The following is a 60,948-nucleotide window of genomic DNA, read 5'->3' as shown; positions in this document are numbered from 1 at the left end:
CAGACCACTGGGTTTGACACAAAACACTGAAGCAAGGGGAAATTGTTGGTTGTTTTTTTGTGCATATAAACACAGCAGAGACCAGCCTGCATGGCAGCAAGGTGAAATGGGAGCTCAGACAGGGATTTCAATAGCTGCAGGGTTTTGCTCATGGTTTAATGCATTTTTACAACGGGGGTGGAACAGGACCCATTCTGGGAATAGAAACATCACCAGCAATTTCATTCCCCTGAATAATTTGCTTATAACTCGCCTGTGCTTTGATGCAGCAGCTGCTTCAAGAGCACCAGAAAAAAAAAAATCCCTTCTCCCATCCCCTTTTCACCCCCTGGCACACCCTTGCTGTGCTGCTGCAGCTTCAGCTCAAAACTCTCCGTAGGCACAGCGAGAACTTCCTGATGGTTTTGGATGTCTCCCTGGCACAGCCCTGACATCCATCCCACGTGAGCAAACAAGCCCACCCTTCCCCTCTCCTGCACCGGCCAAAGGGGTGCCACGGTCTCCCCATTTAATCCCATGGCACTTCATGGGCTTGCCTCCCCTCTCACCCTTCTATTTGATGAAAATACAGAATTAAAAAAAAAAACCAAAAAAACAACCCTGCACATTTATTTCATTTCCTCTACTTTTATTTAAAAAGAAGGTTTGCTAACAGCAATCAGTACCATGGCCCAGACCCCTCAATACAACAGTTGGCTTTAGCAGTCCCTGCAGCTCCAGCCCTGCTCTGTCCCTCCCCCTGTGCTGGGGACAAACCTGGGAATTACCTGGCTTTAAGAACCACTCCTGAATCGTGGGAAGCTCCCTGGGATTGCAGATTACTTCCACCCTGCAGTTTCACTCTCTGTCTCACCTTAAGCTGAGGTTCACAGCCAGGCTTAGCTTTATTGTGAAAATAAAGTCAAGTAAAAATAATATGCAGAAAAAAAAAAAAAAGGCACCAGGTTAAAAAAAAAAAAAAAAAAAGAGACATGAAAGAAACGATTTTCTGGTGCTGGAAAGAAACATCCCCTCAGTGGCAGATTAGCCCACATTTATCCACTATAATGTTGCTTATACCTTAATCTTAGCCATCTTCATCTGACACTAATTAGCAGGCTGGAGGCTCCTGTGGGTACAGTAGCTTCTACAGCCCAAAACATGAAAGTGAGCTCTTCTTTTTACCACTTGAAGCACTCAGCTTTTAAAGAGACAATGTCAAGTATTTCAGCCCAAAACTGTACACTTTTTAACTCAAAAAAACACAGCAGCAGGAGGAGGCCCAAAGGTGATGATACCCAGCCATGGCAGCAGTGAAGTGCGTGCCTGAGGTCTGCCTGTGCAGTGTTATTTACTCTCCCACAAATTAAACCCAAACAGCCCTCGCTGAACCCTGAACTCACCTGCATTCTGGCACTGAGCGCTAATTAGGAGACAAACAGAATAGGCCACAGAGGCAGAAAATGAAACAGAATAATCAGATCAATCTAGTTGCTTCCTTCAAAACCCCCGAAAATCAGAGAAAAGCAAATGTGGTTATAGAAAATTCTTTATGTTTTGGGTTCTGTCTGGCAGGAAAAAAAAAAAAAAAAGGGAAAATATTATTTCTATGATGTTCATCACTAGGCAAGCATTCCATCAAGATCCATCTGACATCCTATTTAACTGTTGGGAGTGAGAGATAATTAGGGCTTGAAAGGACTGACAGAGTGGGACTCCAGGAATTCAGCACTGTGTGCTGGTTCTTTGGGGAGAAACTGAAAATAAATTATTTAGACTTGAAAAAGTCCCTTGAAGTCCTGTGCTCTTTCTGCTTGGCTGGGTCTAGGCCTATCATCCATATTTTGGCAGTTTTTGGAGGAGGAAAGAAGGCAGGCTGCTTAGCAGGGAACAGCTGGGAATTTGAGGAATTAGAGCTGGATATACTTATGGTTTTCACGAGCCCTGACAGATGCTGGGTGTCCTTGTGACACAGTGAGACTGCTCAATACTAATGGTGCTGCTTTGTGGCAGTAAAGCTCCTTCCTGTGACATTCCAGCATCTCTGCTCCTCAGAAAAGGAAGAGAAACACACATCCAGCATCCTCCTCACCATCCCCCTGGCCCTCGTATGTGTGAGTGTCACTGGGATCAGCTCAGCTCTGCTCCCTGACTCCTCCTGCAGACCCAGCTGCAGCCCCAGACGCTTCCCCTGCTCCGAAGGCTGTGCCCGCTCCGTGTCCGGATGGATCTGGTCCCTGCAGAGCGGGAGCCGGGTCCTGCTCGGTGCCACGGGACCCTGGGCTGTGAGAGCCACCAACAAACCTTCCCTGCCCACCCCGCTCCCTGCCCCTTCCCCTCCCCGCCACGAGCACGGGGCCAAGGACGCGCCTCGCCGCCCTCGGCCGAACAAACTAACTACCACCCTCGGACCAGTCACGACAAACGGCTCACGGTTACCCATCACCTAACACACCCTCAGAAACCAAGGCCACCTCCACGGCTTTCCGACGCAAGGCAAACACCCTTGGAGTCCAGCACGCCCCACGGCAAGGGGTCTTGCCCAGGCCAGCCTTGTGAGGCGCTCCCGCATCCCTCCTGCCCGTCCCTTGGTGAACACCGAACAGTTATAACACTCAGGTCAATATATATAGGTACCACGTAGATATATTTGTGTCGCTGTCCTGCGCGTGAACGAAGACGACCAACCCCGCCAGGCAGCGCTCATCCTTTCTGCCCCCTCCCCTTCCTCCCGTGGCTGTGCAGGAACGTGCCCGGGGACCACCCTACGTGGCCCCATCGCACTCCCCCACAGTCAGCTTCAAGGCTCCTTGCTGGTGCAGCGTCTTTAAGGCTTTGAACTCCAAGGGCATGGTGTGCGGGCTGGCCTGCGAGGTGTAGCCGTACTTGAGGCTGTCGTAGTAGTGGTACTTGACAGGGTTCTGGTTCTGGTCCAGGGGGAAGGGCCAGAAGCCGTAGAGATAGATCTGGTTGCAGAAGCGCGTGGCCAGGGTGTACATGAGGAGGCCGGTGGTGGGTCGCTTGATGTGCACCTTGTTGGTCAGCCAGTACCTGCAAGGGGACAGTGGAGCCTGTTAGTCACCCCGCACACCCAGCTCCTGCCCTGCACCTTTTCTCTCTCCAGCCTCTCACTGAGATGTATTGGTGATTCAAAGTGAGAGGAGTCTGACTGGCAGGGTTCTCCATGCCAAGAAAAAGCCTCTCTAGGGACTGCATCCTCCTGCTCTCTGCCTGCTGGTTACATCACACTTGTTGCCATGGCACTGAAGCATCTCATGCCTCGACAATCCTTTATGAAAAACAAATTGCTTGCAACAGTGGCCTTCGGTACTTCAGCCTACAATTATCTTCCAATCAACCCTGGAGATCAATACCACAGACCAAAGCATCCACAGGTCAAGTAGACTCCAACAACCCCTCGAAGCAGACGCAGTCAAACACATGCTGATGGCTTTCATTGATGAATGAAGATTTTACTCTGACAGCAAACACGACAGGGCTAGAAAAACATCTGCCTTGGAACAAAGGGTCACCAGGCTGAAAGAGCTAAAATGCACTGCTGAGTTCCCATTACACCCAGCAACTGCTGCTGTGATCCTGGACCAAGATACATCACCACGCTCGGCAGCAAGAGTCCATCAGACACACAATATGGCACACTGCAATAGAAAATGTGAGATATGGAGGTCAGCTGTGCTCACTGCTGGGAAACACGTTCATTTTTATGAGGGATGGCAAAAAGAACAGGGGAAGCATGTAGGGATGTAGTGATGCAACAGCAGAAATGGTATCAGCTGTGGTATTTTGGGCTGCTGATAAAAATTATTGCAGAATCAACATCCTGTAAGAAGATGTTTCCAGTGCCCCATATTTATTGCAAAAGCAACTTATCTGGTTCGCTCAGGAGAACACTGTCAAGAGGAACAAAATCAGAATGCAAAATGTGTGGGGAGGTAGAAAATATCCCCATCAGGCACATTCCCTCCTCCCCAGCCTGTCTGATGCCAGCACTGCCCAGAGCAGGCAGCACATCCCGCTGTGCTGCAGCCTCTCTGAGCCCTTGGATTATTTTTAGCAGGTGAGTGGCTGGCAGCACCTTGGACAAAAGGCACGAGGACACAGAGCAGAGCCCTCAGCAGATGTTTGGGATCCTGAGGTGGCTCCTGCAGTGGCAGTGGAGCCCCAGGAAGTGCCTTGCTCATTCACACTTTCTGCTGGGCTCCTGAGGGTCTGGTGCTCAGACAGCAGGAACCCTTGGGAGAGCTGAGCCTTAATCCTGCAAATTAGCTTTTCAAGAAAGCCATTAAAATTTAGCAACCGAGGCACAAAAACGTGCTTGCTTGTTCTCAGCCAGATAAGAGAAAAAATTGACTTTTCTGGTGAATCAAATTCTGGAAGCAGAGTGACCGCCTCAGCATATGCAGGAAGGGCACAGGGACAGTTTTTTGGGGTGCCACATCCAGGAGTGTTCAAGGGGGCTTTAGCAAAGGATGAATATGATGTTTGGGGAAGGAGGTCTTTGCCTGGCTCAGGTCTTTGGCATCCAGCACAAAAAAAAGAGCAAAAAAACTGGGGGAAAAGCAGTATCATCAGCATTTTGTGTGCTTGCCCAGCCACAGGGCTGTGCTGGGGGGACCCAGCAGAGCTCACTGCAGTGGCAGGCAGCCTGCTCCCACAGGTAGCCATAAAGCAGCCTCCATGATGAGTTTATGGGTAAGCACATTAGACCCCCTGTGTGCAGAGGGAAGTGGGAGATTATCACAACCATTTAACACTGTGAATTAGGGTCTCCTCATGCAGCAGGGAAGCATCCTGGGAAGAACTGTCAAGTCATACTAACCAGCTGGCTTTGAGGGAGGACAACTGTCAGGGTTTGTCCTGCAGCTGCTTTCGCCTCAAAACTCTCCTTTCTATCAATTTACCAGCTGGACTACACAGAAAAATACTGGTGACCTTTTGCCCTCCCAAAATACTAACTTTTGTGTTGGGAGGCTGTAAATACTCTATGAATATCCAAGGATCCTGACAGCAAGATGAAATGATTCTTGTACAGAGGCACAGGCCATTCATGTGACCACCAGTTTAATGCACATTAACAAGGATGAAAATGACCTGGGTCAGACACTGAAGCACCCTATAGACACACGCTGCCCTCTGCAACCCAGCACACACAAAAAACCTTACCAATCCCAACAAATGTGCACAAGCCACCACCCAAAACCAGCCCTACCACAACCAACCCAGTGTATCCACCTCACCAAAGACAGCTTGTGAGCACTCACTTGATAATACTGGGGTAGGGAACACTGACAAGTTGTTTTTTAAATAATGAAAATTAAAACCTGGCTCTTTTGTCTGTATTTCCCTTTATTGCAGGCAGGGTATTGCAAAAACCTCACTCATGCAGCATTATGAATTCTCAATGCAGCTTTGAGAGGGGGTGAGGGACTCCAGGCTGTCCCAAACCACCCACATGGATGACATAACATAACACATAATGCCCAATCCATAAAACAGGCCATGCCACAGCTCCTGCAATTTGTTTCCTGACAGTGAAGGTGGGAAATCCTCTGGTGAGGTCCGGGAAATACTTTTTTAATGACTGGTTTGTGATGGGAGTCTCAGAACTATGCAAGACCTTCCTCTTATCTCTCCCACCACTGTCCAGCTGAGACAGCAGCCACAACCCTGGTGCAGGAGAGAACAGCTGGGGATGGAAATAAAACCTAATTAATTCTGTAAATCCAAATGAGGTTGTCTGGGCGCACACGGGATGCTGTGTCAACAGCACACCTTTAATATGTGAGGTCCAGGATTTTAATTAGGAGGAAAGATAATCTCGAAGCAGGCAGTAATTATTTTTCAAACTGGCTACACCAATCACCATAACTATTAACTGCAACATTTTATGGAAAGAGACAGCAATTAAAACAGAAGAGCAAAGAGCAGTGCTGAAACCCAACACCTCTGTTCTAAGAGCTGTTCTCCCAGCGAGGAGCTGGTGCTGTGTCTGTAAATAAACCCTCAGGAGTGGATCCAGCTCCTGAGATAGGCAGGAGCCTGAGCAGGATGTGGCTCAGAACAGGAACCATGATTCTGTCAGGGAAAAATTGCCTGAGACAGCTCTGGTTTCAGATGATGATAGTGACAGATGGAAAATGCCATCAGATCTTCAAGGCCATTGTTTGTAAGGTGGCAGCCTAGACACAAGCCCTAACACCTTCTTGAACTGAGACTTAAGAAGAGGAGCTCAGAGGGTCTCACCCTACAGCTGGAAGATGGTTCTGGCTGCTCCTCATCTCCTAATCCTCAACTGGAGATGATCAGAAGTCTCCTAGGCAGAACTGCTGCCAAGTGCCTCTCGTGAGGAGGCTGCTCTGCAGCCACAGGGAAAGAATCTGCTGTCCTGGGACCTCAAAGCCCAGGGAATCCTGCAGGAGGCAACACTGACACTGCCCCTAGGCAGCCACAGCTGCCACAGGAGCCAGGGAAGGTGGCAGCCTCCCCGCTGCACATCTGGAGCATGTGTCCCACCACACTGAGAGTGCTCATCCTCCCCAGCATCACTGAATGTGGAGAGAAGAGCCTGGCCTGGATTTGGGCTGGAATGCTGGGTGCAGAACTCCCTGCAGGCAGCATTCAAGGACTGCTAGAGAGGGCAGGGCTCTGCTCTCTGCTTACCAACCACCTCCCAAAATGCCTGAGAAAAACCTAAAATAACTTGTACCCTCCTGGTAAGGGTTAACCCACAGGATAAAATTAACAGAAAATCCATTGCCCTCATGAAATGAATAAAAGACATAGGTCAATGAAGAAATCAAATTTCAGCAGTATCAGCTGCATAATTTCATGATACAAATCAGAATAGCTGAAATAATGCAATTTCGGACTCTTTTAAAAAAGCTAATTCATAAAAGGGCGATATGAACACAAGCTGTTGTGGAGGTGCTGGTCCTTGAGTGGCAGCAGTGTATTATTATCAGTGTGCCACACACACCCTGCTCCAGCAATACCCAGGAAAAACCAGACACAGATAAGCAGGTGCTGACTGACGGTGCAGGGGGGACAGGAGCTGCTGCTGCTGGCAGGGGACAGAGCCCAGGGCTGGGTGGATGGAGATGAAGTGCTGGAGCCCAGAGAGCAGCTGATATCCCCCATTCAGCTTCTTCCAGCCCTTTTTCTGTCCAGGCATCGAGTTTCCTCTGTCACCTCCACCAGAACAGCCAAGAGCCACGAGCAGTGATGAGAGCTGTGCTGGAAATGCAGGAATGGGCATGTCCCCGTCCAGATGCTAACACTGGCTCCAAAAACTGCATCTGGTGTCAGCTGGGCTTTATCCAGAGGCTGGGCAAAGCCCAAACACCAAACCCAGCCTCCTTGTCTAGACTGGATCCAGACCATGTAGCCTGGTTCTGCTTTTGGTGGCTTGGCACAAACAGATTAGCTCTGAGCCACAGATAAAAAACTCTCTTCTCCTCCAGATCTTGAGCTGAGATGCTTTTTCAAACACATATGGTACTCAACACCCTCAAGGTAAAGCTTTTCTAAACAGACAAAAAAAGAAAATAATTGAGAATAACCTTATTTCTTTCACCTTTCCTTTCTATGCCCCTTCACTTCTTTTGAAAAAGAAAAGACTGAATCCTTCAGATTAACAGGAACAAATTAACTCTCTTGGGCCCCCAGTGCAGACACACCACAGCTCGGGTTCAAGGTGCCTGAAGTGCAGAAGAGGAGAGGATAATAGCTCACACAAGGACTTTTTCTGCAGGATATCCACTGATCTAACCCACACATGGCTTTATGGGTGTTCACAGTTCCCCCCCACATCCCACTCCAGTCACACACTTGTGAATGGCTGCTGTCTTTCCCTACACCCTTTGGACACCTTTTCCTCTCACCTGAGTGCAGGACCACAGTCCTTGAACCGTTTGTTTCATGTTCAGGGGAACTTTAGGCACAAGACCCCAGGGCAGCTATTTCAGAGGAGCCCCTGTAAGCATGAAACTCCTTCGGGGAGGAAGCATGAAGTAGCTGCTTTAGAAAACCCACAGGTGGGTGATGTTGGACACAGCAGAACCAACCCTGAGACAGAGGGTGAGAAAATCTGAGCTGGGAGGGGCCTGAAAAGGAAAAGCAGGGGCTTAGGTTTGATGTGTTAGAGAAAAGCAGAGGCTGTGAAGGGATGCAAGAGAGTGCAGTCAAAGCAAAGGGTCAGGAGAACCATCTGCACACATGTCCTGTGTGAGGCAAGTGAGGCAAAGGGAGTTGGAAGGGATGTGGCACAATGGGGACACAAGGAGAGCAGGGGAGCCCCATGAGGGCTCCCACCACGGCTGGATGGGAAAGGCATCGTGCCCTGAAACCCTGGAAAGGTGGAGGCTCAGCCCTATGTGGGTGTGAGGACACCCAAGGCAAAGGTGAATGCACCCTGTGGCTGTCAGGCTGCAGATCCGAGTGCACGTGGCAGCCTGGGCACGGTGATAGTCCTGAAGAGCACACAGCAGCTGTCACAGCTGTTTGGATTTAAACCTAATGGGAGACCAAGCCAAGGAGCTGGAAGGTTTATTGATTTTTAATTTTTTTTTTTTTCCTCTCAAGAAGCCCTTAACAAAATCTTATGGGACTGGAATTGGTTACTGCCAAGAGACCCTTGTGATGGACACGGTGAGAAATGCTAGAGCAGATTAGACAAAGTGAAACATGTCCCTGAATTCGCTGCAAGGAGTGACACACAGACCTCCCAACACAATCATTTTCCCTCTCTGCCTGCACTCCATGTTATTTCTCTAACGAAAGCTGCCTGGCAATAGGGATTACAAGGCTTTTTGGAGAAACAAACAGGCAACTTCTAAAGGGTTTGCTTGCTCCCCCCAGCCAGGTGAGGAGCATGGGGCTCACCAGAGGAATTGCTCAGGGGACATTTTATGGAACCACTGTGAAGTAAGGCATGCACACACCCTGAAACACACAGGAGCTGGCTCCCTGCCACCAAACTGCCTCCCTCTCCAGCCCTGGGGGTGACTTGGCTCCCTCCTGAGCTTCTCCACTGGAATGCTGAAGGCTCTCTCCCCTCCTGGTGAGAGCTGAACAAGCCTTTGACCATCAGCAAACATTTAAAGCACCCTCACAGCTTGAAAGGTGATGTCTCAAATGATGCTGTTAAGGATAACAAAACCAAATGCTTTTTACTTATCTCAGCAATGCACCCTCTACAAATGCCCCAAAATGCACTGAAAATTATAGGGAAAACACTCAATTGCCACTTGAAATGAGTTTTGGTTTGAGGGAAAGCAGAGCAGGACAATAAATACTGTGGTTCAAGGAGAAGTCAAGGGCTCACAAATGTATTTTGCTGGTAGTGGAGAAAGAAAAGGCCACACTTTTGTGGCCAAATTGAAGTTGGCTGAGATGTCAGCCTTTGTAGGAAGTGCTATTCCTTGGGTAAAAAAAATATAAAGGGGTGCCTTGGGTGAAAAACTTCCCCCATTTCTCATTTCTTTGTGACTTCCAAATCAACTCAGGGTAGGTGATAAAAGGTGGTTTTAACTAAAAAGGGAGAAGATGGGACAGAAGGATGTGCTGTGGGGCTTTGTGGATTATTCATTCTCTGCTGCACACCACATGCCACAAAATGTATTTGTTTCACAAATCTCCGATCAGGATAGTGCTATGAACCAGCACAGAGAGAACTGCAGAGACAGAGGATGTTCTTGGAGACCATACTCTTCAGAAGCAAAAATATGGGATGGTCATAGGAACTGGGCAGTGACACAGAAGACAAATAAGTAAACTCCTAGTGATTCTGGTCCTGAGGAAGGACTCCTTCACCCCAAACCACATCATATCAATTACCCTCAGCAGATGGTCAAGACAACCCTATTGGTACCTGAGAGACTTCCTTCACAGCAGCAAGAGCATCAGCCACCTCCCCCAGCTGTGCCCAGTTCATTCAGCTCTGCCTGAATCACTCTCAAATCCACCCAAGTCCACACCTAAGGAGGCTGCACCAAGGAAAGGGTTAACACTGACTCCAGCCTTCCCCCAGAACAGCCCAGCCCTTCACCCCCAGCCCTGGGTGACCCCTCTTCGAGCTCCTGGGCCAGGCTACAACTCAAAGGGTCAGTGCTGAAGTGCTCCCATCAGTTCTGGCTTTCTGAGGGGGCTGCACTTTTCATTAGACTAATTGCTAATCAGTAGGCATCCTTGTTTTCCTGCTGATAAGTGTGAGAGCAGGAGGGCAGGTCAGGCAGCAGCTCCCTTGGCTTAGAGGGCAATCCCTGATGAGGATTAGCCCTGGCCTCTGTGGTTATAATTGAATTAGTGCTGCCTCTGTGCTGCCAGGAGCCCCCTGGCACTGCCCCCAGCACGGTGACCAGCCCAAGGGACAGCATGGAGGTCCTGGCTGCATTTCCAACCAGGACCTTGGGGTTGGGACCAGCACCAGCCACTGTCCAGGCACGTGCTGCTGCCACCCCCAGCACCCCGAGCTCCCTTCAGGGCCTTGCTGCTCTGACTGGCTGCATCCCTCTGAGCCCCAGGAGGTTCTGAGAAGCCCAAATTCCTTGCATGAGACCCCAGTGAAGTCCATGGCTCCACTAAAACATGTGCAGAAGGAAGACACTGCTCCAAGGCACGAGACAGCACTGAGCCCCTGAGCTTCTCCCAAAATCCCTGCAGCCAGGCAGGTCCTGCCAGCCACAGGTGGTGGCTCCAACACTGCTCTGCTGGAGCTGCACAGGGACATCCAGCACAGCCAGCCCAGCTGGACCGCAGGGCTGGGACACAGAGAGGCCAGGAAGATGCTGTGAGTTGGAAGATAAGCCCAGCAGCTGAGCTTGTGGAAGCATCCTCCTCTCCCATAGGGAAACGATGCCTAACCCTTGCCAACTCTTCTGCAAAGCTTCCTATGGGAAGTTCCTAGCACTAGGAATGGTTGCCAGCATAGGATTAGCAGCCTGTTGATTTAGAGGGCTTATTACAGGAGCTTAATTCTATTTTGACAGATGAAAGTAAGTCAATTATAGCTAGAAATAGCTCTGAATTTGGGTTGTGGGATTTTTTTCCTTCCTCTCTTCCCCTTCTGTGAGTTGTGGGATCATTTCCTTCCCTTTTTTTACCTCAAAGCCAGTGTCTCCTGTGAGATGCCTCTCTGGCAGATGTGGTGCTTGCTCATTATTGCTGCCTGTGAGGCACCATGGCACCACTCCTCTCCTCCCAGCCCCACCAGGCTGCCCCAGAGCCCCTCCATGGGCTTGCTCCTGGCAGAAATGGCCCCAAAACGTGTCCCCTACCCACCTCCAGCCCTGACACACAAGCTGAGCTGGGACAGGAAACACCCAGCAGGGACCAAGTGACCTGCAGAGCTCAGACTCAGAGGCGTGCAGGAGAAGTGCTCAAAGAAATCAAGGAACATTAATGCTGAGGCTTAGAAAGTGGGAGCACCAGCTACACAAGGAAATTGCCATCCTGTGAGATTAACGGGGTCTAGTCGGGATCAGAGGACAACCATAAGTCATCTCCAGCAAAAGTCAACTCCCTAAATGCCTAAGAATCATGATCTTCCTAGAGAAATAAAGCACAAAGGCAAGAGCCTACCCCATTCCCAAGTCATTTACATGAAAATCTCACCCGTGGGGCTCTCTTTCTTTTATTTTCTTTGTTTTCTCCTCCCCACCACACCTGTGTCTCCTGTACACCTGAAGATGCAGGCAGAGAACAGAAAGACCCTTTCCTTCCCTCAGAGCAAACCCAGTCACCACCACCTGGCCCTGTTTATGTGACCAGCAGGACCAGGCCACGTCACTCCCCTCCCACCCTGGCTCACACACGAGCTCGCTGCCTTGAGGAGCTGTGTCTGACCTGTGTCACTGAAGCACAAGGTGACAAATCTCACTGCTAGCTCAGTGCACACCCTTTTCTCCAAGGAAAGCCCTAACCACAGGCTTGGGAGTTACGGTGATGCCCCAGGAAAGCCCTGGAGGTTTGGATATTGCTAAAATCCCTCGCACTCAAAGAGCACAGTGGGGAGCCCCTGCTCACAAGGCGGTCTCCAGCTCTTATCTAGGGACCATCCACCACCCCATCCTCATGGTCTGCAGAAGGGAACAACCTGTGCTGTGTTCCTCCAGCACAAACCCAGGGCTGCCTCTCCAGGGAGCCCAGGAGATGCAGTCAGGGAGCTCAGCAGAGAGGCGCTCACCCTCGGACAGCGTGCAGCAGGCGCAGCGAGGGGTAGGCAGTCCTGACGTTGATGTGGTGCTTCAGGATGAGCTCGTTCACCCACTCCACTCGCTCCTTGCCCCCCTTGGCCATGAAGGCTGGGATCCAGAGGATGCTGCCGTTGAGGCTGTGCAGGCGCTGCAGCAGCTTCTCCCTCCAGGTCTCGTTCACCAGGTCCTCGAAGGCGCGCTGGATCACCGAGGGGTTCATGGTCACCAGGTCTGTCTTCATGCCCACGTCCTGAGAGTACTCCTGCACGGGGGCCAGGTTGCACCTGCAAAGGGGAATGTCGCCGTGATGTTTTATGGAAAATCCCTTCGCCCAGGATTTTTCTCCTGAGAAGCTGAGAAGCCTCAGAGGAAAAGAAAAACAATAATTATATGCAACAGGTACGTCTTTGATTAGTCCACGTGAATTGTTTCTACTTAATAACCGATCAAAGATCCAGCTGTGTTGGATTCTCTGAGTCATGAACTTTTATTATCATTTCCCCTTTCCTTTCCCCTTCCCTTCCCTTCCCTTTCCCCTTTCCTTTCCTTTCCTTTCCTGCTTCTAACAGATACTTTCTCTCTATTCTTTTTAGTATGGTTTTAGTATAGCATTTTAATATAATATAATATCATAATAAACCAACCTCCTGAAATATAGAGTAAAATTCTCATCTCTTCCCTCGTCCTGAAACCTCAAACACACCCACAGGGGAACACCCAGCAGCCCTGTTCAATGGGCTGAGAGAGGGCAGTGACAGGCAGGAGGGGGGAGTGGTGCCAGGAGCCAGGGTGGTGACATTGTGCCCATTCGCCCTCGCTTTTGGGAGGAAGAGGAGGGAGAATGACCCTCTGCAGTAAATTAGTGATGATGAGCCATCCCCATCTCAGGCACCATCCCTCAGCACGATGGCACGTGCACACGTGTCCCCCTGGGACCAGGCTCATGTCAGCCACAGCTCTGGTGTCTCCTGGGTGGTTTGCAGGGAGCGGTGGCTCTTCAAAAATAACATCAGCAACAAAGCTCCAGTCTCTGCTCCCATGGCAGAGACATGAGATTTAGACAAAACCGCCTTTTCCACTCAAGGAAAGCAGTTGCCTCATAATTCCTGCCCTGCTGGAGTAACATTATCCCTAAGGCCCCTTCTCCCCTGGCGAGTCTCTGCAAGCAGCAGACATGGTGGCACCATGGTGATACTGACACCAGCAGGATGCCAGCACAGGGCCTCCACAGGGTCTGGCTGTCTGGAGGCTGTGACCCTCAAAAACCACCTTTTTCTGTAGTGTTCACTGGTGTCTCCTCTCAGACTGCACATGTGGGCACGGGCCGTGTATCTTGAGCTCCTGTGCCACAGCAGCGTGAGGGCTGCCGTGGGACAAACTGCCAACAAATCACCCTCGTTGTTGTTATAGAGTGGTTTTCTACAGCTCCTTGAGGGGAGTCATCTGTGTCTGTGCCATGCCCATGGCACAGGGCAAATGGACTGGGAACCAGCTGATGGGGAGATGCAGAGAGATGCTGCCCCAGCATCCTAAAAACCAGAGGCTACCCATGTGTCTGCACACTGAGTGCTCTGCTGTGGTGTTTGACAGTGAAGTTACAGTATTTATTGAGCAGGAATTGCATCCTAAGCATCTGCCTCAATAATCAGCCATTATTACTGTTTTCCCTACTTACACTCCCTACTTACACATGGGGAAAACAAGGGAATGGTGGAAAGAAAATCCAGCTACTGGCACGGGGGCCGTTTGGTTGACTCATCACAAGAGTGAATTCAATAAAAAGAAACATTGGACCTGTATCCTGGACACAGAACCAATCACTGGTCACTGCCAGCCCTGCTGAAAAGGCTGCCTGGATGGATCAAACCTTCCTCAGGAAGATGCAGGTTCCAGCAATGGCTCAGACAACCTACAGTGGGAAGTGTGTTTGTGCCAGACTGCACCAGCACATGGCTGGTGACAAGTTGCTCAAAATCCCCATCCAGACAACCTACAGTGGGAAGTGTGTTTGTGCCAGACTGCACCAGCACAAGTTGCTCAAAATCCCCATCTCACATCCAGAAAAGCTTTTCTCCAGCAATTTTGCTGCCTGACATGAATGCCCCTCACTAAACTTTGCCAGAACCACAGTAAGCAGTTTTTCCCTCTGCTCACTGGTATTCCAGTTAAGGATAATGCTCTGTCCCCTTGGGCAGGCTGGAGCTGCCAGCAGCCAGGCAGCTGCAGCAGCAGGGCTTGAGAGGGGGACAGAGGTGACATTATCCTCATTCCCACGTCACACCAGCACCGCCTCTGTGAGCTGCTGATGGATTGGGCTGTCCTTGTAATAGACTCACCAGAAAACAAATGTCTGCATGTACATAAATCATCTGTGGATTCCACAGCCTCTCATCTAACAGGGGCATCGGGCTGGGAGGGCAGGAGCTCCTCCTCTCCACTTCAGACACCTCCAGAAGTGAATTTGGTGTGTCCCAGCGGGGCTCAGGATGTGCTGCTGCAGGTCCCTGGGGCAGTGCAGCGGCAAGGACAACAGCACTGGGGACACAGGGGACACAGGGGAGTGCCACACCTGGGCATGCACAAGTGTGGTGCCAGGGCATCGTGTGGTGCTCCAGGGCAGAAGTGAATCAGCTTTGTGAGAGCCCAGGGTGGGGTTTGTTTGAAAGAGGACAAACCTGAGAGAAGAGGAGGTTGGGAGGGCAAATGGTTCACTTACAAGAACACATGGGGAGCACCTGGAGATGCGTGGAAGGCTTTCCAGCAGAACTCAGAGTGCCCGTGGGGCTGTGAGGCCGTGCTGCCCCAGCTGAGCTGGATTCCAGCCCCTGCACTGCTCCCAAGCCCCCCTTGCTGCAGGAGCAGTCCCCTCCCTACCTTATGACGAAGCTGTGGGCGTCGATCTCGGGGCCGCAGCCGCTGCTGAGCAGCACCCCCGAGTTGCCCACGATGGCACAGCTGGGGAACTGCTTGCCCTTGAGGGGAGAGGTGCGGGGCAGCAGCTCGTACAGGTTCTGGGACACGTTCATGGTGCTGTCCCTGTCAAAGACGTAGTGGATGATGTCCCCCGGCTTCAGCGTCCCCTTCAGCACCGAGATGTCCTTCTCTGCATCCAGGAACTTCAAGATCTGTTTTCTGAGCACAGGGAAGAAAAGAGCCTCATCAGGTGAGGTACAGAGATAACCTGGGTCATGTGTAAGATGAGCTCTTGCCTCCTGGCTGCCTTCACTCTCTGGCCAGTCCATCTGACCATGTTCTCCAGGCACAGATACAAAAGTATATCTCCATCTCAGTGTCTGCTCCCTCTCCACTCATCCCTGCCCGGGGCAGGCTACCACAGTCAGCCCACCATCTGTGAGGGTCCCTGAGTTGACCCAGGCAAGGTCTCCTTCCCTCTGTGACCCATCACCTGCACACACAAATTCCACTTGGCCTGAAAAACAGGGGCTCAAGTGCTCCTTGTTTTATTGTTGCCAGGCCTGCTGGCCTAGATGGGAATTCATTTCCAAGCAATCGTTTACAGATATGAAACCTATCTCAGCAGGAGGTTAAGTCTTTTTATTTCTTCCTTGACTTCTTTAGATGATACACAATTTGCCAGCTTGTATTGGAGAGGACCAAATCTGTCTCTTGTCCTACAGGTAATTACCAGTACCTGATCTTCAAAGAGAGTGTCTGGTTGTGTCTCCATTTGGATGAGGCTGGTTTAATGTTGTGCTTAATGCTTTCATTACTTCTGTCAACAACAGCTGGAGATGAGGAGTCATTTATTACTACTTCAGCTCTGGAGAAAAGAAAGTCGGGGAGAGGGAGACAGAATCTGTTAGCATCCCAATGGCACTTCTAATCACCATCTTCAGCTCTGGCTGCTGGAATTCAAACTTCATCAGAAAAGCAAAATTGTAGTTATTAGCTAAACAAGAAGTGAAAGCCTGTTCGTATTCTGCTACACTCAAGCAGACAGACAGATCCTTAAATACCCGCTTGCTTCCAGAAGCACAGACTGACAGCCAGGCACAGCTCCACAGAAAACACACCATTACACACTGAGCTGCAGGGAGGCATGCACAGAAAAACACACAGTGACAGGCTGGCAGATGGGCAACTGCAGACAAGACACCCCAAACCCCCAAAATTCACTAAGAAACTTCCTAGCCAAGGTGGCTGCCCTGTTGCCTCATGGTCACGCACGAATATCCCAAAGTGGAGCCAGCTCATCTCCTGGAGAAGATTAAAATCCTCACCAGAGAGGAACAACCCTCTCTTCACCCAATGGAGAAATTAATTCAGCTGAGCTGCTGGGTGCTGCTTGTGTGACTGGGCTATGAGCAGCCTGTACTTAGAGGGGCAGCCTGGCTCACTGGAAACTTTTTCCCTGCTTAGAATTGAGCACAAGGATTTCAGTACCCATATCACCTGTTCCAGACCAAAAAATGAGGTCAGCCAGAGATCACTGGGAGACCCCAGTGTTTAATCCCTGCTCAAAGAAGCAAATCAGCCCCAGCACTTCTGTGACATTAAAATCAAACTGCACGAATTGAAGTAGCTTCCAAATATTTGGTTCCAGCCAGCTGCCCTCCAAACAGAAAAGCCAAGCATCTCATCAAGAAGCTGCATGTGTATCTGCAGACCCAAAAAAGCCTTCACACTTCAGAGCACTCTGAAAAACACACAGCTAAAGCACTCACTATCAGCTAAAGGGAATCTCCCTCTCCACTGCAAAGGGCTTCTTCCAGCTGGGAAATGCTTTGTAAATAAATGCATTTATATAAAGCATGTAAACCCCAAGGAGGGAGCAGAGCGAGAGATGGGGCAAAGGTGGTGGCCCAGGCTCATGCACAAACATCCAGTTCCTGGGAACACACCTCCAGCTCAGGGCAAGAGCTACCCAGGACACACTGTGGCTCACACTGTATAATGTTCTGAAAAGGCAAGGAAATGTGTTTATAAATGCTGGCTGCCAGTGTCCTGATGTGTGTGTGTACAGTACCTCTCCAGAGGCTGCCAGTCTGTTGGATTTGTTTGCTTCTTGCATTTTGCTGCATCACTCATGTCTTGGAAACCTTACCTAGAAGGTGTCAAAAATCGTAACTGAAGTAGGGTAAAGCAATCCTGGGAATAACTGTGTTTCTTTAGCTTTTGTCAATTTTCTGTGTTTTGGTCACAGGTGGTGGCATCATCACAGAATGGTATCACCCTTCCTTGCATGCTGTCACGGAGGTTTTCAAATGTGCCACTTGGCAAGGCTGGGCTGACTGGGAATCTTTGTAAAAATGACACAGAGAGACACTGAATGTGGCTGGGATGCCAGGGAATGACTCTGCCACAAAGGGATGTTACGGGAGTGCACTGCAACAAAACTGGAGTTCTGATCCCAAACACAGTGATTGCTCCTCTAATAGCACTTAAAACTATGGAAAACAGCAACTCTATCACTGACTTATTTTCACAATAAGTAAACTCTTTCTCATTCTCTCAATCACCGCAACTTCCAGATCCTTGGTTATTTGCAAATGATTATTGCACTGAGCTGGAAGAAGGAGGGGGGGAAATGATTAAGAAAATGCAAAGCAGAAGTGAAAAGGAACAGATACATTTGCTAAATAAGAACAGCACTATCCAGCAAAGAGGAGAAGCAGATTAATAGCTGCCTTACAGCAAAAACAAATGAACACAAAATCTAATTTACAAACCTATTAGATTTGCTATGTAAGCTGTTCACAGCTGATCTGATTGTACCTCTGCCTCCAGAACTCCTGCAAGACAAAGGAAATGCATTATTTATAATTCCAGCTCCTTTCTGCCAAGCATTGTTCAACAGTCAAGAGATCCTGCTCTGAAGGGTTCCGAGCAGAGACACTGCCACGCCGCCCGTGTCCCACCCCATCCAGAAGGGAGATGTCCTGATGCCTCTGAAGGGCTTTTCACCCCTTGTCAGTGCCCTGCTGTGACTGTGAAGCCATTCTGGCAAAGAACGCCCCGAGCCACCCCAATTAATAATCGCTGTGTGATCTAACCAGCCATCACACACACCTGGTCCTGCTGCCACGGCACAGTGCGCCCTACAGCTGCACCAAACACATCTCTGCTTGTCCTTACCAGCCAGCTGTTAGCAGTGCTGGTAAGGGACAGGGCAAGTCCATTGGCTGCACCAAACACATCTCTGCTTGTCCTTACCAGCCAGCTGTTAGCAGTGCACACAGAAGCTCTCCTCCAGGCTGCCAATGGACTTGCCCTGTCCCTTTCAGGTAGGGACTGAATGATCTGGACAGATCCCAGCACTGTCTTCTCCTGGGCTTTTAGTTGAGAACATCCAGTATCTCTATTTTACACAGCCTTCTTGACTTGTGGAGACCTCACACTCTCAGTGTACCTTCTCCCAGCTCCCAGGGACCCAGGCCAGACCCAGAGCTCCACTCCAGCCCACTCTAATCCTGTGAATGCCTTCAAGCCCCTTCTCCCCACCACTGCTGTAACTGGGCTGAAGCTACAAGGCCAGCTCACCACAGTCATTCACATGCTGGAGCTGAGACCTGAAGTGACAGCAGTGTCACTCCCGTGGCCTGACACCACCACACAAGGACAGATGTCACACCAGTCTGACCAAGACCTGTGGGAATGAGCAGCCAAAGTTTCTAGCAGCTCCATGAAGCTATATTGAAGAACAGGTTGGACGAAGCCCCTTCAGAGAACCACACTATTCACACGAGCTGTGAATCCTCACTTAAACACACACAAGTACTGGTCTGCATCTAGCTGGCTGCAGAGCTCCTTCTTGTTTTAGCTGGCTGCTTTCAGAGGGGTCACAAAGAACAAACCACCCACCTCGTGATGCTCAAGGGAGCTGGGCTCCCATTCAGACACATTTTAACTGCCATGTACTCATTGCTCTGTTTTATTGTTCCTGTTGCACAGATATCCCAATGAGCACACTCATAAAGAGAACCAAATTCTCTTCCAGCAGAAATATTGCTACCCAGAAATATACACCTTAATGAAAATGTATCTCAAGAGAATGTATTTTTACCAGTTCTGAAAAAAATCCCAAATGCATTAGACAAAAATGAAAGAGAAAAAGCTTGTGTGAGTGTGCTTGGTGCCATTAAAAAGAATTTTCAGACTTGCAGGATGCCACATAAATCCCCTCATTAGGCTGAGCACAGCCCTCAGCACCACCTAACATCAAACCCTTGGAAATGCCACGATGGTTTTCCCTTTCCTCCCTCCTGCCAGAGACCATCCATGGCCAAGTCAGAGCGATTCCTGCTCTCCTCTGACAGACCTGAGAGCCTGCGAGCTGTTTCATTTGTTGGTGCATCAAGGGAACAGCAGGGCTGGCTCATTCCTGGAGCCTAGTGGCATTTAACAAGCCTCCCCATTAATGGGGTTCACGGCGGGGTGTGGGAGCAGACTGGATTAGTGTGCAAACCACGCACCTGCTCAGTCCTCTGAAGGAGCTTCCAAATGGGATTCACACTCCTTCACACTCGCTGTAGGACAGACAAAGCTTAGAGAAAGAAATGTTTTTTTTTCCCCCTGAATACATGCTGGTTCACATGTGAAAGGAAAAAAAGGTAAATTAGGAAGTAGAGAAGACAGTTCCCTAGGTGTTAGTTCCTACCTCATCCATGTTTTGTGGCTACAGCAGGAAGGATTCAGAGCATCACAACGTATTATTCAAATGCATTTATCCAGTCTGGCTTTACGTGCCCCCAGTGACAGGTCTGTGTGGTTCCTCCTGGAATTAAGGCAGCTGTAGGGGCTGGAGATGCTGGATGTGAGGAAGACAAGTTGAGAGCACCTCTGCCTGTGTGCAGCCTGGTGGGAAAGGGGACTGGCTGCCAGCTGAGACCCCCCTCCAGGACAGTGTCAGGGGTTACTTTCTCCTCCTCACACACTGTGAAAAGCAAAAATATTGCAATGCAGAGGCACAAAGGGTTCTGCTGGCATAAATGAACAGGGAGGGGGCAGCTTAGTGGTGGAGGAGAGCAAGGCTCTGCTAACCATCTTGCCACGGCTCTGGGGTCACTGCTCTGCTGGCCAGCAGCAGACACGATGCTCTCGTGGACACCTGAGATGCTGGCAAGGATACTGCTGCCTGTGCCAGGCTTGGCTTCTCTCCCCAAGACAGGGAGACTGCCCAAAGCTGAGACATGATACTTGGCTGAAGGTCTCAGCTGGTTTAGTGGATCTCAAAATGCTCAGAACTATCAGTCCTTGGGTGCTTTGTGTGCCACACTTCAACTTCAGGACACTTTCCCTACAATCTCCCTTTGTACAGTGGAAGGCAACGTGTGCTGTAGGATGCTGTGAGGTGTGTGGCCCTATACAGACACCCTGCTCTGCTCAGCCCACTGGTGGGTCCCAGACAGACAAACCAGCTGCTCAAAACACCAGAAACTGAGCCCAGCACAGCATTCTCCAAGGTCTGCCATAGTTCTGTACCAACACAGGCAAGCCAGTACCTGTATGCCTTCACTTCCCCTACCTGGGACGAGGAAAACATTTAGAAATGGAGGGTACTAATTAGGAAGTACATGTTAAAAACAAAACAAAACAAACTCAAAAAACCCCAGTCCATTTTATTACACCATCCTGACCTGGAGTTTCAAATCTCTTTGCTTCAAAAGGCAAAGACCAACCTCGATTAAAATAGCACAGATAGCATTGATTTTGAAAAGCTTTCTAGTGCTACACTGTGTTGGGACTGAATTGCCTTATTAATCTCGTTGTTATCAGTTTCATTGTATAGCCAGCTCCAGAAAGTACCAACCTGCTTCCTAATCCTATTATTTACAAAACATTTTTCTCTGGGCTTCTGTTGGGATGTTTTCCAGTGATAAGTTGCATCTATATGTGCTAATGCCATCTTACTGACTTATGCCATCTTTTCTCATTTTCGCTGAGATTTTCAAGCTGCATTGCCACTATCTAAGATATTATATAGGTCAAAACGTTCTGTGCTCAGATGTAAAGTGACACTGATTCATATATCAGAGGATATAAAAGAAAAATTGTCATATGGTTCAGGCCATAATTTTCTTGGATGAATAATTTGTGACAAATCAGGTATGCAAAGACTCCTCTATTCACCCCCTGTGAATGGGCCTGTTTAGGGTTTTTATTTCCCTTTTCATCGTTTCCTGCTTCTTAAATGCTTCTCTTAATTGTTGCTAGGTAAGTTTGGTCTCGCTTGGAGCCGCCTGGACACGTGAAATCAAAGCTGCTTTGACTGAACAAGTAGGTCACAGAACCTCGTTGGGAGAGCAGATCTCTACGAGCAGACTCCACGTGTCCACGTTCCCAGGCTCACAAACTGGGAAAATGTGTTTTCCGTGGCTATTCTACAATGCCCACCCCCAGTCCTGCTTCCCCCCAGCATTTGTGGCAGGTGATACACATGGGAAGAGGGATGAGAAACGGGAACCAGCTGGAAATTTCAGCCACACCCAACCACCCATTTCATAGCTCACAGAATGATTTGGGATGGAAAGGGCCTTAAAGATCATCTCGTTCCAACCCTCCTGCATTTAACCACATTTGTGAAGCTCATTCCTGGTGGAACAAAACCTCTGCCTCTTCCTGACCTTGGGCAACCCAAGTCCTCCTCTCCTCCCTCCTCCACATAAAACTTAGATAATAGTCCCTTGGGGGATTATTAAGCTGAATTCATCCACCTGAATTCCCCAAGAAGAGAGTTCAGAGTGCCACAATTTTTACCTGAGGGGTTCAAAAGACTAACACCTACTAATTAGGTTTTCACAACCTGCTTTTATGTTAGGTGCATTTTATGATCCTTGTTTTACCGCTGGGACACTGGGGGTGAAGTGGCTTGGCCCTTAACACCAAAAAATGAGTTCTACAAGCCAGGATTAGGCACTGTGAGCTTCCAGCAGACCTGTCCTATTGAAAATGCTGCTCTTTACTTGCTGGGTGCGGCTCTTGCTGGGTGAGAGGGCCCAGGGGACCACAGGAATTGATCTGCAAAGGTTTCACTGGCCCAAAAAGCAGAGGCAGCCAACAGCCTCCTGAGATGGCTGTGCCCATTAAGGCAGTCTGTATCTATTTAAAAAAAGAATAAATCACCACCTATACTTACTTTGCTTTTTAAGAACTGCTATTTTCTATCTGAAGAGCTCACAAGCATGATGCCAAGCGTGGAGGGGATGGGGAGTGGGATGTTCACAGCCCCTCTGAAGGCTCCTGTGCTGTAGCCAGAGATCCAGTCACCATAACTAACACTTCTGAGGGAAAGGATGCACTGCCCAGCCCTGGAAATGAAGGATATAGATGGCCCTCCTCCTCCCAAATTTCAGAGATTTGCTCCTGCTGATGCTCACAGTGCTGTGAAATGTGAATCAGGACACAGGCTTCAACCCTTCGTTCCCCTTCCCTAAAATTCAGGACAGCAAATGCATTCCAGGGCTTTTGGGGAAAAATTTGTCACATTTCCAAGTTGTCTGTGAAAGAGAAATAATTGGCTTCCAAATGCCAACCTGTCCAGCCCTGCCCTGCAGGGTGGACAAGCAAAGGTGTCCCAGGAGCCAAAAGTGAGAAGAAACTGAGCCCAGAATCCGACCTGGATTCCCTGGAGATTGTCCTGGTTTTCTATCAACCCATCAGAGTGTGGCTGAAATTATGAAAAAAGGACACATTCATTGATAAGTCCCCTTGTGGGCTTCTGACTAGACACTCAAGTGGTTACTGTGGAGTTTAGGTCAAAATCCACCCATATCTATCAAATGCTCTGCTGTCCCAGGGGAGACAAATTCAAAGAGGAAGGGCTGCTTAGTCCCTCATGTAAATCAATCTGCAAATCAGAAACAAAACCCAAAGCTAGATGAGAAACCATGGGATCAGAGATGCATTTCTGAACCTTGAGATCCTGCACTCAAGCAGTCCATTGTGCACTTTCCTGGCACTGTACCCCTCCAGGAATGCTGCTCTTCCAGGCTCCAGCATCATCCTGCCTTCCTGCAACCCATCTCATTGAATACTGGGGAAGCTGGCACATCAGACCCTTGCAGGCCATTCCTGTGACATGTCACCAGTTGTTTTGGAGGCTTTCTCACCCTGGGATGTGGAGGAGACTGTGATGAAGAGAAGTGGTGGTTGCTGGGTGGGTAGCTGTGTACCCACACTCCCCAGGCGAGCAGGGGATTAATTGGGAAGACATTTCCAAAGCAGTTGTGTGCTAGGACAAAAGATCCTGCAATACATCTTTATGAGATATTTGAAATCACACTTCAATGTTTTAAAAAATCTCACTTGATTATATTGTCACAGCTTGGCAGCCCAAGTGTCAAAAACTTCCTAAATATCAGGTGCTACTTTTAGTGTTCCAAGCTTAATTCTAGCAAGTCATACAATCACATTTGGGAAAATGTGCCCGTATTATGGCTTTCAGAAACATCACCTGGTCCAGCTGGGCTCCCAGTGCAGGTCTGGTGCATGAGGAGCAGCCAGGCTGGCAGAACAGCATCTTCCAGCAAGCACCAGTGAGGCACCAGGCAATGGCCTCACTGTTGCTCATGGCACTCATGGGACATGCAGATCTGTCAGCCCCATGCAAAGCAGCCTGGTTAATTTGGTCACCTCTTCCCACACCCCAATCCCACCTCCACAACATCACCCACCCTGCAGGCTCCTTCCCAGGGACCACAGAAGGGTGGGAAGGTGCTTAGCATTCCTGCCTGCCAGCAGCTCCACATCAGCTCTGGAGTAAATGTGAGCAGGGTTTGACCCTGGCACCTCTGGCTGGCTGAGAGCCACGGTGTGTAACCACTGCAGGTGTCTGCTGAGGACACGGTGGAATGAAGACACATGAGCTTGCAAAACAGACATCTATTGCTTAATAAGGAACATGCCAATTAGTCTGAAACACTTATGAGACAAAAGCAGGGACAAATCAGCAAGAACAGAGCAGCTCTGACAGCAAATGGACAGGAGGCAATGGGAGATGCCCGTGGCAGCCTGTCACCAGGGCACTGCTGGGGATCACTGGGGTAACCAAACCCCTGTCCCTCCCTTCAGCTCTGGGCCCAACCCAGTATGAGCTTTTCCTGAGCCACAAAAGTGACTCCTGCACCTGCAGGGTGTCAGCTCTCACATCCACATGCATTTGCCACAACATCAGCATGGCCTGACTCAATCACCTCAAGATGCTCTAAAGACAAAATACTCACAGGGCTCACGTGGCAGACACTTCCCCTCTCCCCATCCTGCATACTGGCAGGACCTTATTCTCTCCTTCATCTTTAAAACATTATTCCTGGCATCAGCTCTTTTTCTCTGGCTGTATTAATGAAACAGCCAGCAAAGTAAGAGACATTGAAGCAGGCAAAAAGGATCCAGAGGGGCTTAGAACTGGGCAGGGTGTTTGTGTATTTCATATATGTTTGTGTAATTTAGTTTCTTTCTCTTCTTTCCCTTTGGAAGGGAGAAAGCAAAAACCCCAAAAGTTCAGAGAAGATATAGAAAGCAGCTGAGATAAAAGCCTCACTGCTTACAAAACATGTCTACACCATACATTTGTCCTGAGATAATTTTTTCTGCTCTGAGAGCAGAGCTCTCAGGGAGCACAAACAGCAGAGCATCAGGCTTGCAGCAGAGCCTGTCACCCTGAGCATCCCAGAAACCAGAAATCCCAGTGGCTCCTGCAGCATCTTGGGTGCCACATACCTCTGAAATATTCTCATGTGAGGCTGTGGGCCCTTGGGCTCATCCTCCCACACCCCTCTCATCCCTCTTCCCAGTGCTCTGTGCAGCACTCTGGAATACTGAAGGTCTCATGTGGTTTCTTCTTTCTCTGTTGATGCAGATGCTGAGGACCTCTCCTGAGCAGAGACCCCCTCCTGGGGCAGCTCTTCTCTATGAGCATCCTCAAAATAACATCTGGTGCCTACACAAAGAGGGCTGGCAGTGCTTGGGTGAGAGCTACACCCCACAACCAGCAACTGAGCCATCCCAGCACCTTCACAGTGATGTAGATCCCAGATCACAATGCTGCCAAATACTGAAAAGCCCATGGTGGTTTCAGAGCTGGACCTCCTCTCTCCTCCCCTGCTCACAAAGCCACACCGTGGAAATCCAGGCAGCAGTAAGAAGTTTAATTACTCACTGAGCAGCTGCTGGTTTCCAGGTGAGTGTGCTTCTGGGTGTCTGAAAAGGTGCTGGAGATGCCTCATGATGATGCTTAACCTTTGCAGGGGAAACATGGCCACTGCTGTAGCCACTGGCCAAGAGCTGACTGATATCCCTGACGGTGCTGGCAAAGCCTGGCTGTAAGAACCATCCTTGGATTCAGAGCTGCCAGACACATGGGTGATACCTGGAGCCCACTGGGATGCTGCTGGACTGAGGATGCCTCGAGAGAGCACTCCAAAACTGTGACAAAACGTGCTTTTCAGAGCAGCCCTGCCTATGGAGAGCACTGCACAGGGAGGGACAGCATGCTCAGCACAAAGACAGCGAGCCTGGGCTGGGGTTTGTGCTTGTTTGGGATATTCCCAGGGGATTTCTGCGTGCCATAGCAATTTCTGATTTGCCATAGCAAGAAGTATTCAGACCTAACTTTGCAAAGAGCACCACCCCACACGGCTGTCACTGCTCTGGCAGGTTTTAGCAATGCTGTGCCTGTTTCCTTGGATGAGTCCTTCCACTTCCCAATCAGAGCCAATTCTGCTGCTGTTGATGAAGATGCATCTCCCAAGGCCACCACCACCATCAAAGCTGCTGCAGCCAAGACAAGGATTTACAGTGGTAATGTGAAGAAAAAGGAGCTGTAAAGATACTCCTCTTTTTTCCTCTTTTTTCTTTCATTTTCTATTGCATTGCAAGGGACTGAGAAGCTGACACCTGTCTGCTCTGCAGTGGTGTTTGTTGAAGGACACCTGAAACTCTGCACCTCCAGTGAATTTACTCTGCCAGGGAACTTGCTTGTTTCCTGAGGCAACTGGGGATGGAAGACAGAAAAACGGCAAAATAATTATTGTCTAATCTTGTACTTTGGGCTTATTTCTTGCTGCTGAGGATGACCCAGACCCAGGGGAAACAAATGTGGGAGGCAATTAGAAGAAGTCCAATTTTGGTTTGGTTTTGCAACAACTGGTTTTTACAGGAACTGTGCCTGATGTATTTAAGCAGTGCTACTGTCAAGGATGAAAAAGAAAAATACCTGTAGAATCACAGAATCATACAGATTAAAAATATCCTTTAAGATCACTGAGTCCAACAGTCATCCCAAAACTGCCAATTCCAGCATGAAACCATGTTCCTAAGAGCCACATCTACACATCTTTTAAATACCTCCAGGGATCATGACTCCACCACTTCCCTGGGCAGCTTGTGCCAATTGCTTGTCAGACCTCTCAGTGAAGAACTTTTTCCTACTATCCAATCTAAAACTATTCTGGTGCTAGTTAAGGCCATTTCCTCATCTTATCATTAGGACAGCCTGAAAGCCCAAGGAAAGATAAAGGCACTCCTGTTAAATGCTTTTCCTGGAAGATCAAAAGCCCATCTGCCATGAGAGAAAACCAACCCCTTGAGTTCATCCGTGCCTGGGGAAGCTGGGAGGGGTGGTGGCAGCAGCAGGATCTGCTGTGTCACTGCTGGCCCTGGTCCCAGAGGAGCAGCCAGGGCACTGCTGAGGCTGAATTTCTGAACTCACCGTTAGCTGCTCAACAAGCCTTCGCTAAACCAGCCAGCACTCGCAGCTCCCTGCTCTCTGCTGGGACAGAAAGGCTTCCTCTGCATTCCCAACTGCAATTCTGCACTTGCAGGGTTACAGGTGGGACACAAAAAGCCCACCTGGGCAAAAAGGAATCCTGAAGCCCAGCTGGGAACCGCTTTATCGTCTCCATTGCTGTGGTTGCATGAACTGGCCTGGCTACAGCAAGAGTGCATCCAAGAAAGGCTGGCTGGTGATTTGCATTCTCCTACCACAGCTCTCCTCACCAGCAAGGTCAGAAATTGCCTCCCTGTGGGTCTTGTAAGCTGCTGACAACCAATGCTGGGCTGAGGAGTAACTTTTCAACAGACTGAAGTCCCTTAGCACTGGCTTTTCTTTTTTGTTTCACCTGGGGGTCTGTGAGTGCTTTCCATCCTGCTGATCCCAGCTCTCCACTATTCCCACCATTCCCTCAGAGTTCAGCTTAACGTGGACATTCATTTCCCAAACTGCTCCAGGCAGGAGCACAGGGGTTTGGACATGTTTTTGTGACAGCCTGCCCCTGCAGGGCTGCAGGAGGTGAGGGAGAGTTTCATGGGGAGCAGAGGGACCTCTGCAGCCAACCTGAAATTGGCTGCTTTACTGTCAGAAGAGCTGCATTCAAAGCCTACCCTGAGTATTCCTTACTCAAATCAGTGCTCCAACATTGCTTTTATTTTCCAGCCTGATGTGTCACGGAGCTTTTATTAGAGCCCTGCCATACCCAAGGAGTACAAAGGTCTCCTCTGGCTCCATGCACATGAATACTTCCAGGATGTCTATGGGCTCCTCTCCTGCAGAGAGCTATTCCTCCTCCAGCCCAACCTGGATAATTGTTGGCTTGTGCACACCCACTGTGTGAGGGCACAAAAGCGCTTGTTGTTAGAATGCAGCACTTTCCCCAGCAAAACTTTCTGCTGGAGAGCAGGTCTTAGACTAACTCTGGGCTGGGTGCAGTAAATCACAGCCTGGAAGATGTAAGCAGGACATTTATACCCCATGCACCAACCCTGACAAGAAGCATTATGACTACAGCCTGCTCACAGCAAGCACAGCAGCCTCCATAAAGGACACAAAATCTCTCTTCCCGAGCCTTTGAAAGGCAGGTGTTGGAAAAGGGCACATGAGGAAAAAGTGGCAATTTACTGACAAGCTCCCAGGCAGGCAGGCCAGCAATATCAGAGACTGCTATTCGTCACTTAGAGCGAGCAGAATATAATTCCTGCTGTAATCAGGATGGAAAGGCATGTGGTCTGGGCTAGCAGGGAAAAAGGTTGACTCATATTAAGACCAACCCATTACCAAGTGTCAAGTGCTCCCTAAGATGGCTCGGACGCTAATTCGAGAAGTCACCTGGTGGCAGCGGGTCACCAGCTCCCTCTACAGACAGCCAGGACACAGCCGGACCCCTGCAGAACTGCAACAGCAGGCGCACAGCAACAAAGAGAGTCCCCTTAAACCGGAGCAGAATTCTCCTCCTCACCGCCGACAACAGTCACCCCACTGGATGCCAAACCCTTTGTTTTCCTCTGCGGGGACAGGTCTGTGGCGCTGCCCCATCCCGGCGCGGATGAAGGAATGGCTGCGCTGGCATCAGCGCTCCCCGAGGCGGCCGGGAGCGCGTCTTTTGTTTCCTGCCAGCGAAACAAAGAGCGGGAGCGGTGCATGGAAACGCAGGCGCCACCGGGCTGCAGGAAAAGTTCAGCAGCCCGGAACCAGCTGGCTGCTCGGAAACAAAGTGCCAAGACCGCTCAGCACAGCAATACCTCACGGAGCAGCACACGCCGGCGAGCGTGTCCGTGCCCGCCGGCATCCCGCCAGCATCCCATCAGCATCCCGCCTGCATCCCGCCGGCATCCCACCCCAAGCCACACAGCCGTAGGTGACACGTCCAGACAGTGACAAGGATGCAGCAGGGGGAAAACCCGCGCACAGGGGCGGCTGCAGGGTGGGAGGAACGGGCTAAGCAAGAGCGACGCAGCATCACGAGCAAGAACTGCTGAATTCTCATCCTTGCCCCAACACCTCTTTGTTTCAGCATCTCCTGGCTGTGGGAGGTGGTATGAGGATGTCTAGAGGAGCGAGATGGGACTGCTTAAGGCACAAACATCTTTCTCAGAAGCCTGTGACAGGCAGAGCAGCTCCAGCTGCCCTCGGCTCCTATCTCCCTTCACCCGCGAGCCAGGGAACTTCTTGTCCAGAGAAACAGCATGGCTTTGGGTTTTTTTGTCCTTTTGCCAGTAGTATTATACTCTGTCGTACTTTTTTACCTAATGAACGTTTTGTGTTTTCTTTCTGAAATTTGTAGGTGTTTGTAGGTGAGAGAAATCTGTTCTCCCCCACTCCCACCCATACGAGGAACATTCTTCCAAAGACAATCCAAATCACAGGCAGGGGGCAGGGTATGTGTAAAAGTGGGCAAGCTGTTCGCTCCTCACAATAATTAGAGAGTGTTTCGATGCCAAGGAAAAAGAAGAAAAGAGTTGCACCTGCCTGTGTTTCCCACCCCCCTCAGTGCCACCAGCCTGCCAGGGGACAGCTGGGCAGCTCCTTCCTTCCCTGCTGCACTGACCAAAGCGAGGGGGCTGGGGGGTGTGAAGGAGGATGCTGAGCCACACAATACAACAGCCAAACATTCCTGACGTGGGGGAAAGCTGCACAAATATACAGCACCTCCTAAACCTCTCAGAGAGAGGAGCTGTTCCCTGCTGGACACACAGAGAGCTCCTGGAAAACTTCGGAAGGACCTCTTCTCTACACTGCTTTGCACTTTTGCTGTCACACAGTCCCTTTACCTACAGGACCTGTTAACAAAAAATGCTATTATGTGGCTCCCACAGTTGAAAACCCTCTGTCATCCCCTGACCTGCTGCAGAACAGGCACTCTGCTTTTCCATGTCACCACAGCAATACATTTCAGCCAGGTCAGAGCACCGTGCTCACCATTCCTGGCACCACGGCAGCACAAAGGGATGAAGTGCCCATTGTGCCAGACTGCTGTGCCAGGTGAGCAGTGTCTGGTCCCTTACTGGGTTTGGGATGCAGGAGTTCATCAAACACTCCAGAGACGCAATGGGGAAAAGTGGGTGGGAGAGAACAAAGCAAGAGAAAGGTTCAGTTTGCCCGAGTTAATGATTAAATAACATATAATTAATAGAGAAGCGTCCCACCTTTGCTCTGTTTATCCCCCTATGGGAAGCACAGCTGATGTGGGCACTGATCTGTGGAAGGGCTGGCCATCATGTGCATCAGAGGGCTTGGGACTCGGGACCCTCCTTCACCCTGGGTCCTGGACCTATTTGTTCCTCTCCTCTGCCAGTTCCCTCCTGCCCTACCAATTCTGATGCTGTGTGGAACAAGCTGCTCGCTGTTCCTACAGAACTCATCTGACCCTGTTGCCGTCTCTGCCGCCGCACCGCTTGGCAGTACTTCCTTGGAGGAACTACAGAAACAAACTCAGATGCCAGGGTTTGGAGATAAGCAGCCAGCAAACAGCCAATTTCCATACAATGTATAGAAAAGAGAGGAGAAAAAAGACACAATACTGGGAATCCCTAATGAACCAGGGTGAAAAACAGGACAAGCGAGTAACAGAATAGATTTTCAATAAGGGCACAGCAAGTTCTAGTGGGTAGATCTAGCAGATAGGAGAGGAGAGAGGAGAAAGAACAGAAGACGGAAAAGGAGATGGGAAGAAAGCAAGGGGATCAGAGCAGCCTGTCCAATGGGGAGGACGCATCAGAAGATTTTAATTTCCTTTATTATTATATAGATAGTGCCAGCTCATTGCAGAGCAACAATTCATCTACCCTGGTAACCCACAGTCTGGTGCTGGATGTTTCTGGACAAGGCTACTGACCTTTAAGCACTTCTTGCCTGTGGCACCCAGCATAACATAACAATGAAACAATAAACAAACATCACTGCATTTCATTTATCATCTCATAAAGGTGTTTGTTTCGGTGTAACACACTAGACAAAGCCAGCTGGTTCCACACAGAAAGACCTTTTCGTCATTTGGGTGCCCCGAGTGCACACCTCATTACCAAAATTATTTGGTTTTCCACATTGCTGTAGCAAGTTCCTCAAGTTTATGCAAACCCTCCTCTTTGCATTTGTTCCTTTCATACCCTAAATTTCCAAGCAGACCTCAGAGATGGGGTTTATGGGCTGGGAAGGGTGCTGCTCCTCAGACTGAGGGGCTGCTTTAGCCCCTGCCATACATGGCACCTGCAGGTAAACACCAACCACGACAGCCATCACTAAGAGGTGATCATGAAGCCCCTAACACATCCCACAGGGACACACCAGTGGGTTAAGCTCTCTGCTCCATCACCCCCACCCAACTGATCCCTGCTCAGTCTCTCCTATCCCACAGACTGGTCCCTTATCCACCTGCAGACTGGTCTGTTATCCACCACTCCCATCAGCTGGTGCCCTCTCCACCACACCCATCTGGACCAGCAGTGGCATCTAAGCCCCCTGGGCTGCAACTTGCCCCAGCATCCCTGTCCAGCAGACCACTCACAGCAACATCCCACTTAGGGACCTGCTCCATCAGCACCTGAGCACTGCCTATGCCAAAATCCCTATCTCCAGACCAGGACCTGCTCCAACATTTCTAATCAGACTGGTACCCTCTCCGCTATCCTAACCCAGACCTGTACCTGACAGAGCATCGCTGGGCTGGTACCTCAGCCTCTCTAAAAGGACCTCCACATCTCTAATGGGAGCGGTACCTGCTCCAGCATCTCTGCCTGGACCGGTACCTCAGTGTCTCTAAAGGGAGTGGTACCTGCTCCAGCATCCCCACCCGGACCGGTACCTCAGCGTCTGTAACGGGGCGGTACCTGCTCGGGCATCCCTACCCGGACAGGTGGCTCAGCATCCCTAAAGGGACCGGTACATGCTCCAGCATCCCTACTCGGACCGGTACCACCGCGTCTCTAGCGGGAGAGGTACCTGCTCCCGCAGCCCTGCCCAGCCCGGCGTGGCTGCCCCCGGCCCGTGCCCCATCCTGCCCCGTCCTGCCCGGCGGCGGGGCGGTCCCGCCCGGGGCTGCCCCCGGCCCCGCGGAGCAGCGCGGGAGCGCAGCGCGCTCCCTTCCCACTTGGGCACGGCAAAAACCGGGAGAGCCGGAGACAAAGAAACTGTCCGGGCGCCCGCCCCCTCCGCCGCCGCCTCCTCCCCGGTCCCCAGCACCGCTCCGCGCCCCTTCCCCCGCGCGGGGACGGGCGATTTACCCGCTCTCCTCCTCGATCTCCGAGATATCGGCGAAGATGAGGAAACCGACGAGCAGCGTGAGCAGCGCCAGCGTCCAGCCCCGGCACGGCAGCGGCATGGCTCCGGGGCTGGGCCGGGCTGGGCCGCTCCGCGGGGTGCGAGCCCCCCGGCAGCCCCTGCCAGCCCTGCCAGCCCTGCCGGCGGGCTGCGCTCCTCGCCGCTGTGCCGTCTCCTCCCCTGCGCCCACCGCGCGGTGTGGCGGGGTCGGTCCTGGCCGGGGAGGGGGTGGGCACCGCGCAGGCGGGGCGGCTTCTCCCCGAAAGGACAAAAACTGTAATAAATTCAGACAAGGGGAACTCCCGCGCGCGGTGCGGTGGCTGTTACCTTCTCCTCCTTAAAAAGAAAAAAAAAGCGGAATAACTTATCACGCCCAGTTCTATTACTATCAATCGCTATTTTAGCAGCAGTGATTTCTTACGCTCCTATAAATACTGACCGTCATAACCGCACTAGTCCTGCCGTGACTCTAGATCCCGCTGGAGTTTGTGCGGGCAGAATTTATTTAAGAACAAAACTGCAAGGTAGGTGTTCTGCTTCTGAGATGCTTGGCTGCATCTCAACCACCTTGCAACCCCTGCAAACATCCTCCTGCAGGCTACAGGCACCCTTGGGTTTTGTTACGGAGAGAAAACCTGCAGTTTCTACATAGGAAGTGTGTGAAAGCTGGGAAAAACACTAAAGTGAGTACTGGCTGGACCAAAGAACTGCCAAAAAGCAACCAAGAGATGCTTTCTCTATATCCCTGTTACCTGTTAGTCCAGTGACAGACATGGAGAGGCTGGCTGTGTCAGGGTTTAGGCAAGGCCAGCCTGGCAGAGCATCACCAAATCCAAGCACAACTCTTTTAGAGCAGAAAGTTGCTGAAAATCAGAATATCTGGTGATATATGCACTGCCGAGCTGGAGAGGCACGCGATAGATTTATAATGCAGCAGAGAGAAGCAGCACAGATGTGTTGAGAGCGAGAGATACTAATTGCTTACATATTTAAAACAGCATCTTTAGTCTGAATGGGAGGCACCATTAAGCAAAACAGAGCTATTAACTGGGGCCACTTGGAAAGCTGCCATTTTCCCTTCTGTGCACGGCTTTTTGCATCAATTCAGAAGTACAGTGGGATACACTGTCAGTGTTTGTGATTCCTGCCGAGGTGCCTTGCACCAGGATAAAGCTGTCCATATGTACAGGGGTGCTAACACCAGCATAGTGTATGGAGAGGCACACTCAGCACAAGACTTCTCTCTTTATCTGGATTAAATGGTGGAATGAGTGTGGTATGGCCCACGTGCTTTCCTGGGGATTCTGAAACTCTTGTAGAAAGAGGAGAAAACAAATCACCATTACATTTATAGGTAAAAAATACAACACAGGTGAGTCTGGTGCAATTATATTGTAGTGTATATATGGCAAATTTACACTCCAGTATACAGCTTTCATAATAGAGCATATTCAGGACCCTGGGGAGAAGGCGATTTTAGGTGGCATAAGTAGCCCCATAATTTACCTTCTGCATAAATCTGAGAAAAGCCTCATTTTCCTCCCATTTTATTAATCTTGGACTCCTTTTGCCCACCCTGTTCTGGAGTTTCACAGCAGTGTGACTGGCCTGAGGATGAGGAAACAGGCTCTGAGGTGACCTTGCTGGTGCAGGGACTGACATTGGGGCTTCCCGAGATGCAGCGGGGCACAGTCCCCTGTGGTTCGGGAGCACCACACCGCAGCTGGCTTCTCCTCCTACACATCCTCAGGAATACAGATGGAGATATCTGCTCCTGCATCTTTCTCAGCTCCATCCCAGGTGGTGTTCCAGCCTCTTTTGTCTGATCTTTGTGTTTCAGTTGCCAATCACAGTGTCAATGTGCAAGAACAGAAATCTCGATGAAGGCTGAGGAATAAGAGGAACAATCATTCAGAGCACGGTGGGAGTTGGTTTGCCTGGACAAGGACTCTCAGGGGCAAAGGCATCCTATGTGCTGAGATGCTGCTTCTGCTGAGGAGTAGCTTTTCTTAAAAGACACGCTGGGATTTGGCTCTGCTCCTGTGTAAGTCAATGGAAATGCTGCTATTAACTGAAATTGAAAAAAAAATCCTCCTTGCAGGGTGAGCTGAGAGTTAAGCTTGATGTCCTTCACTGGAGAGCTCCATTGCTAGGGGCTCACACAAAGAGCTCTGTGAATCCTCTACTTGGTGTCATCTGTTGCTTTATTCCTCTGAAAGATGTAGGTCAAAAAAAAAGGTCATTCTTTGATTTGGCTTCATACACAGGGACCAGGACCTTGAAGTGCAGCTGGTTTGAGGTGAGGAGGCAGAAAGCTGGATAGAAAATGCAGGAACAGTGCAGCTTGCTGAATTATTTTGTAATCAATTAACAAAGCTGTATAACACCACCAAGTGTGACTCTGCAATGGAAACCTCAAGATCTCGATGCACTGCTGAGGGCTAAATTCTGCACAGTCAGGAGTCTTACTGCAGTGATAAGAGGAAATTAATATAATAATACTGACTACAGAGAGGACAGTTTACTCTGCATTCACTCCAAGTCCATCCTTTACAGCATCCTGGCCAGATTTGGGGGAGGAGCAGAAAATCCACCCTGATAATGCACCAGTTTCATGCATTGCTCGTTATCCTGAAGAACTGCAGACTGCTTTGGAGCAATTGCCATAGTTCCTCAAGTGTTAGTCGTTCTGCACATTCAATCCACCATGAATCTTTACATGATTCAGCTTAAACAGGTGCATAAATGTTGCAGGATTGGGTCCATAAGCATCCAGAGCCTCAATTTTATGTCTCATTTGTAAGATGGGTTGCAGGAAGATGAGAGAAAACTGTCGCAAATAGACTGTTTTGGTAGAGTAATATCTTCTAAAACAGAATAAAAGCTGATTATATCTTCAAGTTCCTAATAATTTGAGGAAGTAATTCTGTATCCAGAACATTTGCAGTAAATACAATAAGGTCTACTTAAAAAAAAAAAAAATGTTAGCATTGCAGCTAAAGTAACTACACCAGAACAATATTGCATTTTCTGCTTTGTAAGGAGAAGAGAAAAGAAATGGCATTTTTACATTTTCTTTTGACCTTTGAGAAATATCAGGAATATGTAATAGCCACACTCACCAGCAATAGCTCAGAGGGTTCAGAGAATAAGAGTTAAACACCTGGGGACATTTACAAACAACTGGCAGAGAAGCGATGAATTTAAGATGTGCGTATGAAAGGCACAGATACACAAAGAGTGCAGAAATAATGCATAATTAAAATGCTTTTAATCTATGTGAGAAGCATCACTGAGGTGGGTAGTGACTCCTGAACCAGCACAGGAGGGACAGGGAACATGACCCATGAGGTTCCTGCTATGCTGTGCCAAATGCTAGAACCTGGTGCAGCGAGAAGTCTCAGGGGACCTTTCTCCATCAAATTCGTAATGCTGTAAAGCACACATAACCTTTATCGTATCTGTCAGCCAAAATGAGCAAAGTTTACAGCCCATTTTATACAGCTGAGCACTGCTCTGATGTGGCAGACGGGCACAGGAGCCGGGGCCAGCCAGGGTTGTCGTGTTCCATCGCGTCACTGCCGACACCCAACCCGCCTCTCGCTGCTTCCGCCAGCAAAACCCTCCCACGAAACAGAGGTGACCCCCAAGGGCCATGAAGTGTCTTTTCCTCCCCAGCAGGTTCACTGGCAGGAGGCAAGGATGCTGATTCAGTAGGTTTGATGCCCTTCATCTTCTCCTGAATGCTCTTGCTGGTCTCCACGCTGAGCAGGGGACAGTACTGTGCCAGCCCAGCAGCTCTGCTCATGGATGGAGGGTGCTGGAAACAGCTCAGCAGCTTCCAGAGCTGCCAGCCTCCTCACCTGGCTTCATCTACCCTTGGGTAAATGGTTTCCAGCTGGATCCTGAAGTGGCTATGCCCATTACTGGAGTGCATTCGCCTGGCTCCTGAAGGAGAAGCTGTTTGTCCCAGGCTGGGGAATATGATTTTTTTTTTTTTTTTAATTAGCAGAGAGCACTGAGTTGCAGCCCAAGCAGAGAAATTTAGACCTGGTTTTAGTAGAGAAATTTAGACCTGAACCTGAATTTTGCTACATTACAGGGCTCCATAAGTTTCTGTGATCCATCCCCTATTGAAATGGGTAAAGAAGCATCCCCTGCTCCTCATCTTCTAGACAGGGAGAGCCTTCACATCCTTGGATAAAGAGCCAAAACCCTCCTGATTTTCTCTTTTCAAGGATTTTTGCCATTGGAAGGAGGATGCCAAGTCTCCCATCTTCTTTGTACCCAGACTTGTGTGGCAGCAATAAGAAAGCTTTGTTGGTTTACAAGAAAGGGAGAAGAAAATTAAACTGTATTAATTTCAAGCTCTATTAGGATTTTAAGAAAGTAAAATCAATAGAAAAGGATGGACTCGGTAGGGAATGTGACCTTATTTTCCTAGTGTCTGAAGGGGAAGTGCACACAATAGAGAGATAAAAATACATCTATAAAACCAGATCAGTTTCTTTGATGTTGAAGAAAAGAAGTTAAATGTTTATGTGAACTTGCATCTCTTGACTGGCATTTAGGAGAAATGTCTTAAAGATAAAAAGAGCAAAACAAAAAAATCCCAACCCCAAATCCATCAAAAAATCCCCAAACCCCACCCCATCCATTAGTCCTTTTTATTTCTTTCTCTCTTGCACTAAATTGTAAAAATGGTGCGATCCATGCAATATTTCATCAAATATGACTCGCTGTTGTCAGAGCAAAATGTTTGATATAAAACAAGAATGATATTTCTTTTCTTTTTGGTCAGATAAGCTGGTTTGTATTAATAAAAATGCCACATTCACAATGATATCGATAATTTGCATGTGAAAAGCCTTCCACCTGGTAATGAAAACGATTTTTCAGTTTTGCCACCACTAGTCAGGAGAGATAAGGTCTCCTGTCCTCCCCCTTGCAATTAACCACAGACACACAAAAAATGGAAAAGGGAGAAAAAAAGGGAAAAGGCAGAATATGTGTGACAATTGCAAATTGCCTGTTACCTGAACCTGATGCCAAGGAATTGATATTTCCACCTGCAGCTGCACAGCTGGCTCACTCCTGCAGCCTGGCCCTGTGTGCCTGCCAAGCCAGGCACCTCCAGGTTGGGAAGGCAGAGCTGGGTATGTGTTTGTATTCAATTTTACACCAAGTTAATGGCATTTAGGGGAGTAAACCCCACCCTAAACCAAGTTTGCAGCCCCCCTTTGTGGTCAGCAAGCCACTGGGTGGCAGTGCTGTGTGTGCACGGGTGTTTATACACACACACATAATGGGGGCCCCTCTTTTTGGGGGGTGTTGAGACCCTGGGTACGTTTTGCTCTTTCTGTGAAGCCACTGTGATGCCCAGGGCAGAAGGCAGGAGAAGAAAGGTGTTTCAGCTTTGAAGAATGTGGAAAATCGCTGCATTTCCATGGACCTGTGCAAAGCTCCGCAGCTCAAGGAGGTGTGAGTGCCCAAATGTCACTCCCAGTGCTGGCATTCCACACTATCCAAGCTGTCCCAGCCTTTTCTTCAAACTTTCAATTGCAGTGTTTGTCTTGCATGGTCACCAGAGGAACAAAGAAGTCTTTTGCTGATAGTCATGGAACAGAAATGACACAAGACTCCTCCCTGTTCCCTGCTTCTACCCTAACCCACATGCTTCACCCTTTTCTCCCCACCTCACAGAGGAATAATTAACCCAGCAAGGCCATGTTTTCAGTGACTCAGAAGATGCCCACATCCTCAGTGTGTATGAAGGATGCACAATTTTTTGCACACAACCAGCAATGATTTGAACTTAACAACGCATCCCCCCGAGATAAGTCCAAAGTGATATGTAATTCTCACTTATAATTGTAGATTTGAAGTGGTTGATAAACAGATGTAGGGTTCAGATGCCAAACGGAGACCTCAGCGAATTTCAGATTTTGTGTTTCATCTCTGATTAAAGCTGCTAAGACATGACATTTCTTTCAGGTTTGTTTCTGCAGCACCTCCAGCATGGCATTCCTGCATTTCATAGACCTTGAAGCACAGGTCATATTTGACTCTAGTTTTGACCTGTTTGAGACTGACAGGTTTGATTAGTTTTGTTCTATACCTGACAGAAAACCAATTACTCTCTACAGCCATGTTGAGGGGGTAAATCTACCTTGTTTGGATAAACAATCTCACATGTAGGATGAAGGAGCAAGCTCTGTATGGGCACTGCAAGGGGTTTCTTGCAAGAATAATTTCAGATTGTTCCCACCTGTGAGAAGTCAGAGTGAAAAAGAGGCCTGGAGGTGACAACACAGGAAGAGATAAAGAAGGGGAAATCTTTATAACCCTCCTTTGGGCCATCCAAGACAGCACTGTTAACCACTCAAAAATCTATGACCTTAGTGATGAGCACACCTGAAAAAACCTTCAGGAAGGCTCTCTTGCTTTTTCTTCGCCCTCTTATGGTGCTGTGGAAAATTTTGATTGGAATATTTGCAAAATGTGCAGGTTACAACAGCAATTAAAACAACCAAAAAAAAAGAAAAGGAACAAAAAAAATTCACATGCACACATGGTCCTTTGCAAATGAGAACTCTTCTGCCAGGAAAACACGAGATCTGACAATATGTTCCATTTAGCAAAGATAACAAAACCTAAAAGAGTTTTGAATGAACATTAAGAATGTAACTTTTTCTTCTCTCCACCTCTTGCTAACAGCTGAAAAACTGCTGTGCAAAAGGCTTTTAATGTGAAGCCTCATTTCAGCTCTAGAAAGGCACTTGGTTTCTGTAACTACGGTGACTGTCGTTCTGCCCCCCATCAATAATAAATGCTTTTTTCCTTCTCTTTTCTGCTAATATTTCTCATCCTTCATGTCCTTTGTGGTGGGCAGAGCTGCCGAGGGAATTGCTTGGGCTTTGAAATAAAGGGAATTTTGAAAGAGCAAAGTAGGGCAAAAGGATTTCCCCTGAAGAGCTCTAGCCAAAGGTGCAGGGAGAGCTTGGCCCCCAGGTTAGGTCCTCCTGTGAAGCAAGAACAGAACTTCTTGGCTAGAACTCACCTCTTGGTGGCCAACCCCAAGAAAGAAGCACTTCTATTGATCCCAAAAACTCTTAAGGAATTGCAAAGATCCAAAAAACTCTTAAGGAATTGCAAACACACCAATCACATTAGGAGCAGCCAGGAAAGGATCTTTTCAAGATCATACTTCCCTTCTGGGTTCTAAAATGGAATTTTTCAATACCTGCTGCTGGCTGTGCCACACCACAGGCTCCAAAACCCTCCTCTGTGGGAATCTGATTTGTCAGCTCAGTGAGCACGTTCCCTGGGAGGGAAAACTTTAGTGCAGCTTGTGCCAAAATGTGATTTTTGCTCTGATCTGGGATCATTAGTGTCCTGTGTGGTGAGGAATATGAATGATCTGCTGCCAGATCACACCTAGCACAGAACACCCTCGGGAGGGGAGCTGCAGGGAACACTCCCCGCAGGTTGAAGTGCTCTGTACAAACCCAGAAGGAGGAAGGAGGGAGAAAAAGAACCAGTGCGGGGGAGAGAGACCACAGGCATGTAACAGCCTCCCTGACCTAGTGATTTATTTATGGCAGTCCTAGAGGGGAAGAAACCATGCAAAGATCATGAGCCTGCATGCTGCAGTAAGTGCTGGCATATATTTAGCAAGAGCACAAAGCACAGAATCTACAGAGGATGGGGAAATGCTTCCAGTCCTTGCAAGGTTTTTGAATGATTTGAGTCAAGCAAGAGGAGAGGTTTATTTGGAGGAACACTAAAGATTTCCCTTGTTTTTTCCTATAAATAAATTACAGGTCGATTCTTGGGTTTGCTTCCTTGAAAGCCAGGGCGTTTCCTATCCCAGCAAACACCTCACCATGCCTCACTCTTGGGCTGGCCAGCACCTTCAAAGGCCTCTGCAGGGAATTTTGGATGCTGATATCCCTTTCAGGTCTGTAAAAGAAAAGGCTGTGTCTGGGATGAGGTGCCTGAGAGGTATTTCACAGTGAGCTGCTCTTTCCAGGGTAGGTGAACAACAAAAGGAGCATTGCAGGGAATAGGCCTCCAGTGCAGCAGAAAAAAAGCACAATCTGTGTCAACTGAAACCTGTTGCAATGTTCATCAGCCTGATAAATACCTGCTCTGGATGGTTTATAAAGTACAGTATCTTACAAGGGGACTGCACAAAGATTTACCCTGCAACCCTGGGGAAGAGCCCATCACTGTGGCCACTGTAAATAGAAGTTATTAAAGGGGTTCTCCTTCATATCCCACTGGAGTGAAGCCTGATTCCACCAGGATGGTGCAGTCAGTGGGACCTGGAGCAGGACAGTGCGTGGGGAGAGCAGGGGGAACACAAGGTGTTTGGTAGCATTCATCAAACCTTGCACATCACAAAAATATTAAGCACTAAACGAGAACAGTGTCACTTTAGAGCTCTTGACTTTGTTGTCTAAATTAAACCTCATCAGAAATAGGATCTTAAACAAGAGCCTGTGACACCCTCTTTGGTTTCTGAATTTAGCTCCTGCTTCAGCCTCGGGGATTTCAGAACCCTGAGCTCCTGGAGATCTGTGGGGACACACAGAGCACCAAGTGTCCCAGCTGCCTCTCCAGCTGGGGTCGGATGCCTGAGGAAAGCTTAGAAGCATCACTGGGCTTATCCTGTGGACCTTGATGATCCCTGTGGGTTCCTCCCAACTCAGCATATTCTCTGATTCCATCAGCATTGACTTGATTTCAGGAGCTGGATTTGATTAGTCCAGGAGTGGACTTAATGCTTGGACTTGCATCTCAATCAAACTTATCTGTCATTCATAGATTCTAGTGGAAAAAAAATAATCTCCGTTTATATATGGGAATATAACAATCAATCAAACTTTATAGCTCCTGTTTCCATTCTAGCAGCTTATAACCACATAATAAAAGCATATAATGAAAACATCATAAAAACACACAGTAAAAACACATTCACCATGCAAGTATTGCCATCTTAGCATATCCTGGATAGAAATGCTAGAGAATTCTTGAGGCTTCTGGTATGTACTAATAGCCTCCATAACACTACATCACACTCATCCTTCCTGCTTGAGGAGTGCTTTCTGTTTAAACAGCAGTGGTTATAGTGGTTATAGAAGATACATGTAAATGTTTGGATTCAGCAAATTATGGACATGAAAGACCTCCAGAAGAACTGTGCTTTCCTGGCTTTAGAAAGTTAGTTAGAAGATTCTGTGAGAAAAGCCTCTTCAGCTGCTTTTGTTGTATTATAGCCCTTATTGGAAAAGCTGCATGAGGTGGGTGTTGCATTAACACTCTTCTTCCCTGTGGTTTAAATTAAAGTTCATCTTCACAGGCAGTCCTCTGCTTCACTTGAAGGATGCAAACAGCTCGTTCTGCCTCCCTGCTCTTTCTTCATTTCCCTGACACTTTTCCATAAATCCTTGCTCTAGCAGAGCACGGTTTGCTCAGTGTGGAGGAATCAACACCCTGATCCTGCAACAGGGAGATGATTCTGCACCCTGATGAAAGGTATTGGTCCCTGCTAACTCTGCTTTGGACCCAAACTGCTGTGACTCATCTCAGCTGGCTCTCAGTGTGGGCACTGAGGTACCAGTGGCAGGGCAGTAGCACTCTTGGAATTTCTCCCACCCCACACAGCTGCAACTCCTTTGTGTGGGGGAAGCTGCTGAGGTCAGAGCCTTGTGTGGCTGGCCAGTGGACTTGCCCACTTGTCCCTTCACATATTTTCCAAGTTTCTCACAAAGTTGTTTCAGAGAGGGAATAAACCACAAATTAGTCATCAAACCTGTCACAGTGACTTTCTCCTTCACTTCAATAGTGCCAGAATAGTCACCTCTCACTTTAATAAGAGCCTCTTGAAATCTTCTCACTTTCAAAGATTTTCATTTTGGTTTGAAGGAAGCATTACAGTGACACTGTGGACCTAATGGCTCAGCTACAAGTTGATTTTTGTATTTTTTTTTAAAGCCACAGATGTTACTGTAATATCTAAAATGACTGAACATGTTTATCTTAGAGATTAAAGGCAATACAGTTCCCAGTTTTCCCCAGCTGCTTATTTTGTGGCTTTGGGAAGTACTTTTAACTCACATGGCTGTGCTTTTTTCCTCCATTACTTCCCTCTCCTTTGTTTGCTTGACACTTTCGTGTGGAGAAAGGGCAGAAACCTAAGCTGGACAAATGTGATTTGGTGGCAGAGCTGGTGGGATGCAGGCGCAGTCAATCATGCTGCCGTGAGCGCTCTTGTGTGCGATCAGCTGGGGCTTGTTTGGGGAGAGCCCCTTGAAATGATGCCCTGCAAAGATGGCAGTCCAAAGGCTGTGGTACCTTTGTGTGGACTCTGGGTCTGGTGTAGTGTGTCAGTATTTCCCCCTCTAGTCTGTAGATGTTAAAGCTGGAGGTTGGTTTACCAAAAACCGCAGATTGACTCAGCCGCAGAGCAGAAATTCCTGACCTGAGTCCTTCAGTTCTTCTCACAAAACCACCATCAGAGGCTTTTTTTTTTTTTTTTTCCAAGTTCTCAGCCTCTTCAGAGACACACTAAATTAACCTGAACTCCCTTGGCTTCCCTTAATCTTGCAAAAACGCGAGACGCAAAGTAACTGCATTACAGATGAAGGCAGCAGAGCTGCCCCCCTTACCCCAGCTCAGAAGTTGGTCCCTGGGATTTTAACTGTTCCTTTATCTACTGAAAAGGAATGTTGAAAAGTTTAATTGGCATGTAATGAGATAACTATAACAAGTTAATTAGTTCTCAATTAAATTGCGTTTACCATACGTTCTGAATATGTTGTTAGCAATTAACAACACCTAATGAACTTGCAATAGCGACTGAGTTTACTGTGATAAGGGAAATAATAATAATAATAATAATATTAATGCTCACTCGCGGTTTCATAGAGCATTAGAAGCAACAAATGATTTAATAAGTATGTGGTTAAATCATCATATCTTGTGCAGCCACTGGAAGGGAAACAGCCAGGAAATTTATTCTGGCACATCTAGCAGGGGTCTGGGAGGAAACAATTGGCTTTTGGGATAGGTCATCTTGGGGAAAAAAATTCCCTGAGAGCTGCAGAAGAACTGCAGAAGAAAAAGGAAAGCAGAGCTGCAGGATGAGGTGATTCAGTGTAGACATAAGAAAGGATTACAGTTCCGTGTTGGACAGGGCTCTGAACAACCTGGTTTAGTGAAAGGTGTCCCAGACCATGGTGAGGGGCTGAAATGAGATGATCCTTAAAGTTCTTTCCAACCCAAACCATTCTGTCATTCTGTGATGATTTTATGACAAGAAAGATCGTAGCAAAAAGTTGGGATAAGGTAGAAACCCCTGTGGGTAAGAGAAGAGGGTTAAATTCTTTTCCAAGATCACTTAAGCAGGTGAGTTTATGGAGAGCAATTTGTCTCTGTGCTGCCAGTTAACCTCCCCTTAATGCTTTGTGCCATTAGAGTGTCACACTGAACAGGCATTAGAAAGAAAAAAACCCTACAAAGTAATTTACATTTTAATGAATTTTTAATTGAACCAAAATCTGTTGTTTCTGTTTAAAGATGCAGTGTTGACTTTGTGGTCTGTGCTGCTGAGAGCCAAGTGGGATCTTAATGTGATAAAAACAATGATAACGCTAAGCTTAATTAGGTTTGAAAGCATCCCTGGTAAAGTGGTGGGGAATAAAAACGTCACCTTCCCACATGGAAGCCAAGCAGCCAGGCTAGGGAGAGCCTGGACCACTTGGCCAGCCTGGCTGCCGTGAAGCAAGAACCAGAGCTGCTGCTTCTTGCTTGTGTAAAGCTCAGCCTATGGCCCAGGTGGGCTCAGAGAGACAAACCTGACACAATAACGTTAGTTTTGTCTCTTCCTGCCATTAGATCCAGCTTTAATGACTGCCAGGACCTCCTGGGGTTTCTCTAATCACTTTCCCCTTCACAACAGGGTATGTTGAAATGCCAGAGCCTGGCAGCCACACTTTCCATGGCTGGGACTTGGAGGCATGGGTTCTCATGCCCTTCTCTGTCCTGGAGCAAAATGAACTTTTCCTCATCAGCCTGCCTAGAGCTTGGAGACAAGAGAGCTCACTGCACTTGGATGTAACCAAAAATGCTCCCTAGTGTTGAGGTGCACACATTTGCTCTCTCTCTGGGCTACCTGTAATCCTGATCCATACATTATAAGGCATTTTGTTGTGTTTTTGGTGTCTTGTAAAGAGCGATTTGCCAAGTAGATCGTGGCACACACACAGCCAAGGAGCTCAGTGAAATGGCAGCAAAGCAGCTTTTAAACACTAGTTGCACATCTTCTACTTTCATCTTTCCTCTGGCTGCCTCTTCTCCTGGGAGGATTGCTCTGTTCATAACATGCTCACAGATTCGCATAATTAAACCTTGGTTTTTATTAGTTATCATTTATTAGGTTATTGTTGATTTGGTTGTAGCATGAGCATAAGCTGAATACACCCCTTACCTCCACAGAGAGCCCGAGCATCTGACACTCTAACGAGCCCAAATAAAATCACAGCAATTGAAAACAAGCTATGGCAGCAGGTTTCAAAACCTGTTAAAATCACTTTGTGAGCTTTGTCTTCAATATCCTGCTGCTACTTACCAGGTCTTGCATTTTGCAGCAATTTGCTCCACTCTTGCTCTTTTATGACACTGAATTTATACTGCACAGGAGTCCCTTGCCTCAATGCTCAACTTTGAACTTTACATTATATACCATGTTATTTTTGGCTTTTAAAAGTAAGGTTTCCCTTTATCAATTTATTTCATACCTCCTCCTGCTACCATGGGCAGTAATTTGCTTCCCTGGTAGCATGGGCTGGAAATATATTCCTTTCTAAAGTGAGCAAGTTTATCATTAAAAATGTCTTTGCATGCATAGTGGGCGCAGAAGAGTTAAGACAGAGGCCTTGCACCTCATCACATGCCTGAAGAACTCCTTATTTCTAGTTGGAAGCAAGGAACTTTTCACTGCTACATCAATTTTTCAACTGCTGCTGTTTCTCCTTCAGAGGCATTAAACCCTAGACTCACTCTCCCTGCCTTGCTGCTGTGTCTGAGCTGCTTCTCTCTGGAGCTACACCATCTGAACAGAGAGAGCCACAGCACTCCTCACGTTGCCTTGGCTTGGGAAATCATTCCTGCCTGCCTTTCCATGCCCTGGAACAGCAGGAGCTGTCACTGCAGGCTGCTGTTGCTGGGTGTGATCAGCAGAGTGGTCCAAGAATAGCCCCTGGTCCTGACAGGCCATAATCCCAGAATAGCTGGGATGTTGGGAAGTTAGCAGAAGGGGAAAGAAGTCACTGATAATTTTGACTTTCAAGCAGGAACACCAGGGCTCCCAAAGCCACATGTACTGAGGAATTGAGTCCAGGATTCAGCAGCTCTTGCTCTCACACATCACAGGGGGAGTTCACCTGCCTTAGGGAGGTTATTAGGACCTCTCTGGGCAGCAGGGATGCTGATGCATGTTACCTCCCCCAGAGCAGCTCTGGAAGGTGGTCAGAGTGTTTCCAGTGTATTGTGATCCCTCTAAATTCATTTTGGTCACTGAGCAAGAGCAGCCCCAGAGCTGCAAGGCTGAGTGCAAACCCAAAGCTAGCAGAGCTGGGAAGCTCTCAGGGCACAGGGAGGGATGGAGGAGAGGCCTTTTTACTGTACTTGTACAGGAACTGTCACTCTCTACCCCAAAGGAGCTAACTATCCTGAAATCCAGGAAACAGCTGCTGAATGACAAAGATGGCTTTGCATTTATACAATGATCATTACTGGAGGATGTGAACTCAGCTCCTGCAGATAAGCTCTAAGTGTGGGAGGGTGCCACATCACTTTGCTTCTTCCTTCAGAAAGGGTCTTTCAACAAATTGTCTCTTCTCTTCTCTTCTCTTCTCTTCTCTTCTCTTCTCTTCTCTTCTCTTCTCTTCTCTTCTCTTCTCTTCTCTTCTCTTCTCTTCTCTTCTCTTCTCTTCTCCTCTCCTCTCCTCTCCCTACTCCCTTGCTGTTGCTGTGGGACATTAAATGTCAAGTCAATTGAACAATTTTCCATTTTGCCCTGACAGTTGCAGGCACTTGGGGCCATCTGGAGATCCTGTGGCCCCAAGAGATGAGCCAGGCCAAGGGACCAGTGTCTCTCTATCAGATAAACCTAAGTGTGTACCTGGCAAATCCTGGTGAGCACCACAGCAGAGTTTCTGCTTTTGTGATGAGGTGAAAAATAAATAAATAAATTTCAAAAAAAACCCACCTCTGGCTAATTGCCTTTTTGCAGATTTAGGTAACTATAGCCCAGCTCTACAGAAAAGGCTTTTCTGAAGTGAAGCATCTCTCTGAGATTGTTTTTTTACCATAGCTTTATGTAAAATCTCTCTGCTTCTTCCCCACAGTTGAATCAGATCATTGATCTTACACTGCAAGCTTTGCCTCCCTTTTCACCTGTTCCTGCCTCTGTTCCACACAGCCTGGTAATGATTCCAAGATACAAAAGCTCACTGCCTTCCTCATAATGAGTCCACTTCTGTCACAAAGCCTAATTTTGGGTACCTGGATGGAAAATATTGTCCAGATCCCATTTATGAAAATGTCTTTAATTCTGAAAGAAGGATGATTTTGCAGCTCTGTTTGGGAAAAAATGAGGACAACAAAGGGAATTTAGTGCAGAAGGGCCTAGAAAAGATCCATTCCACATGCTGCAGGCCACAAAACACTCTCCATCTTCTTTATCTGACTTAATGTCTAGAGGAAAGAATAAGCTCACAATGCACTGAGCTGCAGGAGGTCTCCCACCCTCCTACGTCAGCATGTCTGGGAGGGAAAGGCACCTGAAAAATGGGTTTATAGGAATGTTTCTGGGGTGGTTTAGGGTGTTGCCCCCTCCTCAGAAGGGCACAGGGACCTCAGTTGCACCCAGGCAGGCTCTGGCATCGTTCAAAGCCACCCTTGCCATGTGTGAGACAGAGCTGTTGCAGAGGAGGCTGAGGTGCTGAGCTGTGGCAGAGAGGCAGCAGAACAGCCAGGGGCTGTAATGCCCTGGGCTGCTGCAGCAGGAATTCTCCTGGCAATGCTCTGTAACCAGGAGGGCACAGTGAGGAGGTGGCTCTTCACCCATGTCCAGCAAGACTTAGGTCAATTGTGATAATTTTGTTGCCCAGCTCTGTAATGTGGTTAGGCACAGAAAGGCTGTCTTTCTAAGTGGATTGATATAATTGACAGAAGCAGACATCAAAAATTCCTAGGAGACTATGAGTATGATCTTCTCTGAATGCAAATAGTTCCTAGCACAGCAGCCCTGACTTTGGTTAACCCTAATGCAAATTAATGAGCAAAATAAATTATATAATGGATGGAAGAACTTGAAAAAAACACTTCACTCAAGAAAGTAGAAGTGATTTTTCAATAGCACACTGTCCAGGTTTTCACCAGGCTTCAGCTGCTTTTTGAATAATGAAAAAGATGAGCAAGTAAAATACATATGCTTAAACCACAGTCCTAATTGAAATACATTATGGTCAAACAGGGCATGTTCTACAGAGGCGGAGATCAGTGTGATAAAACCAGGAACAAGATGGAATAGTGCTTCAGAAGTGTTTAAAAGCTCTTCCCATTCCGAAGGAGTGGCTCACATTTGCAAAACATTTATTCAAGTCTCAGCTGAAAATAAATCCTTGAACGTAGCTATGCTACTGAGAGGTTGCACAGTGGCAGTGGCCTCTTTAATCATTGTCCTATTCAAGCCCTAATCAGGGCAGCATATGCAGGAATGAGTGGTAGGAGCTGAGAATTCACCTCCTCAGCAGGGTGAGATTGTCTGTGTGTCTTCTTTCTAATTAGAAGCTCTATTCAAATGTTAATCAGCAACACCATGATTAAGGAGGATTAAAGAGAACACTTGGCCATCACTTCGCTGATGTGGCTAAAGAGGTTTTTTTTTTCCTCTTTCTTGTAACAAATAAGGATGTTCTGCTCCTGGTGGAAGTCAGTGCTGTTTGACTTCACCCCAGCATCGAGGATGCTGCTGTGATGGAGGACAACTGTTTTACTTCCAAGACCCTCTGCCATCCATCTGAGCCACACTGGTCCTTGGTAAATACTGCTGATGTTTAAGGAGTGACAAGGGACTCGCCCACCACAGCTGAGAGGAATTTGGGAAGTACTCAAAACAAAGATGGCCTGAGAGAAGGTCACAGGAATAATGTTTCTGCTCCCCTGACATTAGCTTTGAGCTCTCTCCTTGGTTGTTCCAGTGCTTTAATACCCTTCTTATCCCATCTTCTCTACCAATATGGGCTCCTAAATGGTTCTGTTTGGATTTTTCTTTAGAGAAAGGAAGAAAAATAATCACTGTCAGGGTAAAATGAAATCAAATGAATCTGAGACAAATGGGAGAAGTCAATGAAGGAATAGTCTTATACCTGATGGAAATGGACAGAACCCTGAAAATGCCTTTAATTCTGAAAGAAGGATGCAACTGGAAGGGACAAAACCACTGGAGATTAAAGCAGGATGACTCCAGACCAGACAGAATCAGATGAACCAGAGAATAAATGGGAACTTCTCCACTCACAATTTCTCTGCTCTGTTCAAAGGAAAAAGGTGCTACATGATTAGAGACCATGACCTTTTCCAACATCCTCTCTGAGGTGCCATGCCTTGCCCAGTGACACCACGTCATTCCCAATGCCTTCCCATGCCCATAATTAGGGGAAACAAAAAGCTCTCTTGTCTTTGTTTCTTCTGAGGAATAAGCTCAGCTGGCATAAAATGAAACCATTTGTCTAATGGTCTTGTATTTGGAAAAAATCCCTTCAAAGAGATTGTACTGGAACTGGCTATTCCTCCAAATACAGGAAATGATTTAATTAAAGGTGACAAGTTAAACAGAAATTTTAGTGCATAGTGACCTCATTGTAAGTCTGTATTTTGCATTAATGAAAAGTTAGCATCAGGTGAGGCTGCTCTGCCAAATCAAATGTCATAACCAAGGTCCCAACACAAAAAACTGTTCTCTGAACGCAGGCTGTGGAAACTCCCTTAATTTGCATATTTCAAGAAAAAAAAAAACAAACAACAAACAAGAATGAAAAATTGAAAGCAATCAGCTCCTTTCTGGTGGAGAATTTGGATGCTGCCTCTTGCATCCATGCATAATCCTCAGCACAGCATTCATTAAGCCCTGATGATTCATGACTGGCTTCTCCAGCTGAGACACAGGATGGGTTCAGCCCTGAACTGCCCTCACTGTCTGGAGGCATTTAACTCCAGGGGTGACAACACAAATTGCTGTGAGTATTTTGAGGCTGGCTCTGCTCTGTGGCAAAGTAAGCATTGACTTCAGCTGTGTTTCTGACAATACCAAAGCAGGCAAGCAGAATTTCAATCCTGCACTATGGATTATATATGATTGTTTGGGGCAAAAAACCTACCAGGGCCTTTAATTCTTCTTGGTATTGTACGGGAAGGAAAAGTGGTGGCAACAATAGGCTGTGTGCTTGCAGAGTCCTTCCAGGCTGCATTCATTTTTAAAGTAAGCTGGAGGTTAGCTCAGAGTCATCAGGGACTTCTGAAAATTAGGGGTTTTCAAAGCATCCAATTCCCATCTTGAGATGCTGTTTGCAGTCAATATCCTGCCCAAGCCTTCAAATATCAGCTGGGCCTTCAGCACACCTTTAGTCACACTAATAGACATTCAGAGCCCAGACAGCACCACTGAAAGGCTGACTCCTTGAACTGGAATGCTGTCCCATCTAAGATAAGCTGTAATCTTGGGAGGCACATCTGTGCCAGAACTAATGCACCCAGCACACACAGCAAAAGTGGAGGTCCCGTGGAACAGGCAGCTCTGTAAGCTGCACAAACTCACAGTCTATTGACCCATGGCACCATCCACATCCCTCCACTGTCACAGCTCACTGGCACCTGCACGAGGTAGATTAAGCACAGCTAAATCAACCTGCTCACATGACAGCACAGCTACACCAAAAAACCTGGGGAGAACTGGAGCTGTAGCAAAGTGTGCCAGAGGGAAGGTGAGTAGGAAACAATTATTTGCTGTTCTTGCAGCAGAAGAACAAGGGATCATTATGTGCAACTCTGAAATTGCAGAGTCAAGCAAATGAGCATTTTGCACACATAGTTAAACTGAAAAATACTGCCACAGGATAATGTGGGGGCTGAAAATGTTCATGGCCAGAAAAACCTGTCAAGAGTCATTAAAAAGAAGGACTTAAACATTGCCTGAAGAGGTGCATCAGTACCACAGCCTGAAGGTGAAAGGACACAGAGAGATGTTTCCTCTCTTCGGATACAAAAAACTTCTGCTGCTGTTCACTGTTAGACAGAAACCAGAGCAAAGCTGATGTCTGCTTCAGAGGAGTACAGCCATTTTTATATCCTTATAAAAAAATAAAAAGTTCTGTTCATGGATTTGTCCTTTCCAGGGAAGGTCAGGATCTGCAGATATCTTTTTTGACAAATTTTGGAAACTAATCAGATAATCAAATATGCCTTTGACTGATGCTGGACAAGGAGCACCTTCTTGGCTGATAGCAATTAATCCCAAGAGTCCCTCCAGAGCCTAATGGATTACCAGGACTCCTAAAGGTCATCTGCTACCAGCAGAGCTCTCCCAGGATAGATGAGCCCCAGGCTGGCAATGCCATCCATGTCCTGACAGGGTGGGGTAGCAGTGCCTGCTTCTCCTCACTCTCAGGCTCCTGCTCCTGTCCCTCAGCTCGAGCCAGCAGACTGAGAGGAGCCTGTCCCAGCCTCACAGCTGCCCAGATCCCTGACATTTTACTGCTGTCACCGTGGCTGTGTCTGGGCACCATAATTCAGCACTCTGCAGAGCTGTGTGAGCCAGCTCCAGCCAGGCAGCATCTGCACTGCTGGCATCTGAGCTACAGGCACGTGGAGCTCCCTGGCACTTCCCACCATTATTTTTACCCACAGGGCTACTTTGGTGCCTCTTGCACCTTTGCTTGATTTTAATCTCATGGTGATCAGACCTAACTTCCCCTTTCTCATCTCCAAAACTCTCACTAATGAGCTGGCTCTTCTGGTTACCAAGATTGAGCTCACCTGGTGCCATTTGGCTTGGGACACCCAGTAGCATTTTTCTTAGGAAAGAGACTGGGAAGAGTTGAATTTCCTGTCTCCACAACTTTTATAAAACATGGCTTTGCCTCAGAACCTTTCTAGGGTTGGGCGCTTTCATCTGGCAATAAAATTCTCTTAAAGCATTTAAAATAAAAACATCACAGAGTTACAAAACACCGAGGTTTTGATCTGAAATCATCACATTCCCACATGCTTAGTAACGTACTCATATTTTTCTTGCTTGATTCTTTCAGCTAATAGTATCTCCAGAGGGGTTCTTCCAACATCACCTCTTTCTTGGCTTGCAAAGAAATAAAAATCCTGATTGATGATCTGCAGGCAGACGTGATGAAAGCATTCCAATCAGAGGCACAACACTGGTGCCTGAGTAATGGGTTTCCCACGCCCACAGGAGGCACAGCACGTAGCAAGTGATGAGGTTGCTCTTCTAGCAGGCAAAATTCTGCACCATAAACAGCCACCAGTTCACGTCACTGAGCTAAAGAAAGCAAATAGACAAACTCAAAATACCTCCCTGCACTTGTCTTTCCTCTTGTTAACATCCAGGCGTGAGCAGCAGCCTGTTGCAGTAGGTCATTTGTTTTAAGATTGTATTTGGCTTGACAGCGAGTCTAGACAGGAGAGTACTCAGTTAATCTGTCAAATTCCCATTGCTCTTCCATGCATTGAGCAAATCCTGGATGAGCTGGTGCCTCAAAGGTGAAGCAGGGAGGTGAGGCAGAGGCTTTGCTGCAGAGCAGCACAGAGGAAAGGTCCTGGCAGACCACGCCAGGACTCCTCTGGAAGCAGGAGAGGAAAGAGCTCATTTTCCTCTGGAGCAGAGCTGAGACCTCTCAGGGTGCCATGGTCACAAAACCTTTCTCCAAATCATGAGTGGAAGGACTGTTGAAGTTAAAGCTGCTCGGGCTGGTGTGAATGGATAGGTTGCTTTTTAGGGCAGCAAGACTTTGCTTTACAACATTATAAAGGATATGTCTGTGTAAGGCACTGGGTCATAGCCCAGTAGGACCCAAGCTGGGTCCCTTTAGTGCTTGCAAAAATCAGCAGTAGGATAAAACAGCTGCAGTTTTATTGTAGTGCTCTCCATGATGCTATAATTCTCACTCCCAGGCTGATCTTTGCCACCCTCCTAGTGTGACATTTTTTGGCACATGTAGGTAACCTCTGCCATGAAGTGCTCACCACATGGCTGCTTTCTTTTAAAAACAGCCATTGCCACAGTGCCAGAGAGCTCTGACCAGCCAAGACAAACCCTTTTGGGGGTCACCAGGGAATCTGGATGCCCATCCTGAAACAGGCAGCCCACCAGGCAGAGTGGTTCCACTTTTATGTCAGGCTCCTAACACTGAATCTGTTGCTCTTAGAGCAGCAATAATCAGCCACAGAGCCTTGGAAAGACAGGCAGGCCAGGTTCATTTTAGATAAGGGAACTGTGAAAAATGACAGCGTGACAGACAACTGCACGAGGGAGAGCTCTTCACACAGTTAAGGATTTACTGACAAAATGCTGCAACTTCCCAGCAAGTGCTGCTCAGTCATCTCCAGAGCCTCATCTGCTGGTGTCCCTCAGTTCACACCTTCCAGGTGGGATTCTTCTCCAAGCAAAAGGATACAGGGAGTGGAAGCTGTGAGAAATGTGGCTATTTTGGGGTAGAGACCTCTGGAGGTCCTGGAAGTAAGGATGAGCATGCCCATGGCACTGTGAAGTCTGGTTAGGGGTTGTATTTTGCTTTGTTGGAAGATGCCAAGTGCACCTTCAGCGAGGTCAGGAACAGGGTGCACCCATCCTCTGTCTTCCCATCCCATTTCTCTCCACCATATTTAAACATTTCTAAAAATTTTCAAAGCCTGCTTCTGAGGGACAGTATTAAGTCCAAACCCCTGGAGGATAGACAGGGCAGGGTGCAGCAACTTTCTCCTGCAGCTAAAGGGCAGCCTACAGGAACTGCTGAGCACTGGGTCGAGGCATGATGCTGGCTGAGAAGCCCACACCTCTGTCCTGCACGATCCTGGTCATCCCTTCTCTGTGTGGGATCCAGAGCTGGTGTGTGCTGCTGCACACCTGAGGGAATGGGAGCAAAAGGAGACCATGCAGGCAGCTCCAGACAAAGATTTTTGGCTGCATCTCTGAACACTCCTCTGCCGATGAAATATTTATGATGACATGTTGCCTAGCAATGACCAGATTGCCCTGAACAGGCAGGAGATGAAACATACTATGGGATGTGGGAACTATGGGAGAGATTGTGAAAGGAGGGGGTGGGGTGTGGAAGAATCAAAATAAAACCAACTCCAAATGGGCACTGATTTTGCTGGGCTTAAAACCTTTTACTAGTAAGAGATGAAAAATAGGTATTGTTCAGTAAAGAATTGGATTGGTCAGACTGATTTCACTGGCTAGGTAGAAGCTTACAAGGATAAAAGCAGGCAGTCAGGAAGCACTTAGCTGTTATGTAGCAAAATGGTTTATTTTTGTCACTGCTTGGCGATGTGTGTCCAGACAGCACTGTCCTGTGGTGTTTTCTTTCCTCTCCTTGTCAATGTGCCAAAGCTAATTAAAGTGAGCTGGGTCTATCTGTGAAGTGGGATTTACTGAAACAAACTAATCAGGAAGGCAAAAATAGCATGTATTTTTGTCATTTGGAGGGAATTGGTTGGCTGGGAAAGAGGATGGATGGGAGAGCCGAGAGCTACCGCATGTCGTCTGTTCTGCCATCTGATTCTCCTCGTTCATCCTGCTGTACATGCACAGCACTCCCAGGTTGTTTTTCTATTTTTTTCCACCTCCTAGATTTAACCCCATTTCCAGCAAGTTGGAAAGCCAACAGGTGAGCCAATAGCGTTTCTGAAAAACAGCCACTTAAAAAAAGCTGGTGGTGTGTTTGCTATTTGGTGGTTCTCGATGTAAAAAGGGGGAAAAGGGAAAGACATGAGTTCTTTTCGTGTGAAAAGAGATCATCTTGCAACAGCATTTGTTTTCTGGAGCCCTTGCAGAGGCCAGCTGCTAATAGATGGTCTGCATGAGCCTTCTCATTCAATTTATCACAAGTCTTGCACAGAAAGATTCTGCTGCTTTCACGAGGGCAGTCTATCCAACCAGCTCACATATCTACAGCAGGCCTGACTGCTTTACCATCCATTGCCTGGCAGTCTTTATTCTTCCCAGATCCCTGTGGAGAAGGGATGGTTGCTTGCTCCATTTTGCAGATTTGCAGAGGAGTAGTGCTTAAAGCCAGGCAGGAACTTTGCATCACCCAGCCTGACACAGATTGGGACATTTCATAGCTCACCTCAATTCTCTGTGCATGGCTGATACTGTCCTTTCTCATAGCATCCCATCCTACCACCAAGCCATGGAGACTCTCTGGAGAGCTCGATGCTTTTGGTTAAACCTCCTGGAAAACTTTAATTTCAAATCAATGCGTATCTGATTGAAAAAGTACAAAATACTAAGGGCAAAGATGGAAGTTTCAGGTAGGTGCTTGGCAGTGTCCAGGGAGAAGTGTGGGCCCACTGGCAGAATTAACCTTTCAGCAGGGAAGTTATCGTGTGCTGAGGATTGGTCTCCAGAGGGGTCAGAAGTGCCAACATGTGACCCTCACTGTAATAATCACTCTGGAAACACAGCCAAACAAATCCCCAAATCTATGGGAGGGACTTCCCTGGCCAGACCAGGCAAAGTGCTGTTGGTGGGACCAGTGTTTTCCTCACCCAGGTTTTGGTGTGCTCATGGGCTCTGGTTCCAGCACGATCCTTCAAGCATTTTGTCAACAGCTTGAATTTCTGTACTGTTCTGACTTCGTGGGAGCTTTCTCAGCTTTGTCATTTTGACACTTCTCCTTTGATGGGTTTGCCAGGCAGAGGTGACACAACAAGCTCTAGTCAAGCTCCCAGCACTGTCTCTGCACAAAGAAACCCCAGGCACTCGCCTGGGCTGCAGCACTGCCAAACTTAGTTTTTTCCCTCAGCTTTTATCCAAAGCAGATGTTTAGCTGGGCCTTTGGGGATGTTCACTGCTTGCACTTTGGGAAAAAATTCCCTTCCTCCAAGGTGGGTGATCACTGTGGAGCTGTACAAAGGCATTGGGGTGTTTGTGCCGTCCTCTCGCAGCAGCTCTGGGGACAAGGTCACCTCACGCCCTCCCAGCCCTCACTAGGAGTCAGCGTGGGGGAAATAATTGCTGCCACTTGTAATGGATAAACCAAGGGCTGTTGAACCTTTGATGGCAGCAGATCTGGGAAATAAACTGGACAATCTTAAACACAACAAATTGTATGGTCAAAAAGGAGCAGAATATGATGGCAGCTCCACTGAGCTGCTGAAATGGAGGGCGAGAGGTGGAACATGGCCCTCTCTCCTCCATCCAGATAAAAGGCACTGGAGTTCACAGGTGGGGCCATCACAGGTGGCACATCTGTGTCAGGAGCCAGGCTCATCAGTTGCCATTGATGGGCTGTCAGTGGTGAGATATTCCCCTTGACACAGAATCAGATAATGCTGAGTCAAAGCACAGCCTTCAGGAGGCTTCAAAGGCCTCCACTCCTGCCGGGTGCTGTCATGAGCAGCTGGAAGTGTGAGATGCAGTGAGAAAGCACCAGCTCCCCTGGGTTCAGTGGCTGGCTTGGGCCAGTGATTTGCTGGATGCCCTTGGAAAAACCAATTAAGTTTTCTGCCTTGGATTTCTCAGTTGTACAATCCAGAGCTGTACTCAGGCATAATTAACTCATGGTCTGACCGCAGTTTTGGGCATGTGGTTTGTAAGAGGGAGGCGTGATGGTTAAAAAGATCAGGAATTGAAAGTATTAATAGATTTTTAGGGCCTGAAGCAATGACTCTGCTAATTTATTTAAACAGCATTTGTTAACCAGACCACAGAACCTCTTCCAGCAGTATCCACACTGCAGGCATGCCTGTGAGTCCTACCTGTGCATCTAAAGAGATGCTGAGTCTTGACTTAGACATCTCAAGTGACAGAGACTTCATCACACCTGCAGGTCTGCTGCTGAAAGGTTTATTTACCTGCCTCTCTAACACACACCACATTGCCAGTCTGAGCATACCCAGGAAGGGCTCCCACTGTGATGGGATTAAAGAGCTGTAAATGTGAGCAATCTCTAACCCAAGTGGAAGCTCTTTGCATTCTGGTGGATAAACTGAATAGATTAGGGTTTAAGCCACTCGCAATAAAGAAGTTTTTCAAGGTCTTAAATCATTCTGGGAACTCTCTCCAATTTTTCCAGCATCTTTCTTTGCGTTTTAGATGCCCAAACTGAAGAAAGAACCAAACTCATCTCGCTGACATTTCATTTAGATGTAACATCTCTGCACTTTTTTAAATCTCTTTCCTTATTCATTCATGGCTCATATTTGTCCCTTTAGCTACAGCTTTGTGCTGAGTGTTCGTGTTTGAATGGTTTTCTACTGTGATGCCCTATTTCTATTCCAACAGAGTTTTTGAGCACTCTCAGAATACCTGTTTTACAACCTGAGCAATGTTTAGACATAAGGATAAGATGAATAACGTGGTATTTTGATCTAAGGTAATGTAGCAAGTGCCCCAAAGTCAGTCTGAGTTGGAGAGAGGAGTCAAATTCACAGCTGGAGTCGTTCAACCAACACTTGAAAGGATACCGTGGATGAAGGCTGGAATTAAATTTCAAGGTGGGGTTTGCTGTTGGAGCACATCAAATCTGGCATTAATCTTATGAAATGTGCTTCTTTCTTTTTCCTTCACTGTGGCTTTGAGCAAGAACCAGCTCAGGGAATTACAGGGGAAATACTGCAGACATTTATTCTAAACTTTTATTGCTGAAATGGGATTGTAAAGGGGATCCCTGACCTGAGAGAGTAAACCAAAATATAGCCTGAGGCAGATGAGTTTGGGATTCCCGGAGAGCAGAGAAGATGGGCAGAGAGAACTGAGTTTCACTGGTGTACATGCCCCATCTGTTCTTTGCTGGCACATTATTTAAATAAAGAGCCTTTGCAAGTTGCTGTGGGACCACAAGTGACCTCCTGTACATCCAATAAGGACCCATCTCAAGTGCATGGCTGTGGGGCCACGACATAAGGAATTACCAAAAGACCTCTGAGTCACCAGGCTTTAAAAGTAAGTTAGAAATAAAGTGTGTCCATTAAAAAATAATTGAGAAAACCCGGCTGCTGCAACATGATAAAGAAGTTATGGCTCCAAGGAGCATCCATCAACAAAACTGTTGTCCATGGAGGAAGACAGAAATCTGGAAAAGGAATGAAAGAGAGATGCAGGACAGTGGAAGAACAGATTGAGGAATGGTCTTTGGGAGAAAATTTTGCGGTAAGTGAAGGATATTGGCAGGTAGAAAAAGGGGGTTTCACTAAATAGAATGCAAATTTTAAAAAATAAAATGCCAGGTCTTGTTCTGCTTAAAAAAACAAACAAATGAGATATGACAGAGTGGTAGAGATGCTTGCAGAGAGCTGAAAACTGCTGAAAATGGCTTGCTTACATGAATGGCTAATTCCAATTAATAAATGCAAGTTAAGATTCCATTTTCTTGTCAAGTGGATCTATCAGGCTAAGTAGGATGGACAGTGAGGAAAGAGAGTGGGCAGAAAATAAAAAAAGAAGACAGCATGCACTGAGTGTGAGGTATCAGATGGATGGACTAGGGGCTACACCAGAAAAACAACACATTTGAGTGTTTGATTTTGAAGTGAATAAATGGGAAACTGGGGAGATGGAGACATAGAGATGAGAATTGTCCAAACAAAATGATGGCTGAAAATCAGGAACTGAAACCAGCAGAACGGGAAGCTGAGGGGAATAGGTACAAAATCTTATTTGACAAACAGGAAAAGAAAGAGTGCTGGCAGAGGCAGAAGGGAGAATTGTTGGCAAGGATGAAAAGGAAGTTCCTCTGCAAAATTTTGTACTCAAAAATCATAATCAAAGATCTAATGAAATGTTTCAACCTCTTGGAAAGTCCCTGGGGAGCTTCATACAGAGTTTCAGCTGCTGTGTTCAGATAAACAAACATCTTCTGGGAGGTCTGGTGTTGTGTATTTGTATCAGCTGGGATGGAGCTGGATGGAGCAGGACACAGGGCCATGATTTACTGTGTCATACATTACTAGTATCAAATTATGGCTCTGTGGTTATTGGGGTATATGGTGGAGTGTGTTTTACTCCTGGCAATAAATGTAGTGTTTGCCTTGGGATGTCAATCAATAAACTATCTGCCTTAATTGGTATCGATTTATTCATTCATTCATTGTAACACTGTACAATGAAAACCAACGCTCCTGGATTGTCACAGCCCCTGCAGCAACAGAGCTCTCACCAAATCCATTTTGCACGGCAGAACTCGGGGTCTCAGATGGGGACAAACCTCTGTGGAGCTCCCAGTGACTCCAGATCTCCCCTGGGACACCGAGGGGCTGCCCTCCATCACTTCTGATGGCCATGGACAGGGGACTCCTGCTCAGTTTTGCCTCTTCAATGATCTGCTGCTGAATGGGAAGAGAAAACCTCTCTCTCCTTTCTTTCTACCTCATCTGAGCAGTGGAGAACAGAGCTTTCCCTAGTGAAGGGTAAACGTGGGCACCCCGTGGGTCCCAGGCGCGTTTGAAGCCTGCCGAGATGCTCAGCAGTGCAGTGATTTCCTTAATAATGGTGACAAAAGCTGCTCATCCTGCCAAAGCAGCTCTAAATCCTGCCCTGCACACAGGGCTGGGTGGCAGGGCAGTGCTGGGGGGCTCAGGCTCTCTCCCAAAAGGACACCTGGAGGCTGCTGTGCTGTCTGCACAAGGCGAGCGGGTTTCATGCTACTTTTGGCTCAGTGGGATGCTGCCACTGTAACAATATCTCCTCTCTTTTACCTGGGAGGAGGCAAAACACTCCAGTCAAAAGATTAACTCTGACAGGGCTCAGCAGCTGCTCCAGAGGGGAAGGAGGGATGCAGCAGTGCATCCAGCCTGGAGAGCACGGGCTCAGGATGGGGTGAGGGCTGGTTGCTCCACTGACGGCTGGCTTTCTTTTAAGTTAAAAAATGATGACTGCAAAGCAGGAACTGTAAAAATCAGTGGAAAGGTAACAGGAACAATACCCAGTATGAAAACAGTGAAAGAAAAGATGGCAGTGGGGGGAGGGAGAATGGTTTCCAAGGGTTTTAGTTAAAATGAATAAATAAATAATTCCCTTTTTTGCTAATTCCATACTTTAAACAGTGCTCAGGATACCAGGCAGTCCCTGAACTTATGGCATGATAGGGAAAGAGGAACCTCTTTTCCTGCCTCACTGCTACCCTCAGTCGTGGCTTTGTGCTTTATTCTGGGGATGCCTCTCCCAGACAGAAATGTATGTGCTGGCAATTAGAGTTAGCACAGACAATTACACTTCTGGGGTTTCTCTCTCGTCTCACCTCATCTGAGCAAGTCAATTAATCTCCCTGCATCTCAGTTCCCCTGCCTGTAAAACAGATAATCACGTTGGCACCACCCAGCATGGCTTAATCGAAGTGCTGGCATCTCCCCTGGCCGCAGAGGTGCCGTGGATCCTTTCTCTGAAGCCAGGTAAAACGCTGCTGTCTGGCTGGCCATTATACCTGCCAAACCAGCAGCAGCCTCTGCCCACCCCTGGGATTTGCTGGGTCACCTCCCAGGACCTGCTGCCTGCTGTGGCTGCGAGCTGTGGGAGACCCTGCTAAAAACAGCAGTGCTAGCACTTCTGCTCTGGAGGCTGCAGTTCATCTATTTTTCTTTTTTAAAGAGCTGATTTTACTGACATTTCTTTTGGGGGAAAAAAAAAATGAGGGAGGAAGAGAAGGAAACTGTTCAATTAGGGATGAAAATAATGGCTCCATTAGGTGGTCACTGCTGGATCAGGCAGGAGGGAGGTGAACTGCAGAGCTCTCGTGTTGGGAGGGAGGGTGAGTGGGGTGTGAGGGGCTCTCTTGCAAAAAGTGCCAGTGTGAAGTGAGAAGAGCAAAGCCACAAAGGCAAACAGCCCCAGAGTGATGATGGGGCTTGCCCAGGGTGGTGCACCACAGGTAAGAACAATGTCCATCTCTCCTGGGAGGACAGACCACCCCAGATCAAAAAACCTCCCCAACAGCTCCCCCACCCACAGTCAGTGCTCACAGCACTACAGAGCATCACTCTGAGCCTCTTGTGCAGTGAAAAGTGACCCAATTATGTCCCAGGATGAAAATTTAGTAATTAAACAACTTTTCTATAGAGGAAATTGCTGCAGGCCTGCTGTATCTCTTCAGAAGGAGATGCACATTAGTGCTAAATCCCTGGCAATGGAGACACTGACCTGTTTGGAGTGGGATGGACAAACTTCATCTGATTTCCCTTATGCTACCAAACAGATAGTGGCTGTTAATTATTTTAGTCACTAATTCTCTGTAGCACAGTATAAACCACGACCCAGAGGGGAAATGTTTTGTACCCCATTACCATATCCCTTGCATCAACTAATGACTCCAAAGATAAACATGTTTAAATTAATAGTAATTTCTATTTGTGCTTTGTGACAACTCTCTTTCCAGCATACAGTCCTTACACACTCCCTATTTTTATGCAGAAAAGGTATTGTGTTAAAGCTTGGAGAGCTTTTTATTGGGTATTTTTGGTATGCAATGA

The 60,948-nt window shown here is 47.8% G+C and overlaps 1 protein-coding gene across 1 annotated transcript; it reads right to left on the bottom strand.

Moving 5' to 3' along the window:
• Window positions 1-2,375: 2,375 nt before the first annotated feature.
• On the bottom strand, window positions 2,376-32,280 carry ST8SIA2 (ST8 alpha-N-acetyl-neuraminide alpha-2,8-sialyltransferase 2). Its single transcript, XM_041418651.1, has 6 exons — window positions 32,142-32,280; window positions 17,882-17,944; window positions 15,844-15,972; window positions 15,066-15,323; window positions 12,182-12,475; window positions 2,376-3,030 (listed from the first exon to the last, which is right to left on the bottom strand). The coding sequence occupies exons 1-6, from the start codon at window positions 32,237-32,239 to the stop codon at window positions 2,745-2,747; spliced, it is 1,128 nt and encodes a 375-aa protein (XP_041274585.1). The 5' UTR covers window positions 32,240-32,280; the 3' UTR covers window positions 2,376-2,744.
• Window positions 32,281-60,948: the final 28,668 nt, after the last annotated feature.

The sequence above is a fragment of the Onychostruthus taczanowskii genome, unplaced genomic scaffold, assembly GCF_017590055.1.
Source record: "Onychostruthus taczanowskii isolate IOZ18803 unplaced genomic scaffold, ASM1759005v1 scaffold6, whole genome shotgun sequence".
Taxonomy (NCBI): Eukaryota; Metazoa; Chordata; class Aves; order Passeriformes; family Passeridae; genus Onychostruthus; species Onychostruthus taczanowskii.
The sequence above is the reverse complement of the archived record's forward strand: the minus strand, read 5'-3'. Positions and strand labels throughout refer to the sequence as shown.

Excerpts from the sequence above, each read along its gene's own strand:
- ST8SIA2 (XM_041418651.1), bottom strand. The coding sequence starts at position 32,239 with ATGCCGCTGCCGTGCCGGGGCTGGACGCTGGCGCTGCTCACGCTGCTC. Across the intron at positions 15,973-17,881 it reads TTACATAGCAAATCTAATAG|AGCTGAAGTAGTAATAAATG; the intron begins GTTTGTAAATTA and ends TCTTTTCTCCAG. Across the intron at positions 12,476-15,065 it reads GCCCACAGCTTCGTCATAAG|GTGCAACCTGGCCCCCGTGC; the intron begins GTAGGGAGGGGA and ends TCCCCTTTGCAG.